General features: G+C 37.5%; 2 pseudogenes; both read right to left on the bottom strand.

Annotated features, from left to right (window-relative positions):
* Positions 1–22,197: 22,197 nt before the first annotated feature.
* Positions 22,198–22,962, bottom strand: LOC104675787 (annotated as a pseudogene).
* Positions 22,963–46,807: 23,845 nt separating this feature from the next.
* LOC104675789 lies at positions 46,808–67,028 on the bottom strand (annotated as a pseudogene).
* Between the last annotated feature and the right edge of the window lie 5,061 nt (positions 67,029–72,089).

Here is a 72,089-nt window from a genome sequence, read left to right as displayed (position 1 = left end):
AGTGTGGCAATTCCTCAAAGACTTATAAACAGAAATATCATTAGACCCAGCAATCCCATTACTGAATATATGACTGAAGGAATATAAATCATTCTACTATAAAGATACCTGCACACATATGTTAATTGCAGCACTGTTCACAATGGTAGAAACTTGGAATCAACCTAAATGCCCATCAATGGAAGACTGGATAAAGAAAATATGGTACATATACACAGAATACTAGGCAGCCATAAAACAGAGCCACATCAAGTCCTTTGCAGGGACATGGATGGAGCCGGAGGCCATTATCCTTAGGAAACTAATGCAGGAACAGAAAACCAAATACTATATTTTCTCATTTATAAGTGGGAGGTGAACGATGAGAACACAAAGACACATGGGGTAAAACAACACACACTGGGGCCTGTTGGAGGGTGGAAGGAGGAAGATCATCAGGAAGAATAGCTAATGGGTGCTGGGCTTAATACCTGGGAGATGGGATGATCTGTGCAGCAAACCACCGTGGCACACGTTTACCTGTGTAACAAACCTGCACATCTTGCATATGTACCCTTGCACTTAACATAAAAGTTGGAAATTTTTAAAAAATCATAAAAATTGATTTGTTTCAATTCTATAGTTAAATAAAAACAATATCAAGGTTCTTTAAAGTAAAAGTAAACAAATGGTAACAATTCATTTTCAAAATATAAAGGGTAAATTCATCATTACTGCATTCTATAGAAAGAAACTTATTAGTGGTGGTGAATCTAAGTTACAATTTTATTTGCAAACTTCAGTAGACCCAGAATTACTTATTTAAGAATGCGTTGGTTTGATGTGTCCCCCTTAGCCCATATCCATGAGTTGTGGGATTAGTTTTTATCTTTGTGAGAATATGGGTAGACCTTTTAGAACGTAGTATCTACTGAGATATGCCATTAATTTCTTCTTCCTGGAATACACATGTTTTTCCTTACATCACAAAGTGGAATTTAATTCCTCATCCCCTTGAATCTAGACTGGCATTAGCACTTGTTTGGACTATCAGAATTCTGTGGAAAGGATATTCCGGGACATCAAAACCTAAAGTGATTAGAAGTCTTTCAGGTTCTTCCTGGGTCTCTTGGACCGCTTAGGATTCTGCCTGTTGGAACATGGTCATGCTGTAAGAAGGTCAAGCCACATGGGGAGGGCATTGCAGGTACGCTGGTTGACAGCTCCAGGTGAGCTCTGAGCTAACAGCATCGACCAACAGCCATATGAGTGAGCCATGTTAGTTGATCAGTCAGTTGATCTGATTCCAGCCTCAGCCACATGAGAGACCCTAGAACAAATTATCCAATAGAGTCCACTCGACCCATAGAACCATAGGTAATAACAAACTGTTGTTTCAATAAATTGAAGGAATAATAAACTGTTATTTCAAGTTTCTAATTTCTTAATGGTTTGCTGTGCAGCATTAGAAAACTGCAACAATTCTCAATGAGCATAGTCTGGTATCCAACACATAGAATTTTTCCTCCAAACACTGACAGATATAACATTGAGATAGTCTATGTTGGTCTAACAAATATAACATATGTAGCAGGTTTAACATTGGTTAATTTTAAGTTGATGATGCTGCTTCCCTAACTTTACAAATTATAGGCACAAAATACAACAATATGTTTATAAGTTAATTCCTATTTTACGGAATTAAAATTATATTTATTAATAAATTATTTCTCCTCATAAATTTAGAACCTTCTGAGTTAGCTGTTAATAGGGCTACTAGTGTATAGGCCTCAGCTGTAAGGTTAGCATTGACACCTTAAAACATCAATCTATTTTAGGAAATGATATGGTTTGGTTCTGTGTCCCCACCCAAATCTCACCTTGAATTGGAATCCCCATAATCCCCATGTGTCAAGGGTGGGACCAGGTGGAGACAACTGGATCAGGTGGGCAGTTTCCCACATGCTGTTCTTGTGGTAATGAGTGAGTCTCATGAGATCTGATGGTTTTATAAGCATCTGGCATTTCTCCTGCTTGCACTCATTCTCTCTCCTGCATCCCTGTGAAGAGGTGCCTTCTGCCATGATTGTAAGTTTCCTGAAGCCTCTCCAGCCATGCAGCGCTATAAGCCAATTAAACCTCTTACCTTTATAGATTACCCAATCTCAGGCAGTGTTTTATAACAGCGTGAGAACGGACCAATACAGGAAACATAACAAAAGAGGCAAGAATTATTTTCATTATTTTTCAAGTGTCTGAACAAATAGACTTGTTCATGTTTACAACTTAAACCACAATTATTGCCAATGATCCTGAAGAAAGATACATGTTCTGTTGCATTTAACATTTTATATGCATTTGGGGTTACGTTTATTTATTTCCCCAATTGCCAAGAGAATAGTATTTTCACTTTAAGGTGAGCATTTTACCATGGCATTCCTTAAAAATTTATATCTAAGTTTTAGGAAAAGTAAAATTTGGAACCCTTCCTAATTTTCTACCTTGTTTATTTCCCCTTCCTTTTGTTTCCTTTTTGCCTCCATTTCTTCATTTGTTTTTTTGATTTGTCACTCTTTCCGTTTCATCTTTTAGTAAGGTGGGGTAAGTAAAGCACAGTATTGAGAGTCAGATGACTCGATTTCTTTTTTTTTTTTTTTTTTTTTTTTTTTTTATTTATTTATTTATTTATTTATTTATTTATTCATTTATTTTTTTTTTTTTTTTTTTTTTTACATTTTTTTTTTTTTTTTTATTATTATACTTTAAGTTCTAGGGTACATGTGCATAACGTGCAGGTTTGTTACATATGTATACTTATGCCATGTTGGTGTGCTGCACCCATCAACTCGTCAGCACCCATCAATTCATCATTTATATCATGTATAACTCCCCAATGCAATCCCTCTCTCCTCCCCCCTCCCCTCCCACTCGATTTCTAATCTAAATTCTGTAAGTAACTTGATCTTGGCCAGATCACTTACAATCTTGAGTCCTAAATTAATTCCTCTGAAACTTTAGAGGCTTAAAATAGATTATTTTTCTAGTACTTGCTGCTTTTAAATTATGCAATTTCAAAAACATGTGGAAAACAAGGCAGTTACAAGGTAAACACCAGAAACCAATTTGGAGGTAATATAACAATGGATCAGGCACTTATTATGAGCTACCCCAATGAACTAACATCAGAATGAAAAGACAAATTACTTTAGGCTACATAGTTCTTATAATACAGTAAAAGAAACCATAAAGTTTCTTTATGAAATAAATTTCTATTCAATGACTCCTAGGAGAAATAGACATAATTGCCATGTACATATGAGGAATATCTGGTAACATAATTGAAAGTGTTTTCAGTTATGGTATTAAAAGTAAACCTTCTTTGTACTTCCATAGTATCAGGGACAGACATTCCACAACTATGAATATGCCAGAACATATATTTATATATTTAAAAATGTATATGTCTCTTTATAGAATATACTGAAGCTGTATAGGGGTAACTGACCTCGTCTTTTTCATTGTCTTATTCCTAGCACCTCTGCAGTGTATGGGCTATTCAACAGGCCCTCATCAACTTTTTCAGAATAAAGAGGCATAGCTGGCATGGTGGTTCACTCCTGTAATGCCAGCACTTTGGGAGGCCAAGGTAGGAGGATGGCTTGAGACCAGAAGTTATAGACAAGCTTAGGCAACATAGCGAGACTCTGTCTCTACAAGCAGTTGAAAAATTACCCAGGCATAATGAGATGTGCCTGTAGTCTTAGTTATGCAGGAGGCAGAGGTAGAAGGATCACATTAGTCCAGGAGATCAAGGCTGTAGCTAGCAGTTGTGATTGCATCACTACACTCAAAGCCTGGATGACAGAGTGAGATCATGGTTGGAAAAAAAAAAAAAAAAAGTACAGAATCCATCTTCAAATGGGTATTTCTGATATAGTTACTTGAATGATAACAAAGACATAGAGTTAGTTTATAATTTAGGAAAGACATGGCTGTATAACTCTAATACAGTCAGCTAAGCAGCTTTGTGTTGCCTTAAGTATACATATAAAAATTCTAATAAAATGCAAAAAAAGAAGAAAAAAAGACCCTTAAAGAGCATTTTCCCAATAATAAATATCTCATTGGAGTGTATGACAAGTACCAGTTTTCAGTTTTCAGTAGATTCAATGTTATAATTGACAGTAGTAACTGGAGTCCCATATTTTACATTGTTGACTATCACTATGATTTAAAATTAGATGGTAGAGTTAACATCTTCCATGGCAATTTGCAATTCTGACATATGTTATCTCTCAAGTGAAGGCTTGTCTTAATCTTTATCAGGGTGAATCAAAAGGATTCTTGATGCAAGATTTTTTCTCTCAGAAAATTGTTTAAAACTTTTCCAAGAATCATTCAAAGGGATGGGCTTCAACACGGCTGACTAGATGCATCCGTTATTTACCTCCTCCACTAAGAAGAACAAAAGTAATGAATAGATAAGTGCACCTTGAATAGCTCATCCAAGAGAGAACACTGGAATTTAAAAGAAAAGTGACAGCAAACATCTAAGGCAAGGAAGGACAGTGAAGTGAGGCAGCCTTTTGGATGGCAGCTGGGAGAAACTCCCAAGGGCATACAAAGAGTAAGGGAGAGATCCCCAGCCATCCACATTCCGTCTGTGGACTCCTGAAATCCTAGTCATAGGAGAGCCCTTCAACCCTCAGGGGCCCTGAGGCTAACATCGGGAGTTACTAGGAAACCGTGTGATGGCACTGCTTGAAGGAAAGAACTTGCATGTGGTCCAACACACTCCCTAAGACCTAAGCAGCTACAGAAAGGCACCATTTTAGAGCCCAGTCCCAAACAGATGCTCACCGTCATGGGGTCCAGCAGTGCCAGGGCTAAGACATGAGCAAAGTACGGGCTCATGCTGCTACATGGACTAAAGCACAAGTGAGGCACAGGCTACCCCTGCTGTGCTGAGGCACAAGTATGGCAAGCGTTCCCCACATGCTGGTCTATGCAGCCACCACTGAAGATGGGCCCACCTTCTCCTATGGCAGGGTTGTAGCAAGGCTGCTACAGTCCTTACCCAAACATTCTGCTGCATGCCTGTGAATTGCCCTGCCCCTGCCTACCACGGCTGGCACCTGCCTATTTGAGGGGAGCCTGAGGACAAGCCTACCATCCCAGCTTTGTCCCTCACTGCTGTTGTGCCAGAGCATACAGTTTGGTGAACTGGGGACTGGCCAGTGCAGTCCATCACTGTTGACACCTAAGTACTTCTCTCAGAGGCCTGAGTTTGGGCCTACCCACTGCCACCACCACCATGGCTGGCAGCTACCTGCACATGCCACCTGCAAGCCTGGAGACTGGCCCACCCAGTCCATCACAGCCACTACCAATACTAGCGCACACTTCTCAGGACACAGAGGGTTCTCCTGCTAATGCTATTGCCATTGCCTATACCATGTTGGCTACACAGGGGATGGAGAACCTGTCTACTTGCTAAGCCCAACTTTGCCACTACTGGCATTCAAGCAAGCTATGTAGAGGCCCAAGAATCAGCCTGCCTGGACCTGCTAACACTAGTGCGAGTGTATACCATGCTGGAGCCCAAGAATAGCCACACTCTACACACTTCCACCGTCACTGAGACCTTAAGACTGACTCATCCAGCATCCTAGTCCCCAGGAACACTTCACCACAGCATCCATTAATAACCAAACCCTAAGCCACCCAGGAAATCACAGACACCACGGACATTGTTTACAGCGAAAGAAATCACACAGACATTGTGCCATGTACTCAGATTCAAAGCCAAAGTGCGCTACCCAAACAATAACATAGATACATCTTCAGGAGAAAATCCTTCCTTATGAAAGCAAACTCAAAAAAAAAAAAAAAAAAAATAGGAGAAGTGACTGTTACAGCAGATGTGCAGATATCAACATAAGTACAAGGGAAACATCAAAAAGCAAGAAAATATATGACACCTACAAAGGAATGCATTAGTTCTCTAGCAACAGATCTCAATCAAAAACAAATTTGTAAAATTCCAGAAAAAGAATTTGAAATGCTAATTTTAAATAAACTCAGCAAAATACAAGAGAATACTGAAAAACAATACAAATACAAAGAAAATCAGAAAAACAATTCAGCATATGAATGAGAAATTTGCCAAACAGCTCTCACAACAAAGAACCAAACACACCTCAGGAAATTAATAATTTAAATGAAATTCAAAACACATTTGAAAGCTTCAACAATAGACTGGATCAAGTAGAAGAATCTCTGTACTTGAAGACAGTTCTTTTGAAATAGCTCAGTCAGACAAAAATAGAGAAAAATGAAAACAAAAAATGACCAAAGTCTACATGATACATTGGATACCATAAAGTACCAAATATTCAAATTTTCAGTATCCCAGAAGGCAAAGAGAAAATGAAACATTTAGAAAACCTATTTAACAAAATAATAAGTTAAAACTTCCCAAATCTAGCAAGAGATTTAGAAATCCATATACAGGAGCCTCAGTGATTCCCAAACAGATTCAATACAAAAAGGGCTCCCTATAGTACATTATACTTAAACTGCCAAAAGTAAGACCCAAAAAGAAAATACCTAAAACATCAAGAGAAAAGCATCTAGTCACCTATAAAGGATCCCTCATCACACTAACAACAGACTTTTCAGCAGAAACCTTACAGGCCAGGAGAGAATGGAATAACACATTCAAAGTGATAGAAGACAAACAAAACCCTACTAACCAAGGGTACTATATCCAGCAAAATTATCATTCATAAATGAAAGTAAAATAAAGTCTTTCCTGGACAAGCAATAGCCAAGGGAAGTCATCATTCTAGATGAGCCATACTTAAGGGAGTGCCATACCTGAAAGTGAAAGAATGATATTTAGTACCATGAAAACAAAGGAAAATATAAAAACCACTGCTAGAGAAAACACACAACAAGAAAGAATAAAGACACAAGAGTTACCATGACAGAAAACCACCAAACAGTAATGATAAACAATAAGAGAGAAATGAAGGAACAAAGGACATATAAACCTATAAAAAAAAACTTAATAAAATGACAGGAATAAACCTTCACATATCAATAATAACTTTGAATGTAAATGGATTAAACTTTGCACTTGAAAAATATATGCTGATTGAATGTATGAGAAAAATGACCCAACTATAGGATGCCTACAGGAATCTCATCTCAACTGTAAAGACACATATAGACTGAAAGTATAGGAATGGAACAAGATAGTCCATGCAAAAAAAAAAAAAAGAAGACCCAAACGGGAGCAGAAGCAGCTATACTTATATCAGAAAACACTATATAACTTCTATCAAAAACAGTAAAAAAAAAAAAAAAGACAAAGAAGATCATTATGTGATGATAAAGGAATCAATTCAACAAGAGGATTTAACAATCCTAAACATATATGTATCCACCACCAGAGTACTGAGATATACAAAGTAAATGTTTTTAGATTTAAAGGGAGAGATAGGCTTCCATACAGTAATAGCTGGGGACTTCAACACTCCAATCTCAGCACTAGATATATCACTGAGACCGAAAATTAACAAAGAAACATTGGATTTATATATTGAGACCAAATGGACTTAACAGGCAATTATATAACATTTCATCCAATAGCTACAGAATACACAATTTTTTCATTGGAACATGGGACATTCTCCAGGATAGACCATATGTCAGGACACATAAATCTCAAAAAAATTTAAAAAATCAAAATTATATCAAGTATCCTCTTGGGCCATGGTGAAATAAAACTAGAAATAAGTAATAAGAGAAACTTTTAAAACTGTAGAGATACATGAAAATTGAACATGCTTCTAAGTGACCTTTGGGTCAAGGAAGATACTAAGAAGGAAATCACAAAATTTCTTGAAACAGATGAAAATCAAAACGTAACATACTGCTGTGACCAGTGGCTCATGCCTGTAATCCCAGCACTTTGAGAGGCCAGCCAAGGTGGGCGGATCACATGAGGCCAGGAGTTCGAGACCAGCCTGGCCAACATGGCGAAACCTTGTCTCTACTAAAATTACAAAAATTAGCCAGGCATGGTGCTGCGTGCCTGTAATCCCAACTACTAGGGTGGCAGAGGCATGAGAATCGCTTGAACCCGGGAGGCGGAGGTTGCAGTGAGCCGAGATCGCACCACTGCACTCCAGCCTGGGTGACAGAGTGAAACCCTGTCGTTAAAAAAAAAAAAAAAAAAAGACATAATGTACAAAATCTAACAATATATTAAGGGACTACACTATCAAGAAAAAACAAACCAAAAATTAGCAGAAGGAAATAAATACTAAAGATCAGAGCAGAACTAAATGAAATTGAGACTGAAAAAATACAAGAGATCAAAAAGATAAAAAGTTGTGTTTTTGAGAAAACAAACAAAACTGACAATCTTTGAGCTAGACTAAGAAAAAAATAGAAAAGAACCAAATAAATAAAATAAAAGACAAGAAATAAGACATTATAACTGATACCAAAGATTTAAAAAAGATCACTAAAGACTATTGTGAGTAACTACGCATCAACTAATTGGAAAACCTAGAAGAAATAGATAAATTTCTGAACATTTATCTATTTCTATACAACTTACCTACATTGAATCAGGAAGAAATAGAAAACCTGAAAAGACCAAGAACAAATAATGAGATCAAAGAAATTTTTTAAAAGTTTCCTGACAGAGAAAAGAGGACTGGATGACTTTACTGCCAAATACTACCAAACTTTCAAAGAATAACTAATATCAGTTTTCCTCAAAATTTTCTAAAAAAAAAAATAGAGGTGTTTCCTCAGATATTCTATGAGCCCAGCATTAGCCTAATATCAAAACCAGACAAGATACAACACATAAAGAAAACTACATACCAATATCTCTGATAAACCTAGACACATAAATTCACAAAAATTCTCAACAAAATAATAGCAAACAAAATCCAACAGCATATTTAAAAAATATACACCATTATTAAGTGGGATTAATCCCAAGGATACAAATACCATTCAACATATGTAAATCAAGAAACATGATATATCACATGATGTATCACTATGGTATATCATAGTACTAGGAGTCCTACCCAGAGCAATCAGGCAAGAGAAAGAAATAAAAGGCATCCAAATTGGAAAAAAGGAAGTCAAATTGTCTCTCTTTGCTGATTATACAATATTCTTTTAGAACCACCTAAGGACTCCACCAAAAAAAAAAAAAAAGTTAGATATGATAAATTCAGTAGCATTTTTATATATCAACAATGAACTGGTTGAGAAAGAAATCAAGAAGGCAATCACATTTACAACAGCCACCAAAAAAAAAAAAAAAAAATGCCTAGGAATAAATTTAATCATGGACATAAAAGATTTCTGCAAAGAAAACTATAAATACTGTTGGAAGAAATTGAAGAGGACTGAAACAAATGGAAAGACATCCCATTCTGACATTCATTCCTTCAATCCATGAGCATGGGAAAGACATCTCATGCACATGAATCAAAATAATTAATATTGTTAAAATGACCATACTGCTCAAAACAATATTCAGATTCAATTCAATTCCTATCAAAATACCAATGTCATTTTTCATGGAATTAGAAAAATCAATCCCCAAATTTAAATGGAACCAAAATGAGTCCAAATAGCCAAAGCAATTTTGAGCAAATAAAATAAAACTGGAAATACCACACTATCTGACTCCAAAATATATTAAATGGCTATGGCAACCAAAAGAGCATGAGATATATAGAAATAGATATAGATATAGATATAGATATAGATATAGATATAGATATAGATAGATATATTTTTGGAGACAGAGTCTTGTTCTTGTCACTCAGTCTGAAGTGCAATGACATGATCTTGGCTCACTGCAACCTCCATCTCCTGGGTTCAAGTGATTCTCCTGTCTCAGCCTCCTGAGTAGCTGGAATTACAGTCACCCGCCACCACACCTGGCTAATTATTGTACTTTTAGTACAGATGGGGTTTCGCCATGTTGGTCAAGCTGGTCTCGAACTCCTGACCTCGTAATCCACCTGCCTCGGCCTCCCAAATTGCTGGGATTACAGACGTGAGCCATTGTGCTCGGCCAACAGCATGATATTAATATAAAAATAGATATATAGACCAATGGAAAAAATATAGAGTCCAGAAATAAATTCATGTATTTACAGCAAACTGATTTTCACAAAGATGCCAAAAAAAATGCACTGCAGAAAAGATACAGTCTTAAATAAATAGTGCTGGAAAAATTAGATTCCCACATGCAGAAGAATGAATCTGGATCTCTATCTCTCACCATTTATAAACATCAACGTAAGATAGATTAAAGACTTAAACATAAGACCTGTAAGTATAAAACTACTGGAAGAAAACATAGGAAAAACAATCCAGGATATTGATTTGGACAAAGATTTCATGAATAAGACCTACATATAAGGCCTGCATTAAGCTAAAAAGGTTCTGCTTAGCAAAGGAAATAATCAACAGAGTGAAGAGATGACCTATCAAGTGGTAGTAAACATTTGCATACCATTCTTCCAACAAGGTACTAATATATATATATATAAAAACAAGAAACTTAATTAACTCAATGGTAAAAAAGCAAATAATCTCATTTAAAAGTAGGAGAAGGATATAAAAAGACATTTCTCCAGAAAAGTTGTATAAATGGGCAACAGATATATGAAAAAATGCTCAATATTACTAATCATCAGAGAAACAGAAATCAAAATCATGATGAAATATCATCTCACTGCAGTTAAAATGGCCATTATTAAAAAGACAAAAGTAACTGATGCTGGTGAGGGTGTGGAAAAAATGTCTCCCTTGTATACTATGGGTGGGAATGCAAATTTGTCCAACCATTATGTAAACCACTATGGAGATTTCCCCAAAAATGTAAAAGAGAATTATCATACAATCCAGCAATCCCACTACTGGAATTTGCCCAAAGGAAAATAAATCAGTGTATCAAAGGATAAATGCACTACCATGTTTATCATTGGTTTATCATTAGCAGCACTATTCACAATGGCAATGATGAAATCAACCAATATGTCTATCAATGAATGAATGAATAAAGAAAATGTAGAGTATATACACCATGGAATACTATTTGGCCATAACAAAGAATAAAATTATGTCATTGGTAGCAACATGGATGGAACTGGACATCATTATATTAAGTTAAACAAGCCAGACACAAAAAGGCAAGAAAAATAAAATGCTGCATGTTCTCACTTTTAGTAGGAGATAAAGTACTTGATCTTGTGGAGATGGAGAATAGAATGATAGATACCAGAGGGTGGAAAGGTGGTGTGGATAAGAGGGGGATGAAGAGAGATTGTTTAATGAGTACAACATACAGTTAGATAGAAGAAATAAGTTCTAAAAATTGATGGCAGACTAGAGTGACTACAGTTGGTAACAATATATTGTATATTTCAAAGCAGGTAAAAGAGAAGACTTAAAATGTAACCAACATACTTAAATAATAAATATTCAGAGTGAGAGATACTCCAAATACCCTAACTTGATCATCACACATTCTATGCTTGTAACAAATACTCACATATAACCCATAAATATGTAAAGTATTATGAATTAAAACAACAAAAAAGTCTTCCAAAGCAGTCAAACAAATTACAGGTTAAGTTTGGATCAGAAGCAGAAAATTCAGGGTCGATGGCATCAATTGGCCATAGCTTGATAAACTGCGGCTTCTATAGAAAACCTGATTATGATAAGGCCTGCAAAGCTGTAATCTGCAAAATTTATTCTCTGCCTCTCACAGCTCCAGTCTCTAAAAGAGCTGATACACACATTTAAAATTTGATATATTAAGTTTAAGAATGTTGGCAAAATTTAAATATGTTTAACTATGATACTGATGATTCTATGTGAATATTTCAGGTAGTGCTTAACCAATATTTTAAGCTGATTTTTAGGGAGAAACATTGTGCAGCAATATGATCTTCCAATTCTAGGTTTCCTAAGGATGAAGCATTGGCAGAATTCTGACATTTAAGTTTCTAAAAATTATTTTCAACTAATGGCTTCTTGGATTATGGAATAAAGTTTAGCAGCTGCCAAATTGGTTCTAGACATCTGCTGACTTTCTGTGCTCATTAGTGGAATAAACAACTCTCTTATAGATAATGGTATAGAATATATAACCAGGAAGATTTTTCAGCAAGTTTCTTAATGCTTGAGAAATATATGTCTTCATTATTTAAGGCAAATATTTTATAATTTGATTTTTAATAACAACTAAAATTAATGTAATTACCTTTATGTTTGGCCCTAATTTCTGAAAGGTGGGATATAAATAATATATTAACTCTTATACATAGAAAAGTTATTATTATAGAGAATTAGTTTTATAGATAGAGCTTGTGAAAGCATTAATGGAATTTTAGAAGCGTGGGTGATTTTTTACTCTGGGTTTACCATTGTTCTGAGTTCCAGGAAAGGTGCTTGACTTTTGATAAGTTTAGTAAAAAATAAACCCTTCAGAATCATAAAATACAATAGTTTCTCTTGATTCCTTAGGTTGTGTGATCTAACAGTGATTTCTTATTAATATTGCCGGGTAGGGCAAGCTTAATTTATAAAGATAATGATTGAGATTAGTTGTTCTTCTAATAGAGATAAAAAAAAATGGAGCCTTTATATTACACTTGAAAAATTGTGTACCACCAGATTGGATGCCACAGAGATGAAGAAACTGATGATGATTCGTAAATGGTGACATTAGAAGCAGGTGAGGTGAGAATTAAAAACAGACTGCATTAGGAGGCATTGGGATGCATGAGGGAGAAGGTGTTAAGATAAACCTCACTGAGAGGAAAGCAACTACTGTCAATGTTAGTTCTTTAATTTTCATAGAGAAAAGTAAACATTCATCACTGGGTAATCAAGTAAAAGTTGAACAGAATAGTCCTGCACATTGTGAAGTCTTGAAGGTTAAATTGTCAATAAATTTCAAAATGCTTTGGACTAAAGTTAAAATCTATCAAGTCACTCACTATTTCTTTTCTCAAAATTTGTCCAGGTTGATACCAGTGCTATGCTGTTTATCCTTACAAAGCTGTACAATATAGTCTTAACTATTGTGCTCAACTATATTTCATACTTCAAGTATTCCTTTGTTAGGAGGTAGAAATGTAAAATAAGCAGAGTGATTTCCAAGAGGTTCTAGAATTCTTGTCAGGGCATGGTTATTATTAAAGGTGACAATGATATTTGCTATTCAAAGTCAGTAAATATGTATCTTTCATTCCACAAACTTAAGTGCAGGAAATATAATAGTTTTTAAAACTCAATTTTGATTTCAGGTTTCTATTTTGCCAGAAATATTATCTTCTTTTTAATTTCAGCCATGCCCCCACTCTTCTCCAGGGTTATGGCTCTGCTTGTAATAAGATTTTGTTATTGTTGGTGACGGTGGAGGTGATGTCAGGGATATTTAATCTCAGTGTTGTGGTCAGGGAGATCTGGTCTCAATGCTGTCTGTTAACACTAGCTTCAAAAGAGACATATTTCATCTTGAGTTCAATTGTCTATTCATTCTCATTACAACCAATCCATCCTTTATTCCTTATAAAGGTATGATGACTCTCTAAGCTTTGTCCCTATTACTCCTGGTTGCATGGAACTCATTCATCTACTCCAAGTCCGCTCTGGGACATGAAAAACTTTATGAATGTCTAAGAAAATGTATCTGTTGCATCTGTTGGGTCCTTTCAATTTGGCTAGGTCTCCAGTCAGACTACAGGTGAGATAGCTTTATAGTTTTGTGTAGCTTTTGCGTTATTTAAAAATGCCCAGTCAAGAGAGTGGATGGATGCTGAAATTCATCCTGAGCAGTCTACTTGGCAAGCCTTTATGGCACACGGGAAGATGTCCCTTTTACTTTTTAGAAAGGCATTGTGTTTACCCTAAGATAGCTGTCTTCATATTCCTAGAGAAAGCAGTTTTCTCATTCACATGAAGTTGACATGTGGTAGCAGTGGCCCTCATTCAGATTTCCTTTGCCCTTGCAACTCAAACCATCTGGGAGACTCGATACTTCCCATCCTTTAACCCTATTACTAAGCCTCGGGGGCTATACACAAAACTGGGCTGTTTTCAGGATCCTATTTGCTTTTAGAAGCTTATCGTTTTCCCCATGTTATTTTTGCCACATTCTAAGAGACTATTTTCCCAGAAAAGTAAGAAAAATAATAGATCTAACGTTTTATACTCTTACTATTTATTATATATGGGTATAAATCTCTAGGATCTGAGGACATTTTCTCCATGAGGTTTGAAACACAAAACCAAAACCAGGCTCATTTTTATTTTTATGTCATATTAATTTCCAAAGCAGTAAGCAGAGATGGAGGAGTTTGAATGTATGAGGGGTGGAGTTGATATACAAATAGTCAACAAAGAATGAAACAAAGGAATCAACAGTTTATAAAAGTATTCCAACATACTTTCTCACTATAAAAGTAAATATACTGTTACCTGGATGTTTTGGAGACTCAACGGGCTCTCCCTGGGTTGCTTTTTCTGTGTAAATGTTTCATGTATATGTGTGTGTGTGTATATATATATAGGAAATATATATGAAATATATATAGGAAATATATATATAGTCTCATAAATAAATATGTATTTATATGCATTATTTATTTTCTTATCAGAGATAAGGTCTCACTCTGTCTCCCAAACTGGAGGGCTGAACTGCAATGATGTGATCACAGCTCTCTGCAGCCTTGACTTTTCAAGTCCAGGTGTTCCTCCCACATCAATCTCCCTAGTAGCAGAACTACAGGCATAAACGACAACACATGGCTACCTTTTGCATTTCTTGTAGAGACGGGGGTTTTATTTATCATGTTGCTGGGCTGTTCTTGAATTCCTGGGCTCAAGCAGCCACCTGCCTTGGTCTCCCTAAGTGCTGAGATTACAGGCCTGAGCCACCATGTCTGGCCTCTCCTGTACTTTATTTCAAAATTCAGAATGTATATTTTATGGCCTGTATTTTTTCTCTTAATATAACGTGGGCACATATTTAGGTCAGGAAATACTGGGAAATAGCATTTTTAATGATTTCACATTATTCTAAGACACAGATATAAACTCATTTAATTAACCCTTTGCCTTTTGAAGAACATTTGTATAAGTTCTTAATTTTTATTTACCAATATTCTTATGGCAAACATTGATATAAATTAGATCTTAGCAAACTTAACCTTTCATAAGAAAAGAACTTGGGTTGTACACTTCATAAGACCTTCCTTACTGAGAATGTATGTATGTTGTTGAAAAAGAAGACCAACAGGCATATAAAAATGTTCATCATTAATCATCAAGGAAATGCAAATGAAAACACATTAAGATATCATCTCATTACAGTTAAAATGGCTACTATCAAAAAGATTGAAAATAACAAGTGTTGGCAAAGACGCAGAGAAAGGGGAATGCTTGTATCCCAAATCGATTGGTGGGAATGCAAATAGTAAAGCCATTATGGAAAAAAATATGGAGGGTCCTCAGAAAACTAAAAATAGAACTACCATATGATCCAGCAATCCCACTCCTGGGTATATATGCAAAAGAAAAGAAATTAGTATTAGTATATCTACATGTTTATTGCAGCACTATTCACTATAGTCAATTCATAAAATCAACCTAAGTATCCATTAATGAATGAGTGATTTTAAAATGTGGTATAGATACATAATAAAATATAATTCCTTCATAAAAGAATGAAATTTTGTCATTTCCAGCAATGTGGAAGGAACAGGAAGTCATTATGTTAAGTGAAATAAGACAGGTACAGAAAGACAAATGTCACATATTCTCACTAATGTGTGGAAGCTAGAAATGTGGAACTTATGGCGGTAGAAAGTAGAATTACCAGGGGCTGGGAAGGAAAGGGAGGAGAGGGCATGAAAAGAAGTCGGTAAATGGGTACAAAAATACAGTTAAAATGAGTAAGTTCTAGTATTCCAATGGTACAGTTGGAAAATTATAGTTAACAGTAGTTTATTGTATATTTCAAAATAGCTAGAAGAATTTTAATGTTCCCAACACTAATAATAGATCAATGTTTGAATCAACAGATATCCCAATTACACTGGTTAGATCATTATACACTGTATACATACATCGAAACGTCACATGTACCCCCAAAATATGTACAGGTATTTTATACAAATAAACAAAATTTAAGAAAATGTTTTAAAATTGATTGTGGTAATGGTTATAGAGCTCTGAGTATATATGGAAAACTATTGAATTGCATAATAGAAGTGGATACATTGTATGACGTGTTTTATTTCAGTAAAACTGTAATATAAAAATAAAAAATGTATATGTGTAAAAAATTATATGATGATGAAACAAAAAATTGAGTTTGTATTGCATGAGAAGAATTTATTTAACATTGGTTACATTTATGTCATGAAAATACAATTGTTTAAAAGTTTGCACTTTTAAAATTATACTATATACAGCCAGTCACGGTGTCTCACACCTATAATCCCAGCACTTTGGGAGGCGGATTACATTTTGGGAACACTTTCAGTGGGCGGATCACCTGAGGTCAGGAGTTTGAGACTAGCCTGGTCAACATGGCAGAAGCCCATCTCTACTGCAAATGCAAAAATAAGGTGGGTGCAGTGGCACATGCCTGTAATCCTAGCTGCTTGGGAGGCTGAGGCAGGAGAATTGCTGGAGCCCAGGAGATGGAGGTTGCAGTGAGCCGAGATTGCACCACTGTACTCCAGCCTAGGTGACAAAGTGAGACTCCATCTCTCTCTCTCTCTCTCTCCCTCTCTCTCTCTATATATATATCTATATATATATATATATATACACACACACACACACATATATACACACACAAATATAGAAGTCTTAAATGTGACTGAAATAGGATGTAAATTTTGTCATACTTGAAAAAGTAAAATAACTTTACAGATAAAAGAGAATGTAAGGTTGAAAAGGCAGAGATAAAATGTCAAAGAAAATGTCAAGGATCAAGATATATTTTCTAGTTGATAGAATTACAAATAGTAATCTTATATTATTTAAGTATATCATAGAGAATTATGCATCAAAGGAAATAAAATATTAATCTAATTAAGTTTAAAATATGAAAAATGAAACATGGGTGGGAGAAGAGGGTAAGAAATGCATAGTTTAAATGAAAGAAGATATACCACCAAAAATCAGAAGTTCATGATAAAAAATAGCATTATAAGCGTATGTTTCAGAGATGTGGAAATAAACAATAGAAGAACCAAGAAGAGAAACAGTTTAAAATGTCTGATAAAAGACAAGGGACAGGAAAGAGTGAAACATACTGCTTTTTTATTATAAGCTCCTAATATAGTATTTTAAATTCTGTAAGCAAGGGACATTTATTGCAAATGAAAAAAAAAAAAAGATCACAAAGAAAATTCCTCCAGCTCATCACTTTCTTTAAAATCGTACTAAAGAACTAGCATTGTTGAGTTCTAAAGGTGAAATTATATATATCATCAAGAATTTTGAGATCAACTATATTATGTCTTCATGGAAAACGCTATCTTCTTCTTTTGAGAAATACCTATTCAAGGCTTTTGCTCATTTGTGAACTTTTTTTTCTTTTTTTGCTACTGAGTTGTTTGACTTTCTTACGTATTCTGGTTATTGATTCTTTGTTGGATGAATACTTTGAAATATTTTCGCTCATTCTGCAGGTCATTTCCTCACTTTGTTGATCATTTCTTTTGCTTTACAGAAGCGTTTTAGCTTGATGTAATCCAGTTTTTCTAGTTTTGCTTTTATTGTCTGTGCTTTTGAGGTATCGTTCAAAATATATTTGCCCAGACCAATGTCATCAAGCATTTCCTCAGTGTTTTCTTCTAGGACTTTCATAGTTTCCGGTCTTATATTTAAATCATTAATCAATTTTGATTAATACCCTATAGGGGTATCTCCTATCTCCCACCATATAAAATGGGTAAGGATATCGATTCTGCATATAGACATCCAGGTTTTCGTTATGGAAGAGACAGTCCTTTTCCCAATGTACGTTATTTGCACCTTTGTCAAAATGAGTTGGGTTAGCTATAAATGTGTGGATTTATGTCTGGCATTGGTATATCTGTTTTTTTTTGTTTTGTTTTGTTTTTACCAGTATCATGTTGTCTTGGTTACTACAGCTTTGTCACAAAATACTTTTATCTTGACTTCTTTTTCAGATGATTCACTGTTCATGTGTAGAAATACTACTGATATTTATATGTTAAATTTGTATTTTACAACGTACTGAATTCATTTATCAGTTCTAACAGTTTTTTGTTAGTCTAGGTTTTTCTTAGAAAAAGATCATGATATCTGTAATTGAGGCTAATCTGACTTCTTCCTTTCTAATTTGGATGCCTTTTATTTCTTTCTCTTACTTAATTGCTCTGGCCAGGACTTTCAGTGTTACGTTGGATAAAAGTGGTGAAAGTGGGGCATCCTTGTCTTATTTCAGATATTAGAGGAAAAGCTTTCAAATTTTCCCTGTTCAGTACAGTGCTTGCTATGGGTTTGTCTTATATGGTCTTTATGATGTTGAGGTATGTTTCTTCTATGCCCAGTTTGCTGAGGCTTTTTCTCATAAGGCAATGTTGACTTTTATCAAATGCTTTTTCAGCGTCTCTCAAAAGAATGTTGTTTTGTTTTGTTTTGTTTCTGAGACAGATTCTTGCCCACGCCAGAGTGCAGTGGCACGATCTTAGCTCATGGCAACTTTCGCCTCCTGGGTTCAGGCAACTCTCTTGCCTCAGCCTCCTGAGTAGCTGGGATTACAGGTGCGTGCCACCACACCCAGCTAATTTTTGTATTTTCAGTAGAGGTGGGGTTTCACCATGTTGGGCAGGCTGGTCTCGAACTCCTGAACTCATAATCTGCCCACCTCGGCCTCCCAAAGTGCTAGGATTACAGGCATAAGCCACCGCATCCGGCCGATCATATGGTTTTTGTTCTTGGTTCTTGTATTAGTCCGTTTTCATGCTGCTAATAAAGATACACCTGAGACTGGGCAATTTACAGAAGAAAGAGATTTAACAGACTTACAGTTCGATGTGGCTGGGGAGGCTTTGCAATCATGGTGGAAGGTGAAAAGTGTGTCTCACATGATGACAGACAAGAGAAGAGATATTTTGCAGGGAAATCCCTGTTTTTAAAACCATCAGATTTCATAAGACTTATTCACTGTCACTAGAACAGCACAGGAAAGACCCACCCCCATGATTCAATCACCTCTCACCAGGTTCTTCCCAGGACACATGGGAATTGTGGGAGTTAAAATTAAACATGAGATTTGGATGGTGACAGAGCCAAACCAATCTTTTTGCCCATGGCCGCTTCCAAATGTCATGTCCTCAAATTTCAAAACCAATCATGCCTTCCCAACAGTCCCCCAAGGTCTTAACTCATTTCAGCCTTAAGTCAAAAGTCCACAATCCAAAGTCTCATCCCAGACAAAGCAAGTCCCTTCCACCTATGAGCCTGTAAAATCAAAAACAAATTAGTTACTTCCAAGATGCAACGTGGCTACAGGCATTGGGTAAATACCATCCATTCTAAATGAGAGAAATCAGCCAAAACAAATGGGCTACAAGCCCCATGCAAGTCTGAAATCCAGTGGGGCAGTCTAATCTTAAAGCTTCAAAATGATCTCCATTGACTCCATGTCTCACATTTAAGTCACGTTGATGCAAGAGGTAGGTTCCCATGGTCTTGGGCTGCTCTGCTCTGTGGCTTTGCAGCTGGCTGCTTTCAAGGGCTGTCACTGAGTGTCTTCGACTTTTCCAGGCACGTGGTGTAAGCTGTCAGTGGATCTGCAATTCTGCGGTTTGGAGGACAGTGGCTCTCTTCTCACAGTTCCACTAGGTGGCGCCCCAGTAGGGACTCTGTGTAGAGGCTCCAATCCCACATTTCCCTTCTGCACTGCCCTAGCAGAGGTTCTCCACCAGAGCCCCCCAACCTGCAGTAAACTTCTGACTGGACATCCAGGTGTTTCCATACATCCTCTGAAATGTAGGTGGAGGTTCCCAAACTTCAATTCTTGACGTCTGTGCACAAGCAGGCTCAACACCATGTGGAAGCTGCCACGGCTCTGAAGTCACAGCCCAAACTCTATGTTGACCCCTTTCAGCCATGGCTGGAGCAGCTGGGACACAGGCACCAAATTCCTAGGCTGCACAGAGCATGGAGACCTGGGCCCAGCCACTTTTTTCCCCTAGGCCTCCAGGCCTGCAATGGGAGGGCCTGCCATGAAGACCTCTGACATGCCCTGGAGACATTTTCCCCATTGTTTCGGGGATTAACATTCAACTCCTCATTAGGTATGCAAATGTATGCAGCTGGCTTGAATTTCTCCTCAGAAAATGGGATTTTCTTTTCTGTCACATTCCTGTTATGCTCTGCTTCCCTTATAAAACCGAATGCCTTTAACAGCACCCATGTCCCCTCTTGAATACTGCTGCTTAGAAATTTCTGCCAGATACCTTCAATCATCTCTCTCAAGATCAAAGTTCCACAAATGTCTAGGGCAGGGGCAAAATGCTGCCAGTCTTTGCTAAAACATAACAAGAGTCACCTTTGCTACAGTTCCCAACAAATTTCTCATTTCCATCTGACACCACTTCAGACTGGGCTTTATTGTCCATATTGCTATCAGCATTTCGGGCAAAGTCATTCAGTAAGTCTCTAGGAGGTTCCAAACTTTCCGACATTTTCCTGTCTTCGTCTGAGGTCTCCAAACTGTTGCAACCCCTGCCTGTTACCCAGTTCCAAAGTCACTTCCACATTTTTGGGTATTTACAGCAGCATCCCTTTCAGCGGATTAGCCCATTTTCATGCTGCTGATAAAGACATACCTGCAACTTGGCAATTTACAGAATAAAGACATTTAATGGACTTACAGTTCCACATGGCTGGGGAGGCCTCAAAATCATGGCGGAATGTGAAAGGCACATCTTACATGGTGGTAGACAAAAGAAGAGAGCTTGTGCAGGGAAACTCCTGTTTTGAAAACCATCAGATCTCATGAGACTTACTATCATGAGAACAGTACAGGAAAGACTTACCCCCAAGATTCAATCACCTCCCACCAGGTTCCTCCCAAGACCCATGAGAATTGTGGGAGTTACAATTCAAGATAAGATTTTGGTAGTGATATGGTTTGGCTGTGTCCCCACCCAAATCTCATGTTAAATTTCCACATGTTGTGGGAGGGACCCAGTGGGAGGTAATTGAATCATGGGGGCAAGTCTTTCCCATGGTCTTCTCATGATGGTGGGTGAGTCTCACGAGATCTGATGATTTTAAAAAGCGGAGTTCCAGAAACAAAACAAAAAAGCACTATTCAAACAAAATTTTAACAAAAAAATCCCAAAACTAAACAAGATTACTCTCTCCCTCACCCCTTCCCCCACTTGGTGGACCCCAGTTTATGGTTGAATTTATTTTATGGTTACCTCAGGATACAACTAAAAGTTTAAATTACAAATCACAGTCCTCCACAGGTGATCTGAACACATCTGTTCTTTTCAGCAGTGTGTTCCAAGAAGTCTAATATAGCCACAGCCTACTACAGAGTATTCCTTAAGGGCAGGGTACAGGACAGGTTAACTAAGGTCACTTAAATCTTCCATCTTTTACAGCAGATCAGAACCTAGATGGCTGACTTTTTATGCAGGATTTCGGATAAGAATCCAGAAGAGCTGGTTTCAAGGTTCACATCGACACTTAATAATTGTAACCTTCTTAACAAGAAGTTGTGATCCACATGAAGTCCACAATGACTGCAGCAAATCTGAGGTGGTCAACCCTTACGAAGGCTAGTATCTGCACATAAAATGATTTTGAAATGACCATTGGCTGCAGGTTTGGTTTTGTATTTGCAGAGTAAATATGAAGGAACACTGTTGAAACTAGTTCACATATTTATATAACAATGAAAATTCTCCTAAATCCAATATGCACAAAGCAGCCATGACACTTTAACTTCCACAGTGAAATAGGGCCAGTCATGAAATCGACTGATTTGCATCTGTATATGAAGATCCAGCAGAGATCAGATGATCAATGGCTGTTCGTGGTGGTTAGGTGTATTCTAGTTATCTCAGAAGGGTTAGCAAAGGCCATTCCTTAATTGTATTGTGAGTGGCTCCTTTTCTGATTTTCAGGTGCAGCATAGTGGCCGTCTAGCTGAAGTTTAAGGGCCTGGTTTTTTGAAACCTCATCCCTACCTCTATTTTTGTGTCTTATTACTTCAAATCTCTTCTCCATTTCTTTATCCTTCCGGCTTTCTACATGCTTGTCTGTTGACTGCAGGGATGGGAACTGTGTATCACTGTAGATTTCTGGTGGTCCTTGTGGTGTTTTCCTTGTTGTGGTTAACCTGGCCCCAGGGGCCTACACACACCAGTAGTCATTGCCAGTTCTTGGGTTTCTGTAACAATTACTGGAGCAGGAGGTGCTTGTACTGGAGCTGTTTTATTCCAGGGACCTGAAGATTTTTCTATACCACCACCATCTCCACCTTCTTTCCAGTTATCACCTGGATCTTGTCTCTTCATTGATCTTCTTCCTTTTCACTTATTTGCATTGCCAGAACCCTGAGGGCCCTGTAATCAACCTCTTTTTGCTCCAATCCTTTCCATTCATCTTCGTCCTTCTTCACAGTCTTGGTGTTGGCCCTTGGGTCCGCAGCCCCCGCGGTCGCTGTGCTGCCTTGGCCCAGCCGAGTTCCCGCTCCCTCCCCGCCGGCCGCTGCGCCCCCGGCGGCTCCACTGCTCCCGCCGCCCTGCCGGCTGCGCCCTCGGAACTCGCCGCCTGGTTGCTCCGCTCCTTCTTCTCCTTGTCCCAGTTGGCAAAGAAGTTGTGCAGGCTCCGCTACTCTATCGCGGCCATGGCCTCGGCCTCCTGGACCCCATGGGTGGAGCCGGTGGCGGGCGCGGCCCGCGGGGCTCCTAGCTCGGGGTCGAGGCCGGCTCTGCGCTCACGCTGCAGGCAGCCGCGACGCCTCAGCCCCGCGGGGTCTCCGCGGAGTGCGCGGCGGGGCGGGCGGCTCCCCCTGTGTGCTGGCTAGCGATTTTTGTTCTACATTAAGACCTTTTTGCTTTAACCTTAAATAAGTTCTTTGACAGAGCATATTGCCTGGTTAAGTAAGTAACCTGAAGTATGCCTTAGGATCGTGAATTTGCCAATCCTCAGGGTGGAACCAAAAAGCCTTTGATGTAAACGGTAGTGGATGCTGGAGGCTTTACATCAGGTGCTGCTAATGCCTCATCTAATTAGGTCTAATTGTAGAGTAAACTGCAGTGGGAAGAATATGCTTTCTGGTGAGGCTAAGGGGTTCACTGATCTATCCTTACAAATTCAGAGCAACATGAGCAAAACCTCAGCTAAAACCCATTTAAGTGTCATGGATTGTGGATGATGTCTAATAATTCCTTATATACGTGTGCCCAGATTTTCAAGGTATTGGCTGTTCTATAGATGCAGTGATTGTCCCAGCTAGCTTGGCTTTGTTTTCAACCTTTTGGCATGTCTTTATGTTCATTGGAGAGTCAGGGCGAAAGACAGGTGATGTAGCACTTCTGTTTTTAATGATTACAGCTTAAAATACCTATTAACAGTAGTTTTTGGTCCTTTAAAGGGACTCGAGGAAGCTACCCAGGATTGCAGAAGAGTGTCCACCTAATGAGATAGTCTGGCAGTTTCCTAGTTTTGTATCTTCCGTTTAATAGAAATATCTGAAAGTGGTAATGTGACCACTTGATGCAGAGTCTGGGTTTCTCTATAATAAATCCCTTTGCCAAATGCATGAGTTGCAGACTTGCTACTGGCAAGAGTGAAGCAAGTGGGTGAGTAAAACTATTTTGACCTGGGAGCATTTTCAGATAGGAGTTTAGTCTTGATGAAAGTGTCCGTGCAGGAATTGGATTCCAAGGAGGGTTACAGTATGTCCTGATGGGACTTGCCACCCACATCTAGGAAATAGTATTGATATTTGAAGTGGCAGGCATGATGCCTGCCTTCTAGTGTGTTTGGGTGAGCCAACCAAGGGGAGGTTGAATGATTAAATCAGAAATGGAATTCTTGGTAACCTGAACACTTTATTTGGGAACTAAAAACCTTACAAAATAGTCTCTTCATTGTTGAACTGCGTATTTTCCATGAAAAGTATGCATTTTTTCCCAGCAAAATTTTGTTGGGGGTTATGTTACTGAAGAATGAACAGAGATGAATAAGTGGAGGTCTTGTGTAAAGGCAATACTGTACTCGAAATCTGAAGACTTGCAGCAGATTTAAACTCCAACTCTTGTCATAACTTTTTAAAAGATTGTGAAAATATCAAAATGTACATGAATCAAATTTTAATATCCTGTATGATAGGTGGATGAGGCTGTCCATTGTACCATTTGTTTGAATTCTCAGGCACGGTTTGGCAGTGCAAGAACTCTCCAACATTAACAAATTCGATAAAAAGTGAATATATGGAAAAACACAACAGAAGAGAGGAGTTCCTCTGCACGAGCTCTCTCTCTTTGCCTGCTGCCATCTATATAAGATGTGACTTGCTCCTCCTTGCCTTCCACCATGATTGTGAGGCTTCCCCAGCCACATGGAACTGTAAGTTCAATTAAACCTCTTTCTTTTGTAAATTTCCCAGCCTGCAGTATGTCTTTATGAAAACGGACTAATACAGGTGGGGACACAGCCAAACCATATCAGTTCTGTTAATGCAATGTATGTGTATTGGTATGCACATATTCAACTATCGTTGCATCCCTGGGATGAATCCCACTTGTTCATGGTGAATGATTTTTTTTAAATGTATTGGTGAATTCAATTTGCTAGTATTTTGCTGATAATGTTTTGCACCTGTTCTTCAGGCTTTAGGACCTGTAGTTTTCTTTTGTTGTCGTTGTTGTTTACTTGTTCGCTTTTGATATCACAGTCATGCTGGTCTTGCAGAATGAGTTTGGAAGTATTAACTCCTCTTCAATTTTTGGAAGAGTTTGAGTAGAATTGATATTATCTCATCTATACATTTTTAGTATCATCCAGCAGTAAAGCCATCAGGTCCTGGGATTTGCTTTGATTGGAGGCCTTTTATTCTTGTTTCAGGCTTTCATTATTATTATTGTTATTATTATTTTCATTTTTTTGACAGGATCTTGCTCTGCTGCCCATGCTGGAGTACATGGCATAATCATAGTTCACTGCAGCCTTGAACTCCTCTGCCTTCTGAGTCGCTGGGATTACAGGCATGTGCCACCATGCACAGCTAATTTTTTGTTTTTTGTAGAGACAGGGCTTTGCTATGTTGCCCATGCTGGTCTTAAACTGTTGGCCTCAAGCCATCTCCTGCCTTGGCCTTCCAAGTGTCAGGATTACAGGCATAAGCCACCACACCAGACCCCTATTTCAGTCTTATTACTCATTTATGATTTGTTCAGACTTTCTGTTTCTTCATGGTTAAATTTTGGTAGTTTCTATGTGTCCAGAAATTTATGTTCTAGGTTTTCCTATTTGTTGGGGTATAGTCCTGTGCATTGGCCTCTAATGATCATTTGTATTTCATTGTTAATGTCTGCTTTCTCGTCTTCGATTTTATTTAGTTGGTTCTTCTCTCTTCTTTTTTATGTTGAGCTCGAGAATTGTCATTTTGTTAGCTTTTTAAAAAACTAAATCTTTGGTTTTTTATTTTGTGTCATTATTTAAGTCTCAATTTCATTTAGTCCTGCTCTTATTTTTACTACTTCTTTCCTTATGCTAATTTAGGCTTAGTTTGTTTTTGCTTTTCTAGTTCCTTGAGGTGTATGGATAGGAAGTCTTTCTGCTTTTTGATGTAGGCATTTATTGCTATACATTTCCCTCTTAGAACTGTTTTTGCTGTATCCCATAGGTTTGGTATATTGCAATTTCCTTTTCATTTGTCTCAATGTATTTTTAAATCCCCTGTGTAATTTCTTCATTGATCTATTTACCGTTCAGGAACATGTTGCTTAATTTTCATAAATTTGTGCAGTTTCCAATGTTGATTTTGTTATAGATTTCTAGTTTATTCTATTGTGGTCAGAAAAGATGCTAGACATGATTTAGTCTTTTAAAAAAATTGTTGCCTTGTTTTGTAGCATAACATATGGCCTGTTTTGGAGAATATTCCATGTGCTGATGAGAAAATGTGTATGTATTCTGGAGCTGTTGAGTGAAATGCTCTATAAATTTCGGTTATGTTCATTTGGTCTAGAGTGCAGTTTAACTCCAAAATTTGGTGATTTTCTGCTTAGGTGATCTGTTCATTGCTGAAAGTGGGATGTTGAAGTCCCCTAATGTTATTATATTGTAGCCAGTCTGTCTCCTTAGGTCTATTAGTATTTGTTTTATATATTTGGATGCTCCAGTGTTAGATGCAAATTTATTTACAGTTGGTATGCCCTCTTACACCATTCTTTCCTTTTTCATTCTATAATGGCCTCTTTGTTCTAATTACCATTCCTTATTGAAGTCTATTTTATCTGATATAAGTGGAGCTACTCCTGTTGTTTTTAAAATTTCTATTTGCATGAAATATCTTTTTAAATTTATCCTGTTTTAGTCTGTGCATATCTTTATAGATGAAGTGGGTTTCTTGTTGACTGCATATAGTTGTCTTTTTTTTTAAATCAATTCCACCACTCTATGTCATTAAATGAGAAAATTTAATATATTTACATTCAAGGTTATTATTGATAGGTGATTGTTTACTGCCATTTTTTACATGTTTTTTGGTTATTTTGCAGATCCTTTCTTTCTGTCTTACAATTTTCCTTTGTGATTAAGTAATTTTCTCTGGTGGTATGATTTGATTTCGCACTATTTATTTTTAGTGTATCTGTTTTAGATTTTTGCTTTGTGGGTATCATGAGGTTTACATTACCATCTCATTGTTTTAACAACTTAAACAGATCATAACTCAACTTTAATTGCAAAGCAAAAAAAGTAAAATACACAAACTATATACATTGACACCACCTCCCCACTTTGACTTTTTGATGTTTTCATTTGCATCTTTTTATTTTGCCTAACTCTTCTTATTCAATTTTTATAATTATTTTTGTTTCAACAGTTTTGTATTTTACTCTTCATATTTAAGATGTAAGTGGTGGCCGGGCGCGGTGGCTCAAGCCTGTAATCCCAGCACTTTGGGAGGCCGAGACGGGTGGATCACGAGGTCAGGAGATCGAGACCATCCTGGCTAACATGGTGAAACCCCGTCTCTGCTAAAAAATACAAAAAACTATCCGGGCGAGGTGGTGGGCACCCGTAGTCCTAGCTACTCGGGAGGCTGAGGCAGGAGAATGGTGTGAACCTGGGAGGCGGAGCTTGCAGTGAGCTGAGATCCGGCCACTGCGCTGCAGCCTGGGCGACAGAGCCAGACTCCGTCTCAAAAAAAAAAAAAGTAAGTGGTTTACTTACCCTATGTACATTATTAAAATATTCTAAATTTGTCTATTTTCTTTCTTTTACCCGTAAATTTAACATCTCTCGATTTCGTCTTTGTTGTTACATGTTAGTATTCTTTTTTTGTGAGGGGGTTGAAGAGTTACCTTTGGCATTTTTTATAATGCAGGTTTGATGTTGATATTGTGAAAGGAAAATATCTTGGGGCCCAAAATCACTGAGAAAAACTCAAGTTGGAAACTGCTTAAGGCAAATCTGCCTTCCGTTCTATTCAAATTTATCCCTCTACTCACTGGGATAGATGCATGTCGGATTGCCTCCTTGGAAAGGCTAACAAGGAACTCAAAAGAATGCAACTGTTTGTGTCTTACCTATCTGTGACCTGGAAGCTCCCTTCCACTTGGAGTCTTCCTGCCTTTGCTTCAAGTTGTCCCAGCTTTCCAGACCCAACCAATGTACTTTTTACATATATTGATTAATGTCTCATGTCTCCCTAAAATATACAAAACCAAGCTGTGCCCTGACCACCTTGGACACATGTCATCAGGGCTTCCTGAGGCTATGTCACAGGTGTGTCCTCAACCTTAGTAAAACAAACTTTCTACATTAACTGAGACCTGTCTCAGATTTTTTGGGTGTACAATGTATTCCCTCAGTTTTAAAAAAAATTTTGGGCCGGGCACTGTGGCTCACGCCTCTAATCCCAGTACTTTGGGAGGCCGAGACAGGCAGATCACGAGGTCAGGAGATCGAGACCATCCTGGCTAACATGGTGAAACCCCGTCTCTACTAAAAATACAAAAAATTAGCCAAGCGTGGTGGTGGGCACCTGTAGTCCCAGCTACTCGAGAGGCTGAGGCAGGAGAATGGCATGAACCTGGGAGGCAGAGCTTGCAGTGAGGCAAGATCGCGCCACTGCACTCCAGCCTGGGCGACAGAGCGAAAAAAACATCTTTGAACAAGTCTTTGTCTCTCCTGTTTGAAAGAAAACTTTGCTAGATACAGTATTATTGGTGGACACCTTTTTTTCTTCAGCATTTTGAACATAACATCCTAACGTGCGGTGTTTCTGCTAAGAAATCAGCTGAAAGCCATCTCGAGGCTCTTTTGAATGTGATGTATTTCTTCCTTTCTCTGCTTCAAGTATTCTTTTTTTGTCTTTGATTTTTGCTGATTGAATTATCATATGCTTTAGGAAATCCCTCTTTGAGTTGAATTTGATAGTTGATCTCTGAGCTTCCTATATCTGGATGCTGTTATCTTTCCCCAGTTTTTAGAAATTATCCAATATAATTTTTTTAAAAATATGCTTTCTAGGCCTTTTACTCTCTTGTTTCCTTTGGGAATCTCTATTGTGCTGAGGTTAGTTTGCTTGATGGTGTCCCATAATTCTCACAGATCTTTTTCATCCTTTTAAATTCTTTTTCCTTTTTCATCCTCTGATTGGTTAATTTCATTTGTTCTGTTTTGAAGCTGGCAATTTCTTTTCTCTGTTTCATTATGCCTGCTGTCAAAGTTTTCTCAGGAGTTTTGTTCAGTTTGGTAATTGTATTGTTTATTAATTCAATTTCTGTTTTTAAAAAATTCAGTTTCTTCATCAAATTTGTCATTTTGTTCCTGGGTTGTTCGTCAAATTTTTAGATTTTTATTTGTATTTTCTTGTGTTTCTCTGAATTTTTAAAAGAGAATTACTCTGAATCTGTCAGAAATTGTATGGGTCCTCAACTCTTCTGGGCCTATTTCTAGAGTTTTATTAATTTCTATTGGTGGTGTCATATTTTCCAGAGTTTTCACAATCCTTGTGTTTTTACATTTATGCCACTACATTTGAGAAGACAGCCACATCTTTCAGGTTTTGTAGGCATTTTTGGGTCATCCTAGAACTTTACTACTTAGTGCTGTAACTTAAATGCTAGCCTGTTGTCATAGTCATTCAGGGGGTGAAGTGGGGGCCACTTATAATTAATTCTGGAGGTAAAATCCTGCACTAGAGCTAATTGTCTTGCCATTGTTTCCCCATCTACCTTGCCATTGTTTCCCATCACTTATAGTGAATATTGGAACTTCAACACTGCTCTGGAGCTACATCACTGTCCTGCCATTTTTTTTTTTCATTGGTGTCAGAAAGACTTATAGTGAGCACTGAAAATAAATGCTGCATTAAAACTAAATTACTACCCTTCTATTGTTTTCCGGTCTGGGGAAGTATTAAGTGGGTACTTGAATTTAATCCTAACTAAATAGTTTTCTATAGACCAAAGGAACACTCCACACAAAGCCCTGGGTTTTGTGGAAAATTCGGCCAGGGATTTGAGCTTTCCTGTGGTCTCTTCCACATGATGTCCCTGCTGATTGAAGTGCAGAGCAGCTGCCAAGACCCACATGCCAGTCACTGTGTCCCCAATATACATCAGGTAGTTCAACCCTTCCATCCCTTCCAATGGTTCCCATGGGATGCAGCTAGTGTGGTATTCCTGTGAAAATTCTTATCCTAGTAGGAAGGTAAACCTCCACCTCCAATTCTCTCCTCTCACCTCAGAAACAATGGATCTAGCAAAATTCTGTTAATGGCATATGCCAGCTTGAGGGAGGAAGTAACACAAGTACAGTTTCTCTGAAGGGTCATTGCTTCTCTTGATTCTGTGAGCCCAGAAGATTGCTCCATTACTCTCCTGAGTTCATCTGAATTCGGAGAAGTGGTCTTGTCTTTGAATCATTTCTAGTTGTGTTTTTGTGGGGAAAGTGATGTCAGAGAATCTTCTAGTCCAAAATCTTGATGATGTCATTTCAGAAACATTATTAATTCTTATTTAAATGTTTGGTAGAATTCACCAGCAAAGTCATCTGTTCTTGGGTTTCTCTTAGTGGGAAGTTTTAAAGTCATTTCTTTTCTTTTCTTTTTTCACAGCCTATTAAGCTACTTACTTTATCCCTTCTTTTATTATAGCCTATTCAGATTGTTTATTTCTTTTTGTGTCAGTTTATGTAGTTTGTGTCTTTCTCGTAACTTGCCCATTTCATACATGATAATTAATTTGTTGGCATACAGTAGTCTATATTATTTCCTTATCATGCATTGCATTTCTATAAGCTTGATCCCAATGTTCATCCCTGCCTTAAAAAATGCGAATATTATTTCTTTCTTCTTGCCCAATCTAGATAAAGGTTTATTAATTATGTTGATCTTTGAAAATAATGAACTTTTGTTTTTATACTTTTTATATGTGATTTTCTATTCTCGATTTCATTAATATCTGCTCTAATTTTTATAATTTCCTTCTATCTTCTTGTTTCAGGTTTAGTTTACTCTTATTTCTTCAGTGTGTTTAATGGGAAATTTTTTGTTGTTCTTATTTAATAGAAGGGTTTCAGCTATAATTTTCTCTCTAAGCACTGTGCTATCCATGTCTCATAAATTTTGATGTGTTGTATAGATTGTTATTAATCTCAGGGCATTTTCTTTTTTCTTTTTCTTTTTCTTTTTTTTTGAGAGACAGTGTTGCTGTGTCACCCGGGCTGGAGTGCAGTGGTGTGATCTTGGCTCACTGCAACCTCTGCCTCCCGGGTTCAAGCAATTCTCCTGCCTCAGCCTCCTGAGTAGCTGGGATTACAGGCAGCTGCCACCATGCCTGGCTAATTTTTGTATTTTTAGTAGAGACAGTGTTTTCCCATGTTTGGCAGGCTGGTCTCAAGCTCTTGATCTCAAGTGATCTGCCCACCTCGGCCTCCCAAAGTGCTGGGAATACAGGCATGAGTCACTGTCCCCAGCCATCATATCAGTGCATTTTCTAAAGACCCTTTTGAATTCTTCTTGGACACATTGGTTATTTTGGAGTGTGTTTAATTTTGAGATGTTTAAAAATTCCCCAATATTTTTCTGTTACTAATTTTTTTTTTTACTTAGTCATATTGTGGTTAGACAGCATATTTTATGTGTGTTCAATTCTTTTACATTTATTAAGGCATATTTTATGGCCCAGAATATTGTCTAGCCTGGAAAATGTTCTTTTTACTTGAGAATAATGTATAGTCAGCTTTGGTTGTTATTAGATGTCTGTTAGGTCTAGTTAGTTTATAGGAATTTTCAAATTAGATTCTATTTTCTTCTTAACCAGATGCAGTTTTACTGTTCATTATTTAAAGCGGGGCACTGGAGTCTCCAATAGTTATTGTTGGATTGTCTATATCCTACATTACTGTCAGTTTTTGACTCTTGCTTCATGTATTTTGAGACTCTGTTATTAGGTACATATATGATTATCATTGTTATGGATTCCTGATAGATTGATACTGTTGACATTGTGAGATGTCATTTTTTTTTGTTTCTAGTGGCACTTTTTCACTTAAAGTCTATTTTGTCTGATATTAGTTTAACCACTTTGGCTTTGTTGTGATTATTGGCTGCATGATACATCTTTCCTAACTTTTTACTTACAACTATTTTTAGCTTTAAATCTAAAATGCCTCTCTTATAGACAGCATTCGTTGAATCTTTCTTTTTTTAATCCAGTTTGACAATCTCTAAATTTTATTGGATTGTTTAATTCCTTCACATTTAATGTTATTATTGATATTGTTGGCTTTAAATCAAACATTTTACTTAATTTTTTCTATATATCTTATATTTTTTCTTTTTGTTCCTCTGTTGCTCTTTTACTGCCTTCCTTGGCATGAATTGAATGTATTCTGGTGTAACATTTTTATTTCCTTAATAGTTTTTTGAAATGTTTCAAAGTGTTTTTAGTTGTTACTGTAGGGCTCACAATATATGTATTAACTTACTAGAATCTACTAGATTTATAACTTAATTCAATTAGATACGGAATCATTATTGTCCTACATACTACTTTTATACTTTTTGTGCTATTATTTTATGAATATTATGCCTATGTATGTTAAAAATCTGTAATATATTGCTATAGCCATTACATTGTATCATTTTAAAAAATAGCTCATGATAGTAGGAGAAAAATACTTATTTATAGAATTTGTTGATTTAGTAGTCTCAGTGATCTTTTCTGGATCTCTTCATTTGTTCCTGTACATTCAAATTATAATCTGGTATCATTTCCTCACCCTCTTATAGCTTTGCTTGCACCTGCCTCCTTTGTGTTATTATTGTCAAATTGATCACATTTCTATGTGTTATAGGCCCAATAGTGCTCAAGTGCTCATAATGATTTATATAATTGCACTTTAAATCAATTGAGTGAAGAAAGGAGAAGAAATATGCATTAATATCACCTATATCATTACCAAATTACTTTTAGAGGTGTTCTTTGTTATTTGGTGTGTGGATTAAAATTCTGTCTGGCATCACTCACTTTGTGAAGAATTTTCTTTGATATTTCTTTTTTTATTTCTTTATTTTTATTTTTATTTTTTGACAGAATCTTGCTCTGTCTTCCAGGCTGGAGTGCAGTGGCATGATATCGGCTCACTGCAAGCTCTGCCTCCCGGGTTTACCCCATTCTCCTGCCTCAGTCTCCCGAGTGGCTGGGACTACAGGTGCCTGCCACCACTCCCAGCTAATTTTTTGTATTTTTTTTTTAGTAGAGTTGGGGTTTCACCATGTTGGCCAGGATGGTCTCGATCTCCTGACCTCATGATTCGCCCGCCTCGGCCTCCCAAAGTGCTGGGATTACATGTGTGAGCCACCGCACCTGGCCAATATTTCTTGAAAAGAATGTTTTCTAGTAATAAAAAGTCTAAGCCTTTATTAATCTAAATGTTTTTATTTTACCTCCATTTTTTGAAAAATAGTTTTGCTACATGTAATAATTTTAGTTGACTGTTTTACTTTTAGCATTTTCATGTCGTCCTACTGCCTCTGGCCACCATTATTTGTGATCAGAAGTCAACTGTTGATCTTATGTGATTCTCTTGTTTGTATTGAATTGTTTTTCTTTTGCCACTTTCAAGGTTATTCTCTTTGTCTTCCAACATTTCTACTACAATGTTTCTGGATGTGGCTCTATTTGTCGTTCTGAGTGTTGATTCTACTTGGAGTTCATTGTGTTTCCTGGATATATAGGTTAATGATTTTCATAAAACTTAAGATGTATTGGTCATTATTTCTTTGACGTGTTTTTTAGCTCTTTTCTGCTCATTTTTCTCTCTTCTCTCCTCTCCTCTGATGCTTTCATTAGGGACATGTTGGCACACGTAATGATTTTCTACATATCTTTATGGCTCTCTTCATTTTTCTTCATTCTTTTTTTTCTTTTCTTAATCTCTGTCAATCTGTTCGAGTAAGCAGATAACCAGACGTGAGCAGGAGAAAGAAGCCCCTGAGAAAGGAAAAGTCTGTGAAGGCTCACGCCCAAGGGACCACCAAAAATTTGCATATTACTAGCATCTCTAATGCTGGAGTGGGTGGGCACTCAGTCAAATGTGGGTAGAAAGGAGAGGAGAGGAGGTACCTATGCAGAAAGAAATAACCCAAAACAACTTATTCACTCTGTAATTAAGATGTCAGAATCTTGTCAGCTATATGCTTTTGCTGATAAGAAGGACAAAAGGGACATTCCTAAGAAAAACCTGGCACCATAAGTACAGATTAAATCAGAGAAGGAAATTCTGAAGAGATCTGCATGTGCAATAGGTATAGATTTAACCACTATACAACCTTCCTGGGGTGGTGATAATGAGCAGGGTCACCATAAGGCAGAATTCAACTTGATCACTGGCCCTTGCATGTGCATTAACCAACAGTAAAGGAGGGTCCCACAAGCCTAGGTGGGGGAAACAGTAGCGACTTAAGACAGGAGCTAGAAAAACTAGACAAAGAAATAAGGCAGAGATTTGAGATGAGGCAGGAATTTGAAGAAGTCCAACATGATAAAACTCTGTGCAGACACTGTTGGGGCAGTTTTCCTATAGGATCAGCCGGATCCTCCCTTGAGGCATACCTATTTTTACAGTAAGCTCTTTACACTGTATTTCCTTTCAATAAAGCTCTCTGCTATCTTTGTTCTGTCTCTTGGTTGAAATCTTTCTTCCAAGTCAAGACAGGAACTGGGACACCTGCTGTCTCTGGTAACAAATCTATTTGCACATCAGTGATTCTTTTCTTAGAATTCAAATCTATTGTTGACCGTTCTAGTGAATTTTATTTAAATTGTTTTACTTTTCAATGGTGGAATTTTAATTTGGTTCCTTTTTAAAATTTCTGTCTTCATATGTTTATTCTCTATTTAATGAGATAGTGTCATCATATCCTTTATTCTGTAAGCATGGTTTTCTTTAATTTTTTACCATAATTTTATTAACTTGCTTTGAAGTTTTTTTTCACCTAACTTTATCTTTCTCCCTTTCTCAGGCAGTTTCTTTTGCCTATGTTTTTCCTGTATATGAGTCACATGCTTGTCTATGTCTTTTCTTATTTTATAGCATATTTGCTAAAACATGAACATTTTAGATAATATATTTTAGCAGCTCCAGTTACTGATTCCCCTACTTCATGGCTTTTTTTTTCTAGTAACTTGGCTGCAATATTCATTGAAGTCTTTTTTGTTCAGTGTGAAACTTCTGGTATTACCTCTCATAGGGTCCCATCCTCGAGTATGTAGCAAGTCACACTGAGATGACAGTGGTTTTAGTAGTGCTCTCTTTGTTCCTTTCTCTGATCTCTCTCTTAAGCTCTCTGCCTCGCTTGGTATTCACTCTTGCTGTTAGGTTACATTAATTGGTTTTGATTGATTTATCATTTTCAACAATGTTCTGGTACATATAATTTTCTGAAGTGTGATCCAATTAAATATGGGACACGTTGTGGGGGGTAGTTCTGAAAGCAAGATTTTGGGGTTTGTTTTGACACCAGGAGAAATTTTCTTAGTTGTCTCTTTCTCTGAGTCTTTCTTACAAAGTAGCTGGCCTACAGTATAGCTTGTTGCTCTTATGGAGCTAGTAGCCTCTTCTTTATTGCTTACTACCACAATATCCTTTGATTTCAACAGTGCTGTTAGGCTTAAATTTCCCTCACAGCTTGTTCCAAATAAAGCCAGTTCCCTTGGGGAGACATTTAAGCTCCATTATTATGGTAAGTCTTTGTCACTATGCAAAATTTCCATGCTACTGCTCTGGAGCTTTGGGCAGGAGCAGTGGCTCCCTTCTTTTTTTTTTTTTTTTTTTTTTTTGAGACGGAGTCTCGCTCTGTCGCCCAGGCTGGAGTGCAGTGGCCGGATCTCAGCTCACTGCAAGCTCCGCCTCCCGAGTTTACGCCATTCTCCTGCCTCAGCCTCCCAAGTAGCTGGGACTACAGGCGCCCGCCACCTCGCCCGGCTAGTTTTTTGTATTTTTTTTAGTAGAGACGGGGTTTCACCGTGTTAGCCAGGATGGTCTCGATCTCCTGACCTCATGATCCACCCGTCTCGGCCTCCCAAAGTGCTGGGATTACAGGCTTGAGCCACCGCGCACGGCTGGCTCCCTTCTTAAACAGTGAGTTTTAAGACATACCATAAGCCAAAATAGCAGAATATTGACATATGTAGACAAAGATCAATGGAGCAAAATATAGAGACAGGAAATAGACTCATAACCATATGGTCAATTGAATTTTGACAAAGGTATCAAGGTAAATTAATGAGAAAAGATAGTTTTGTTCTTTTCAAAAATAATAGTGCTGAACAATGGGAGAATACTTATATGAAAATAAATAAACCTTGTGCTTTACTTTATATATAAAAATTAACTCAAAAGATTATAGTTGTAAAAATAAAATCTAAACCTATAAAACTTCTAGATATCATAAAGATTAGATGTCTGGGGACACCATAATGATTTTAAAAGTTAAATATTTTTATTGAGGGCACAACAAGCAATAGTATAAAAGACAAAAAGACTGATAAGTTGGATATCATTTAAAAACTCACTTATGAAGTGATGTCCCTGAACATAAATTTGAAATGAAAATTAGAAACAAGTTGATGTTGATCATTGTATTAGTTTGTTCTCATTCTGATAATAAAGACACATCTACGACTGGGTAATTTATTAAGAAAATAAGTTTAATTGGCTCACAGTTCTGCATGGCTGGGGAAGCCTCAGGAAACTTACAATCATGGCAGAAGGGGAAGCAAACATGTCCTTCTTCACATGGTGGCTATAAGGAGAAGTGCTGAGCAAAGGGGAGAAAGCTTCTTATAAAACTATCAGATCTCATAAGAATGAATTCACTATCAAAAGAACAGCATGGGGGTAAACATCGCATGATTCAGTTACCTCTCACTGGGTCCCTCCCATGACATGTGGGGATTATGGGAACTACAATTCCAGATGAGATCTGTGGGGGACACAGTCAAACCATATCATTCTAACTCCGGACCCTCTCAAATCTCATGTCCTCACATTTGAAAACACAATCATGCCTTTCCAATGGTCCCTCAAAATCTTAGCTCATTCCAGCATTAACCCAAAAGTCTTAAGTACAAACTTTCATCTGAGACAAGGCAAGTGCCTTCCATCTATGAGCCTGTAAAATCAACAGCAAGTTAGTTACTTGCTAGATACAATGGGGGTACAGGCATTGGGTAAATACAGCCATTCCAAATGGGAGAAATTGGCCAAAACAAAGTGGCTATAGACCCCATGCTAGTCTGAAATCCAGTAGGGCAGTCATTAAAACTTAAAGTTCCAAAATGATCTCCTTTGGCTCCACGTCTCACTTCCAAGTAATGCTGATGTGAGAGGTAGACTCCCATGGCCTTGAGCAGCTCCAGTCCTGTGGCTTTGCAGGGTACAGCCCCCCTCCCACTGCTTTCATTGGCTCACGTTGAGTGTCTGCAGCTTTTCAAGGCTCATGCTGCAAGCTGTTGATGAATCTACCATTCTGGGGTCTGGAGGATGGTGGCCCTCTTCTCACAACTACACTACTAGTGCCCTAGTAGGGAGTCTGTGTGGAGATTCCAACCCCACATTTCCCTTCTACACTCCTCTAGCAGCAGTTCTCCATGAGATCTCAACCCCTATAGCAAACTTCTGCCTGGACATTCAGGCATTTCCATACTCCTCTGAAACGTACGTGGAGTTTTTCAAACCTCAATTCTTGACTTCTGTGTACCCACAGGCTCAACACTATGTGAAAGATGCCAAGGCTTGGGGCTTGCACCCTTCGAAGCTATGGCCTGAGCTGTACCTTGGCCCCTTTTAACTATTGCTAGAGATAAAGCAACTGGGACTCAGGCCACCAGGTCCTGAGGTTGCACAGAACAGGAGGGCCTGGGGCATGTTTCAGGAAACCATTTTTCCTGGCCTGGGGTAGGAAGGGCCTCCATGAATTTCTCTGACATGTCCTAGAGACATTTTCCCCATTGTCTTGGTGATTAATGTTTGGCTCCTCATTACTTATGCAAATTTCTACAGCCAGCTTGATTTTCTTCCCAGAAAATGTGTTTTTCTTTTCTACTGCATCTTCAGGTTGCGAATTTGCCAAACTTTTTATGCTCTGTCACCTCTTGAATGCTTTACTACTTAGAAATTTCTTCCATCACATACACTAAATTATCCCTCTGGAGGTCAGAGTTCCATAGATCACTAAGGCAGGGGCAAAATGCCACAAGTCTCTTTGCTAAAGCATAGCAAGAGTCACCTTTGCGCCAGTTTCCAAGAAGTTCCTCTTCTCCATCTGAGACTACCTCAGCCTGGACTTTATTGTCCAGATCACTATCAGTGTTTTTGTCAAAGACATTCAACAAGTTTCTGGGAAGTTCCAAACTTTCCCACATTTTCCTGTCTTTCGAACCCTACAAACTGTTTTAACCTCTGCCTGTTACTCAGTTCCAAAGTCACTTTCACATTTTCAGGTATCCTTATGCTAGTGCCCCTTTCCCTTGGTACCAATTTACTGTATCAGTCCATTCTGATACTGCTAATAGGACATTTCTGAGACTGGGTAATTTGTAAAGAAAAGAGGTTTAAATGACTCACAGTTTAGCATGGCTGGAGAGGCCTCAGGAAACTTACAATCATGGTGGGAGGGGAAGCAAACACATCCTTCTTCACATGGCATCAAGAAAGAGAAGTACTGAGAAAAGGGGGAAAAGCCCTTTATAAAACCATCAGATCTCATTAGAACTCACTCACTATCATGAGACCAGCCTAGAGGTAACTGCCTCCATGATTCAATTACCTCCCAAAGGATCCCCTCCCACGACACATGGAAATTATGGGAATTACAATTCAAGATGTGTTATGCCCAGACCGTTTATTCCCCAAAGAAGACCACCAGAGTCCGGAGTCAAAGCCAAGCGGCAAGGATCTTTACTGCAAGTTCGAACTTGGTCCCTCCATTCCACAGCATTCAAGAGGGCCCCGAACAATGCGTGCGCTTGCACTTTATAGCTCCAGGTAAACAGGACTTCTTAGGTTACAGAGGAACAAGGCATTTCTCTAGGTTACAGCATTACAATTGGTTTACATTTTAAGTTATGCTTTTAGCAGCCTTCTTATTGGTTCCTGCGCTTTTACAAACGGTTGTAACCTTATCGGAGCTTCTCCAGGTGTTGTTTTTCTTCTAAAGTTGAGATATATGGAGGAATGTGTTTGTGTCGGGCCCAGGAAGTGGAGGCATATGGGGGGATGTGATGTGTCAGGCTCAAGGCTGTGATGTATGGAGGAATGTGTTCTTTCAGATGCAATTTGGGTTGGGATACAGTCAAACCATATCAATCATAAACTGTATCTTCCCAGGGGAAAAATTCCCTCAGTGAAAAAAATCAAATGAAAGGGAGAACAAGAGTAGAATGTCAGAGAATAAAGAAAAGGAAGAAGAAAACAATATAAATAAAGGAAGCCTAATGTTTAAAAAAAAAAAAAATCAAAGAACCCACTGTTCTTTGAACTCCATCTTCAAGAAATAACAAGGTAAATGAAAAAGTGAGATAAAATATTTGCAATCATATTTGAAATCATGTATATGACAAAGGAACTGCATTCATAATGTATGAAGAACTCAGTAATAAAAAGACAATACAATAATAAAATGTGAAAAAACATTTGAACGGATGTTTCTGAGAAGATATATGTGTGAATGATAAGCTCCGAATGATTTTCAAAATCTTTGAAATTTATCTAATGTTCTTTTTTTCCCCTAGCTTGGGCTGAGGTTAGAGAGAGAGAGTTTTTACTTACTCAGTTTCTACAGTCCCTAGCCATTACCAACAAATACAAGTAAGGGCTTTTAACACATGCAGTTTGGGGAGTAAAAGGAGAAAATAGTAAGGGTTTTCATTATTGCACTCTGTTGAATGTATCCTTTCTCTCTCTTTCAAGCAAATTAGAATTGGCTTCAAAAATGGAGGAATTTGATGATCTTGTTGGAAACAATACCTTGGTGTCTTTAGGCTGGGAGGTTTACTGAAGCATCCAGAGTCATTACAGTCCAGGCTGAGATTGAAAAATTTCTGTACTCTTAGCAGCTAACTATGAGTATTTTCTGTAGATCAAATGTGGGTTAAGGAGACAAAAACAACCGGATTTTGTCTTAGATTTTATTTAAAATGACCACCTGGATGGTCTGAGAAATGACTGCTGAAACAAGTTGGAGTTATCATGCTCAAAGTCCAAAGGGATTGTCTGCAAACAGCCAGCGAAGATATATACCAGATCAAGAACATTTCATATGTAGTACTTATGTAAATAAAAGGAAAATGGTCAGCTTTAAACTCTGCCACATCCAGGGACAATGTACCCCAGACCTATTCCCATCGATTGAGAATGTTTTTGTGACTGGCAGCTAACTCCAGATCTTATTTGTGATGTAAACCAAAAAGTATCTGAGACAAGTCTCAATCAATTTAGAATTGTGTTTTGCCAAGGTTATGAATCATGACCCATGGCACAGCCTCAGGAGGTTCTGAGAACATGTGCCCAATGTGGTTGGATTATAGCTTGTTTTTATATGTTTTAGGGAGACATAAAACATCAATCAATACATGTGAAGTATACATTGGTTTGGTCCAGAAAGGCAGGACAACTTCAAATAGAGGCTTATAGGTCTTAAGTGGATTCAAAGCTTTTGTGATTGGCAATTGGATGAAAAAGTTAAGTTGTTACCTAAAGACCTGGAATCAATAGAAAGGAGTGTCTGGGTTAAGATAAGGGGTGTGGAGACCAAAGTTCTTGTTATTTTGATGAAGTCTCATAGATGGTCACCCCCAGAGGCAATAGATAGCAAATGTTTCCTATTAAGACTTTAAAATGTGCTAGACTCTCAGCCAATCTTTTTCAGGATCAGAAAGAGACCTGGAAAAGGAAGGGATCATGTGGAATGTAAGCTTCCTGCACAAGAGTCAGCTTTGCAGAATCATTTTTAAATATGTCAAAGAAACATATTTTCTGGTAAAATATTTTTTATTTCCTTAAGGGCCCTGCTGTCTGTCATGTGATGCTGTACTATAGCCACGTTGGAATTTAATATCTTATTGCTACAAAGAGTCTGTTCTACCAGTCATGGGATCTCTGTTTTAAAGTTAATGCTGGTTAGTTATGTGCCTGAACTCCCAAAGGGAGGAGAGTTTATGAGCATGTCTCATCCCTCCTTCACCTTATGGCCAGAACTGCTTTCTCACGTTTAGTTGGGCTCCCTTGGCTGATAACAGGGTCCATTTAGTGAATTGGGGGTTTAGAATTTTATTTTTGCTTTACAGAGATTTTACCTCTCAGCACAGAGAAAGATCTGGCATCACAAGGATAGTTTTAAAATAAGGGATACTATGAAAATATTAAAAATAAGCAACACTATGAAAATATTGTTTTTTCATTGCTTCAAGGACTGTCAGTTTTGGGGCATATTGTTAATGAACTTGGTAATGAACAAATATTAAATCTACTTTTAAAAGAACATGATACTAAAATATTACTCAGACCTAGTAATGTGAATAAAAAATAATAATTCAGAGGTTACACCTTAAATATAATATAAAGTAGAATTGTAAATAATTTGATATTTTATAGTTCTTTCTAGGAAAATTGGGGAAAATTTTTCTAAATTGATGTTTCACATCTCCCATGCAGCGATACTTCTTTTTGTTGGCTTCTTAAACTAAAAATCAAGATTATGATAAGAAATGTCCTATTAAACAAATTTTGTATATTGTATTTGCGTCTGGACATGGAGTGATATTGCTTACCATGAAGTATCACTTATATCATTTCAACTGAAATCAGAGTGAGAATAATGCAAGTACAGTAAACTAGCTGATCAAATTCAGAATTTTATTTAAAAATGAAACAAAATAATTACTCATTTACCTTTCAGTAAGATATAGTTTGGTTAAGAAGAAAAATGTGTGAGAGAGTGAGAGATAGCTAATTTAGTTACATCAAAATTCCTGAGATTTAAAAACCTCTTTTTGACCCATTCACCTTCTTACAGCTTAGTATTGCCCTTCTACTTGTCGGTTTAGAATTAGCTGTCAAATTGTTCTGGTTATATGCCAGTCTTTCTTTTCATTTTTAAACAGTTATATTTTAAGTGAAATGTGGAATAAAAAATGGCTCAGACAAATCTGTATGTGAGCTCTTTGCTCTGTCACTAATTAGACAGATGCCATAGAGTTTTATTATTTTCTGAGTTTTATTTTCTTTAAAGTGGAAATGACAAAATCTGCTCTATAACCTGGTTGTTGATCACATTTAATGAATTAATGGATAAAGCACAGAGCACACATTAGGTGCTCAACAAATACATTTCCCTCTATCGAACTGTCCCTTTTAAGTAAGAAAATGTAATATTCTTATTTATTAATTTTAAAATTAATTTAACACAAAAATGTAATATTCTTATTTATCAATTTTAAAATTAATTTAACACAATAAATATATGTTACATATCAGAGTGAATAAATATTACAACAAATTAATGACTGATAGTACTCTTATTTCTAAATTTAATAAATTTTAAAATGTCTTGATGTGTTTTCTAAGCACTAAAAAACCACTTTTTATCTGTATTACAATGTTCATATCAGATGCCACTAGAGGGACTTGTATTATCAGAAGTGTCTTTCAGAAGCATCAATTGAAAATGTAGAGGAAAATTTATTAAAGTGGAAATGCCAGATAGTGATTTCTATATTTAAGATTTCAACATGTTATGAAAAATGAAACTATTTTTCTGCATTAATTTATTTCACTTTTAAATACTGTATTTCACAGTAAATAGTATTATTGAGTAAAATATTTTTCGCTTAATTTTAAGCCATTAAAAATAATGCTTTTTTGGACATGACGCCAAAAACACAAGGAACAAAAGTAAAAATAAACCAATGAGAATATACCAAACTAAAACTTTTCTACCCAATAAAGGAAACAACTAACAAAATGAAAAGGCAGTCTATGGAATGGGAGAAAATATTTTCAAATAATTTATCTCATAAAGGTTCACTAAAATATGTAGGAAACTCATACAACTCAACAGCAAGTAACTAAAAAATTCCAATTAAATAATGTGCAAATGACCCGAAAAGAAATTTTTCTAATGAAAACATACAGAGGACCAGTAGGCCTATCAAAAGCTACTCAACATCACTAATTATCATTGAAGTGCAAATTTAAACCACAACGAGATTTCAGCTTACACCTGTAAGGATGACTATTATCAGTAGAATGAAAAATAAGTGTTGGTGAGGATGAGGACAAAAGGTAACGCTCATCCATGTTGATGGGAATGTAAATTAATACAGCCATTACAGAAAGCATTATGGAGGTCCTTCAAAAAACTAAAAATAGAAACACCACATATATGATCTAGCAATCCCACTATGGGGTATATATCAAAAGGATATGAAATCAGTATGTTAAGAAGTAATTTCACTCCCATGTTCATTGCAGCATTATTTACAGTGGCCAAGGTGTGGAATCAATCTAAGTGTCCATCAATGGATAAGTGGATAAAGAAAAAATGGTGTATCCACACAACAGAATATTCTGCAGCCTTCAAAAAGAAGAAAATCCTACCATTTGGGATGATATGAATGAAGCTGGACGATGTTACGCTAAGTGAAAAAAAAGTCAGACACAGAAAGACAAATACGGCCTGATCTCACATGTGGAGTCTAAAAAAGTTCTCTTAATAGAAACAGAGAGTAGAAGAGTGAATATAAGGGGCTGGGAGTTTTGGGTTGGAGGTGGGGGTGGTGGAATGAGAAGATGTTATTCAAATGAACAAACTTTTCGCCATAAAATAAGTTCTGGAGACCTAATATACAGCATGGTGCCTTTAGTTAATAATGCACACTTGGAATATACAAAGAGAATAGATCTCAAGTATTCTCATCACCCACACATGGAGTTAACAATGAGAAGTGAAGGATGTGTTAATTGGCTTTCTGGTAGTAATCATTTCACAATGTATATACAGATCAAAACATCACATTTTACACCTTAAATATATATAATTTTTATTTGTTAATTATATCTCTAAAAAGCTGGAAAAGATAATGTATTAAGAAATAATATTTCAATAGTTTGTGTTTGTGTTGTTACAAAAGGAACTCTTTAAAGTGTCTTAGGTAGCTTTGCCTTATTTTGTCAGTTTTGTGGCATTGCATTGTCAAAATAAACTCTTCACATGTTTGCATAGTTGCTTAAATGAAGACTAAATCAGCAGCTCTCTTAAAATTACATTTAATGCATGGCATTCCCAGTAATACTTTGATCTCAAGTTGTTATCCAATGCAATTGATTACATATTTATTAAGCATCTACTACATTGAAGGGACTCTGCTCTAGATACAAAGATGAGGAGAGGCACAAGATATGGTCTGTGTTATTATAAAAATGACAGTTTCCTACATAAGCATATCACTTGGGACGCAAGAAGATGACACACTCAAATTAGGATAAACTAATGTTTAATTCACAAAGCTTCTTATTAGAAAGTAGTGGGCTAATATAGGGGAATCTCCAAGTGAGTAACTCAAGATTACAGTGAGGAATAAAGGAAACAACTGCAGAAAGTTTTGGTAGAGGCTTATGGAGGGGACTGTCTGGAGAGCAGCAGTGACCTCAGGTCAAAGAAGACAGCCAACCTGAGATGACCTCACACGGCAGAAGCTAAGAGGATAAATATCTTACTTCGCTTTCTTTTCTTTCCTTATCTGCCAGCACTCCCCATGAGGGAGCTCACTGATGGAAAGTGTCAGTACAGAGATCAGTGAAACCACAGGGAAAAAGAGAAAGTGTTAGGCAAGGAAATAAAGACCAAACTGCTGTACAAAACAATATTTTTAATTCTAAGCATAGGTGTAAGTAACTTTATATGAGAGTTTAGATTTTTAAGAAAATCAATTATGTATATGGAAGAGCTAAGAAAACTTGAAGAAATGGCATGGCATGTGAGACAGCTGAGTGGTAAGGTATAAATTGTTCAGAACAAACAGAAGTGATGTAAAAAATATAGTTTTGTTTGTTGGGAAAATATTTTGGAGTGAGAAAACAGCTGGGCTTATTACATGTTTTCTACAAAAATGTGTGTGTGTATGTGTTTTACTTTTTCAATGTAATTAAAAAGGGAAAAACTAAAATAATCTTACTATGATGAGCTTAATTTTTTGGATAATTTCTTTTTCAGTTTGTGTTTTTGTATAGTAACACACACAAAAAGAGAAAGGACATTAAAATAAGACATAGGGCCCACATGAAGAGTGTTTGATTTTCCTTTTAAACTATTTTTGTTTTTTTAAATAATGTTTATTCAGAAGTTTACTCATATATATATATATATATATATATATATATATATATATGAAAATTACACCATTAAACCCGGCGCCTTAGACCAAATCACAACCCTGTCTTCAATTTCCCTTCACTCCAAGCCTCTTTCAAATTCTCTTTCCTGACTAGAAGATCAGTCAAATGCTCATGGGGTCAGCACCATGCCATATTCACAGCAGAGCCACTGTATACCTTTCTTTAAGAGTGCATGCCACCCCTTCCCCCACCCCCACCTCCTTGTTCTAAGGGATTTAACACATTAGGAAGTTGATTTGGAAATATCAGCCAAAAGGAGTGGGACGGGGGCGAGCCGGTCTTCACTTGAAATATCCTTTTCCTGTCCAGTCCTGGGCAAGGGTTACAGAAAAGGCTAGCTGCGAGCTTTCCATGAGTCCACTGGAAGCTCTAAGCCCAGCCCCACCCAGGGGCAGCTCCTCCAAAGGCTGAGTGCTTGGTGCTGCCTCCTCAACTTTCTTGGTGACCACATAACAAAGGAGACCTCCGGGGTACAAGAAACACAGATCCCTGAGCCACGTTGCAGGAAAGAGATATATTCAGGAAAACCAATTAGGCCTTCACATGGAAGCTTGAGTCAGAGATGGTGGTTTTGTGGTGATTTGGACAAATTAGGTTAGTTTAGCAAAGCTCTGAAGTTGCAGAAGCTTCTCCCATGGACTCCTGATTGAACACAGGACAATAGAGATGAGTACAAAGTCAGATTAAGTCTTGGAGAGATGCAGGCTGGTTTCCTGCCACAAGGCCCTGGGACTGGCCCGGATAGATACTGCTAAGTCCCCTACAAGGGAAGAAGTCACCATAAGGAGTGACTGGGTGGGAAACAGGGAAAAAAGCAACCACCAAGTTGTTTTTGGCATTTTAACATGAAGACAACGACAAGTGGTAACAAAAAAGCAATAAATAACTTGAAAAGACCGATATTTAACTTGCCCATCCACCCAAGTCTCACATTTAATTTCTATTCCCAACTCCCCAAAAAGCACCACTGAACTAATTAATTATTGTAAAGCACCCAAACGGGTCCAAATCCTCTGGAAACAAGGACCCTCCAGCCAGAGCTGTTGCCTCTCTTGAGCTCAAGTGAGGGGAGGGTTCCAGAAAGAGCACCTTGTAACTAATGCTGCACAGCACACACTGTGCCAAGCTCCAGCACAGGGCACTTGACTGGGACACAGGTAGTGGTCACAGCATCAGTGCTGACAAGCGGGGAAGGGGACTCTTCAATAATCCTAACTATGTGGTACCACAGCCAAGCAAAGGAGACTAAAGACAGCTGAGTGAAGAGCACTACTCCCAGTCTCAGAAAGAGACTGGCCAGTACTAGTCAGTGTCTGGGTCGGGGGAGAGAAAGAAAGACTGAAGCTTAAAGGCAATAAAGGCTGTTAGATAAAGGGCTGATCCTTCTTGTAAGGACCAGAGAATGCACTTGACGGCTGGCTGATCAATGTCTAACTGGCAACTGCTGTGACAGGCTCTGGCTGGACAGGGGACTATAAAGACTTTGGTTTCTGGTCCCTGTAGGCCAGTTGCCTGAATGTTGACAACAAAGCCCCAGCTGGCGATGCTGTTATGCAATGATGCTGCTCTTCTGACAAGCTAGGCTTCAGATTCTCCAGACACAGAGGTTCTGCCCTGCTTTTGGGTACATGGTAGACTCACAGGAAGTGTTGGTCCCTCAGAAAAACAGACCACCCACTTCACTGTCAGCAAAGGAGCAGGTGTAGCCATCATAACCAGCATAGATCTGGGGCACCCCATGCCCAGGGAAGTCAAATAGCTTCACCTGGTGAGGGGCAACAGTCTCAACTTTCTGCTCTACATGGCCCAGACAGCCATAGCCAATGAAGCCCTGAGAAGGCTTGCTTCTGGGAGTCCAGAACCAGCGTGTGGTTAGTGCCACAGGCTGTGTCTCATTCAACTGTTTGGTACATGCAGAATCTGCCCATCTTTTGGTTTCTGGATGAAGACAGCCAATCACAGGGACACCAGTTTGCAGTCATACTCTAATGGCTGCATCAGGGGGATGAACTTCCCATCCAATTGTGTCCCAGCTGACCATATTCAGGGCACCCAAAGGAACAGAGGTTTCCTTTGCAGTCCATTATCACACTGAATTCAGTTCCACAGGCCATTTTGATAATGGGCTGGCCTTTGTACTTTGTGCCGAGCTGTGGACAGCATAAGTCTGGTTGCCAAGACCCAGCTAAGCCATCTTGTTCTCCCCAAATGTGAACAAGGAGCTGGTTTCTGTCAAGGTCAGTGTGTGGTTCTGCCCACATGCTGCTGGCAGGATCACTTCATGGCTGAGACCTTTGATGAGTTTGGGGGCTTCTACTCTCTTGGTGTTGTCATGTCCCAGATGCCCCTTCTCTTGTCCATGGCAGTTCCACGGCTTCTCTTGCATGGTAATGAGGAGGCTGTGAGCAGCACGCTGATCAGAAACCACTGTCCACACCTGGACCCTACCAGGTACCCATATATCTGAGGCCCCTCAAATTATGACCGAGATTGCCGTAAGCAACTTTTGCTATTTAGGCACTTCCTTTCAACCAATCAAGTCCCAGTTGGCTGCCCTCAAAATCAAAAGTTGCCTGTTGTACTTCGACCCTTCAAGTTTGACGTGTTTCTTGGTGTACTTAGGCTGAGTAATGACCACGGTCACGCTGCTGCACCTTGCCCGCCGCTGCTGGTCTTGCCGCCTGCCTGATCCTGTCCCCATCGGGGTCCCAGTGGAGCTCCAGACTTTCCGTAAGGTCTTTGCTGCTGTCTTTGCAGCCGCTGCTGTTGCAGTGCTTCCGCCACTTGCGCCTTCTGCTTGAGGAGCCTGCTTCATTTCCTGCGCCCAGCGCAGGCAGAGCTGTTGCCCGAGGGAGGCTCCTGCCAGGCTGCAGCCCTGGCCTTCTTCCTGGATACGGTCATGGCTGGAGGGAGAAATCTAAACTACTTTGTATTCATTTTCTCGAAAGGATATATGTAATTTAAATGTCAAACATTTAAAAGGCTAACAATGAAAACAACTGAAAACAAACAGCAATGATCTGATCATGCTCTCCTATCATGTTCCATCCCAAAGGCACATAGTCATCACTTAGGGAGCTGCTCACAATATTTACCTCCATGTATTTATGCTTTGAAGAAACCTACATACACGATGCTTGCAAATTACATGAAAGGAATTATATACATGCTGCTTTACGTATTGATGTCATCTTTCTTTTATTTTTGTATTTTCTGTATCTCTGTTTCTTTTTTTCCCTTAAAAATTTTTTTCTTACCTCCCCCCAAATCTCCCACCTATTCCAATAAAAACCCTTGTCTTTCCTTCCTTAGCTTCTCCCCAGCCCATGACCAAGCTCTAACCCATGCTAAAGAACCAAGGTTTGTTCCTTCCTTTTCTTCTTTGGAGTTATGTAACTCTCTACACGTTTGTATGTATTTATATGGTATACATATATATGGAATATTTTGGTTATATTTTGATTTTTTTTTAAATGTGAAGATATTTCACACTTTGCCCTGTATCTTTCTATTTTCACTCAATAACACCTGATGGAATTACTACAAATCATTTGGAATAATCATTCATTTAAATAGCTTAATAATGTTGCATTTTTGAGATAGGTCATTGTTTATTTAACCATTCTCTCATTGAAGGATATTCACTTTGCAATTTTTGTTGGTATGAAAAATTCTACTCTCTATGTCTTTACATATATATCCAGATGTACTGCTGGTTTTACAGCTATATAGTAGTTTCCATTTATATAATATATAGAGAGTTTGAACAGGATTGTCATTAACCTTTTGGTGAAAAAGTCTACTGCTATTTTGCTTAGGTGTTTACTACGCATATTTTCAGCATAATCAACTGTCATTTTGGTATTGTCATTGTAATCATATGTGTTTTCTCTTAATTTGTTGATGAAATAAATCTATTGATGAATTGCCTACCATTTTAAGATATTTGAATTACTATTATAAACAGCTCATCTCAGTCACAATTCTTCCTTGCAAATAGCAGATCCACTTTTGAAAAGTTTAAGCAGAGGCCGGGCGCGGTGGCTCAAGCCTGTAATCCCAGCACTTTGGGAGGCCGAGACGGGCGGATCACGAGGTCAGGAGATCGAGACCATCGTGGCTAACACGGTGAAACCCCGTCTCTACTAAAAAAATACAAAAAAAACTAGCCGGGCGAGGTGGTGGCGCCTGTAGTCCCAGCTACTCGGGAGGCTGAGGCAGGAGAATGGCGTAAACCCAGGAGGCGGAGCTTGCAGTGAGCTGAGATCCGGCCACTGCACTCCAGCCTGGGTGACAGAGCGAGACTCCGTCTCAAAAAAAAAAAAAAAAAAGAAAAGAAAAGTTTAAGCAGAAAGAAAATAAACTCATTGTATTGTATAGCAATTCAGTAAGTCTCCAGTAGAGTTCAGAGCCTTTCAGATTGAAAAATGCACAAATTTCATCAACATTCTGCTTGCAGGTGCGAGTCCAATGAAGCTGGCCAGGCACAGATATGAAAGAAAATAAACAATATTCTGATGACACTGAACAAAGAGACTTTCTTTCAGGAGTTTAGCCACTTTAGGTTTTACAATTTGAAATCTCTTTCTCCTTCTCCCACAACAAAGTGAAATTTGTATGCTTACACCTTCTCTTATGAATCAAAGATTCCTAAAGGTGGAAGCCAGGGAGGCTGGTAGAGAAGCTTTGCATTCTAAGTGGAGATTTGAGCTATTGACTGTGTGAAGTTACCAGAATAGAAGACAAGTGTGCCAAAGGAGTTGGCTGCTACTGCTATGACAATTGTCTGTGAGAGTTTTAGAATGATATTATTTTCATAAATTATTATATTCAGTTTACTAATATTTTACTTGATATTTGGCTAACTGATGAGATTAGTAGTTTTATTTTTATACCATTATATTTTAGTTTTGTAATTGGAGTCATACTAGTTTGGAATTAAAATAATATTGGCTTGTTAAAGTGATATTGTTCTCATGCATGTAATCCCAGCACTTTGGGAGGCTGAGGTGGGTGGATCACCTGAGGTCAGGAGTTCGAGACCAGCCTTGCCAACATAGTGAAGCCCCATCTCTACTAAAAATACAAAAATTAACTGGGCATGGTGGTGGGCACCTATAATCCCAGTTACTTGGAAGGCTGAGGCAGGAGAATCACTTGAACCTAGGACGCAGAGATTGCAGTGAGCCAAGATTGCACCATTGATCTCCAGCCTCCTGGGTGACAGAGTGAGACTCCGTCTTTAAAAACAAAAAAAAAAAGAAAGAAAGAAAGAAAAAAAAAGTGCTATTATCATGGAATCTTTGGGGTGTCACTTTTCCGGCCACAAACCTCTGTGGCCAGTGGCACCTCTGCCCAAGTTCTTGTCCTGCATCCAGGAAAAATGAGATATGCAGACAAGTGGAGGGTGAGCAAGATAAAGAGAAGATTTATTGAGTGTTAGAAGAGCTAGGAGGAGACCCACAGTAGTTAGCTCTTCTCTGTAGGCAGGTCATCTTGACATCTGCAGCTCTCAGCAGAGAGGAGGCCTGGAGAGGGTGACTCCTTTCTGCAGTCAGGTTGTCCAGATGTTTGCAGGTCTCCACAGAGAGGAAGCTCTGGAGAGGGTGGCTCCTCTCTGCTGCTGATCATTCCAATGCCTTCCCAGCTTCTAGCAGAGAGGAGGCCCTGGAGTGGGTTGCTCTTCTCTGTAGCTAGTAGTCCTGACATCTCTGCAGGTCTCTGAAGCTCTCAGCAGGGAGGGTAGCTCCTCTCTGTAGCTGGTCCTCCTGTCATCTGCTGAGCTCTGGCTGAGCCTGGGGCTTTTATGGGCCTCTGATGGGGAGGAAGTGCATACCGATTGGTCCATGGAAGGCAATGGACTGGTGGCAAAGGCACCACAAGTTCCCACTCTGGTCGTGGGACTAGCAGCCTGCCCCCAGCCTTCAGACCCTCCTTGGCCTGAAAGTGGGGCCTCACTGGGGACCCTCCCCCTTCTGCCTAGGAATATGGTTCCTGCTGCCTTTATGGTGCCAAGGTTCACCAGACTTTGCTCCTAGATTAGAGCATGCTCTTGAGCAAGCATTTCTGAGCCTGCAAAAGCAGGGGTGAGCGGGGGCAGCCCTGGCTCCTGTTTGCTCTGTGGAGCAGGAAGCTGAAGTCTGCAGCCATGGTTTGCGTGACTGCAGCTGCCCAGTGAGGGCAGGGTTCTGCCTGCTCTTGGTCCCCCAGTAGCACTGGACTGTTTGGATCTGCAGCCACAACTTGGGTGGCTGTAGCCCTGCTCAGAAGGGTGGGGCTTCTGCCTGCCCTGTGGATTGCAAGGCCTGGATGTGCAGCCAGGGTTTGGGTGGCTGCAGCAGCACCCAGCACCTGGGGAGCTGCTTCCACCCCAGCTTGGAAGAGGTGGGGCTCCTGCTTGTCCCCAGCTCCTGCTGGTTCCATGGAGCATGCAGCCCTGGCCTCCCTGCTGCACCTGCTGTGATGGCAGCAGCAGGCCATCTGGAGACACCACTGCCATCAGTATTTAAAATAATACAGAGATATTTGTTACAGAAGTTTAGAGAGAGATCAACAATTAAAACTTTCTTTTTTAAAAAGAAGTTTGAATTTCTGTCTGTGTGTGTTTTGTACTTTAATCTTCTTAAAAATTACTTTTAAATTTTTGTTCAAGTATCTCTATCTTTTCAACAGTTTTATTTTATTGTCGTTATATTTGATATGATCCTAATGGATTTTTTTTTCCTCTGGATGTTGGACCTTCTTGGGTGTGATGCTGTTTCGCAGTAATTTCTGATTTTATTTTTCTATCAAACTTTAAGCTAAAATTTTCAGTGTACTATCTTAATTAAGGGAAAAATTTAGGTTGTTTTGAGTACTTCCTTGATTCTTTCAGCCATTAGAGAATTTTTTTAATTAAATACCCTCATATTTTATTAGAAAGTTCCATATAAAATTACTTTTAACAGATTTGTGGTTTTCTATTGATGCACATATTTGCAAAAATAATTTCATGGTGAATTTTTATGCCACTCATTTAAAATTAAGCCCTCTTTCTGACATCTGCTCTGCAGAACAAATTCAATGAAAGGGCATATTCTTGACTGGCCTTTAAAAAAAAAATAAATGTTTTCATTCCTCAGTTTTCACCACTAAGAACTGCAACAGATTCAATAGGATGTTATTATATGTTTAGTCATATTAAGATCCCAATACAAGTACCAGTGCATTGTAAGAGAATGTTGTATCTATACTCATGGATGATTTAGAAATAAATTCTAGTTTATTTCTTTGCCAGAGACAGCAAAAGTTATAAGAAAAAATCATTTGCATGCACAGTATCTGAGCTAACTTGCATTTAATAGTAAGAAGATCAATTAATTCTCAGTGACACAAGTGTTTGTGTGAAGAATGCTCTAGTACAAAACAAATTTGAGATTTAATAGGTTTGATCTTCAAAGACAAGATCAATATAGATCTGAGTCCACCAGTCCTCCTAAGAATACTAATGTATCTCTACTGCTATAAACTCTAATATTCCAAAGGAAAGACTAATTTAAGGAATAAATTTTTAAAAAACTACTGGAAAATCAGTCAAAAATATTAAATACGAACTGTTATAGCCAAGAGGAACCTGAAGAGAAAAGACAACTCAATGTAGTGAAGGCATCCTGGATGGGATCCTGGAAGAGAAAAAAGACAGTAGGTAAAAACTAAGGATACCTGAATAATGTATAGACTTTAATAATAATGTAACAAAGCTGGTTTCTTAATTGTAATAAATGTACTACACTAATATAAGTTGTTTATAATAGGGAAAACTGTTACAATTTTTTTTTACAATCTAAAACTGTTCTAATATTTAAAAATATGAAAAACAAATTGACCAGCTTTGAAACTTCAATAATACAACTTTTTCTTCCAATGCTTACTGTGATATTAAGTTAAAAACTTTTGGAAATTGGGTTTAGTCTTTTAAGATTTAGAGTTCTAAAAGATGAGTTACAATTTCATTGTATTGAATTGTCCGGAATCTGAGAAAATTAGTAGAGAATCATTTTACCATTGCGTTACTAGAAGAAAGTCAATGCCAATGATTAAAATTATGCAGACATTATACTTTTGGAAGGCATTCTTATGAGAGGACTAACATAACAGATTTATGGAAATATACTTGAATTTGAAGAGATTCCCTTAGAAAATAAATTCAAATATATGAATCCCTCTTTCATACTTGAACTGTTAACAAGCTAAGTGTAAATGAATTTTCCGTATATACTCTTCTGTCTTACGGAGTTCATCATAAAATTTTACTATAGGGAAATTAAAAATTGTTCATTAAAAGGCTGAATTAGAATAATAAAGCAAAATAAACATTTGACTATAAATTTTAAGAGGAGTTATAATTCATCAATGAATGTTGAGTTCCTGATACTATTTCTGTGTTTGATAGGGCATCTCTAAGATTCACAAGAAATGTAACAGTGTATTAAACAAAATACAACTCTATCCGCCAGACATCTAGCTATGGGTTTAAAATATGCTTATTCCTTGTTTACATTGGTTATGTTTTTTGCTTCATTACACTGACTAATGAGATTTCAAATATCTAATACCTTAGAAAATGTACAGCTAAATCCATTTTAGACATTAAATATGGAAATAGCTAAATAATAAATTTCTGTCATATAGGAAGTGTTTACTTGGTGTTAGACATCATGCTAAGTGCCTTATATGCAAGACATATTTAATCCTTAAAAATCCTATGAAATAGTGAATATTAACCCTCTTTTAGAGGTAAAGGAAGTTGCAGTTTTGGGGATCACAGTAATCAGGAATCATTGATTAACAGTAGGAATATGTGAGAGGTCCATAAGGCAAGACAGTATAGATTCACTTCTCAGATCATAAGGATGTTTATAAGAATTACAGTTACATGTGCATTTACCTCAGGGGCAGACTTTTGACCAATACATTTCAGTGTGTGCATTCTGCCATTGACAGAGATATGTTGCTACATCATTGTTCACTCATCTTATTGTGCATTATACCTGTAGAATAAGAGTTGTCAACAGGACATAATGTACTGAATTATAAATGAACAAATAGTGTACTTTATATTATATAAATAATTACTATTATCTGTTAAACAGCAGTATTTTATGTACAGATGATTTGATGGAAACTGATTTTGACTTTCTTGACACAATACTGATATCATCAGTTGAAAAGCAAAAATATCAGTTAATCAATTTATCTCAACCTACAGTCTAACAGTGAATTTTACCAAGATTTTCTTTCTTTTCCTCCTCTTCCTCCTCCTCTTTTGCCCCTCCCCTCTCCCTTTGTGTTTTAGTCTTCTTGGGCTACTATAGCAAAATGCTATAGACTGGGTGGCTTAAATAACAAATATTTCTCTCACAGTTCTAGAGGTCAGGAAGCCTAAGATCAAGACACTGGCACATTCAGTGTCTGCTGGAGTCTCTTACCTGGCTTGTAGACGACTGCCTTCTCTCTGTGTCCTCATATGGCAGAGAGGGAGAGAGAGTGCTGGTTTCTTCCTCTTCTCATAACAACACTAGTCTTATCATGCCATAACTTCATCTAAGCCTAATTACCCACCCAGAGGCCCCACCTCCAAATACAATTGCATTAGAGATTAGGGCTTCAACTCACAAATTTTGGGTGATGCATTGAGTCCATAACACTCCCCTTTCCTCTTCCTTATTTTTCCTCTTCTTATCTCAGATTGGTTTTATTGTTTGGTCCTTATATTCTATAGATGGAGTCTCAGCATGTATCTAACTCCAAATGTAATACTCAGTAGTAAGGCATTATGTAATTAATTGCTTAAATTTATTTCTAAAATTTTTCAAAGTATACTGTATTATAAAAAGTAAAGTAATATGTTTATTTAAGCTTTAGCATACACATTTCTTTCTTTTTTCTTTTTTTTTTTTTTTTGAGACGGAGTCTCGCTCTGTCGCCCAGGCTGGAGTGCAGTGGCCGGATCTCAGCTCACTGCAAGCTCCACCTCCCGGGTTTACGCCATTCTCCTGCCACAGCCTCCCGAGTAGCTGGGACTACAGGTGCCCGCCAACTCGCCCGGCTAGTTTTTTGTATTTTTTAGTAGAGACGGGGTTTCGCCGTGTTAGCTAGGTTGGTCTCGATCTCCTGACCTCGCGATCCACCCGTCTCGGCCTCCCAAGGTGCTGGGATTACAGGCTTGAGCCACTGCGCCCGGCCACACATTTATTTCTGATAAAGAATCTCTTAATGACGTCTCAGGACTTTCTGACTATACTAAACAATATAACCAATAAAATTAACACAAAGGTAAAACTAATTCGAATATTTGGACATTTCTGACTATACCAATGTGGCCAATAAAATAACATGACATTAAAACAAACTCCAATATTCATCACTTTTGGGAGATGACATTTTGAAAGATTAAATTTTTTAATGGTCCAGATGCTTTAAGGTTTGCACAAAAGTATCACAATCAACTTTATATTATTTAAAATTGACCACCAAATATAACTTTCAGTTATATTTATTAAACATATATATATTTTAACATTCCAAAAATATTATAAATATAATGCTGAATGTACCTGTTATGAGGATATTTAATTGTTTACAGCAATTTTCTTCCAGTGGGTTTAGCATTCCTTCAAAAGCATTTGTTATTTAAATGTTTACATTTTTATTCTGCCATAGTGAAATATAAAACAAGTCAATGAAATGACATTTTAATCTAGGAAATAAGACATTTCATTAAGCATAAAGAATTAACAAATGCTGTAGACATTTTATATGGAATGTACATTTACTCATGAATACTCATTTTCTAAATACATGATGTTATCAAGACAAATGCAATGTTTTACTTAACACTGATATTACACATCGAACCAATTTTGGGATATATATGTTGTTTAAATGTTTTGTCATCTACACTTAATTTTCTATGACATTAAAATAACTTGTAAAGTTAATATTTCTTAGCATGTAAATATAATTGTTTTTGAACTGAAAGATAGTGAACTAAATTTGCCATGGCAGCATTTGTTAAGATATAAGTTAACTATTATGTAAGAGTAAAATCTCAAAAATAACAGAGTAAAATAATTCTCTAATCAAACCCCTTGGAGACAAAGTAGCACTAATGTGTTAAAATGAGTTTTCACATGTTTTCAAAAAAAGTCTGCTTTATACGACTATATATTTAGAGATATTACTTTACATTAATTAGCGTTATGACCTTGTATAAATCACTGAATTATTCTACTTTATTCTGCTGATTTGTAAAGGGAACCCATTCACTTGAACATCTGCCAATCTCTTTCCAATAACAAAACTCTGAAATTCTAGAGATTAATAGCAGGACAATCAACAGCAAAGTGCTTCATGAGATAATTTTTTGTTTTATTAAAACATTCTGTAGTTAACTTTATATTTTATCACGATTTAATTATGATTTTAAATTTTATGATTAAAATATTTATTTGCTGAGCCATTAATGGAATTCTAACATATAATGACAATTACAAATTTTAGTTGATGTGTTAAGTAAATATGAATCTTTTCATTTCCCCAAAATGAAAAGTCTTAGGTATGTTTAAAGTTGTATGATTTGTAATATATTCAATCAAATTATACTTAGGCATATAATTCACATGGTTAAGGTGGCTTTCAGTGTTATTCATAATTTAAGAGTGGAGATTTTATACTTAATTTACATTTGTCATAGTTTTTTTAAAATTACATACAATAATCAGAAAATATTCTGAACTAGTTTCTTTTCCTCTTCATTTTTTGAAATTGTATAAATATATTAGTTTTTTTAAGTTGCTTCTAGATGCTCTTTTGTTGTTGTTTTGGAGCTGAAAACATTGCCCTAACTCTGTATCTTGGCTCATCTGTATCTTGAGTACAAAATATTCATGTTTACGGTTTAGTAGGAAAATGTTAGTAGATTTATTAAGAATTTTCAGCCAATGGACATTATAGTATTGATGCGATGTGGTGGTTAATAACGGTAGTAAATAGCCACTAGCCCTCCAAAGATGTTTGTGTCCATATGTTTGCATCCTTTGAATGTATTAACTTCTGTGGCAAAAGGTACTTTGCAGTTGTGATTTAGTTAAGGACCTTGAGATGTGGAGATCATTCTGGATTATATGGGTGGGCCCAGTGTAATCACAAGGGTTATTAAAGTGAGACAGGAGGATTAAAGTATGATGTTGTATGACTCAGAACCAGAGGTTGGAGTGATACCCTTTCAAAACGGAGGAAGGGGCTATGCGCCAAAGGATACGAGGGGCCTCTAGAAGCAGAAAATAGCCTGAAGACTAGAAGGAGTGTAACTTTGATTTTAGACTTCTGATCTCCAGTAATGTAAAAGAAAACATTTGCATTGTTTTAAAACAATAACTTTATAGTGCATCATCATTGTAGTAATAGGAAACTAATACAGTAGCCTCTTAAGTGTTGTTCCTTGATGTCTCTATTTTATCCCTAGATCTCTTGTCCATCGTTTGGATTCAATCTAATGAAATTACAATGAAATGAAATGTAATGAATGTAATGAAAAGCCAGTATTTCTATTATTAAGCATAAGTATTGCTATTTGATATTATAAAACAAAATGAAGTAAATTAGTTACTTCCCTAATATAAATCTGTAAACTACTTTCGTCACATAATAATATATCATGGATTTAATGGATAATAATTTTCTAAATAGATGGTGTTATCAAGACAAATGAAACATTTAACTTAATATTGATGTCTTACACATTGAACCATTTTGGGGTTATATATATTGTTTAAATATTTTGTCATGTGTAATTACTTTTCTGTGAAATTAAAATAGCTTTTGTATAATATTACTTAGCATGTAGACTATTTTTGAAGTGAAAGATGGTAAAATAACCTTGCCACTTAAACATTTTTGAGGATATCTTAACTATTATGTAAGAGTAAAACCTCTTGAAAGATAAGGCAGAATAAAATAATTCTCTAATCAAATCCCTCAGAAACATAGTAACACTAATGTGTTAAAATGAATTTTCATAATATGTTAAAAAAAGTCTGCATCACTTAAGTCTTATCTCATCAATAGAGAGAAATCTGTCATTTTGTTCCATAGTTGAATAATATTTTATATCATGAATGCTCTACAGTTCATCCAACCATTTTTCTGTAGATGGATATATAGGACACTATTTTTTGAAAGCTACTAAAATTACCTAATAAAACTCAGTTGTAAAACAATACATTGATTTTATCTTTAAACTTTTAATTATCTGTATTTTTATGGTATATTCAAGATTTTCATTTCTTGGCTAGTTTTAATAATTTGTACTTTCCCCATACATAATAAATATCACTTGGATTTTCTCTATTTTTAAATCGAGAATGATAGTTATTAGTCTTTCATTATTTTTATAAGCTCCTTTATCAGGTTTCTAGCAATATTTCCTTTCTCTTTTTTTTTTTTTTTATTATACTTTAAGTTCTAGGGTACATGTGCATAACGTGCAGGTTTGTTACATATGTATACTTATGCCATGTTGGTGTGCTGCACCCACCAACTCGTCAGCACCCATCAATTCATCATTTATATCATGTATAACTCCCCAATGCAATCCCTCCCTCCTCCCCCCTCCCCATGATAGGCCCCAGTGTGTGATGATCCCCTTCCCGAGTCCAAGTGATCTCATTGTTCAGTTCTCACCTATGAGTGAGAACATGCGGTGTTTGGTTTTCTCTTCTTGTGATAGTTTGCTAAGAATGATGGTTTCCAGCTGCATCCATGTCCCTACAAAGGACGCAAACTCATCCTTTTTTATGGCTGCATAGTATTCCATGGTGTATATGTGCCACATTTTCTTAATCCAGTCTGTCACAGATGGACATTTGGGTTGATTCCAAGTCTTTGCTATTGTGAATAGTGATGCAATAAACATACGTGTGCATGTGTCTTTGTAGTAGAATAATTTATAATCCTTTGGGTATATATCCAGTAGTGAGATGGCTGGGTCATATGGTACATCTAGTTCTAGATCCTTGAGGAATTTCCATACTGTTTTCCATAATGGTTGAACTAGTTTACAATCCCACCAACAGTGTAAAAGCGTTCCTATTTCTCCACATCCTCTCCAACACCTGTTGTTTCCTGACTTCTTAATGATTGTCATTCTAACTGGTGTGAGATGGTATCTCATTGTGGTTTTGATTTGCATTTCTCTGATGGCGAGTGATGATGAGCATTTTTTCATGTGTCTGTTGGCTGTATGAATGTCTTCTTTTGAGAAATGTCTGTTCATATCCTTTGCCCACTTTTTGATGGGGTTGTTTGCTTTTTTCTTGTATATTTGTTTGAGTTCTTTGTAGATTCTGGATATTAGCCCTTTGTCAGATGAGTAGGTTGCAAAAATTTCCTCCCATTCTGTAGGTTGCCTGTTCACTCTGATGGTAGTTTCTTTTGCTGTGCAAAAGCTCTTTAGTTTAATTAGATCCCATTTGTCAATTTTGGCTTTTGCTGCCGTTGCTTTTGGTGTTTTAGACATGAAGTCCTTGCCCATGCCTATGTCCTGAATGGTACTACCTAGATTTTCTTCTAGGGTTTTTATGGTATTAGGTCTAACATTTAAGTCTCTAATCCATCTTGAATTAATCTTCGTATAAGGAGTAAGGAAAGGATCCAGTTTCAGCTTTCTACTTATGGCTAGCCAATTTTCCCAGCACCATTTATTAAATAGGGAATCCTTTCCCCATTTCTTGTTTCTCTCAGGTTTGTCAAAGATCAGATGGCTGTAGATGTGTGGTATTATTTCTGAGGACTCTGTTCTGTTCCATTGGTCTATATCTCTGTTTTGGTACCAGTACCATGCTGTTTTGGTTACTGTAGCCTTGTAGTATAGTTTGAAGTCAGGTAGCGTGACGCCTCCAGCTTTGTCCTTTTGACTTAGGATTGTCTTGGCAATGCGGGCTCTTTTTTGGTTCCATATGAACTTTAAAGCAGTTTTTTCCAATTCTGTGAAGAAACTCATTGGTAGCTTGATGGGGATGGCATTGAATCTATAAATAACCTTGGGCAGTATGGCCATTTTCACAATATTGATTCTTCCTATCCATGAGCATGGTATGTTCTTCCATTTGTTTGTGTCCTCTTTGATTTCACTGAGCAGTGGTTTGTAGTTCTCCTTGAAGAGGTCCTTTACATCCCTGGTAAGATGGATTCCTAGGTATTTTATTCTCTTTGAAGCAATTGTGAATGGAAGTTCATTCCTGATTTGGCTCTCTGCTTGTCTGTTACTGGTGGATAAGAATGCTTGTGATTTTTGAACATTAATTTTGTATCCTGAGACTTTGCTGAAGTCGGTTATCAGCTTAAGGAGATTTTGGGCTGAGGTGATGGGGTTTTCTAAATATACAATCATGTCATCTGCAAAGAGGGACAATTTGACTTCTTCTTTTCCTAACTGGATACCCTTGATTTCTTTCTCTTGCCTGATTGCCCTAGCCAGAACTTCCAACACTATGTTGAATAGGAGTGGTGAGAGAGGGCATCCCTGTCTTGTGCCAGTTTTCAAAGGGAATTTTTCCAGTTTTTGCCCATTCAGAATGATATTAGCTGTGGGTTTGTCATAAATAGCTCTTATCATTTTGAGGTACGTTCCATCAATACCGAATTTATTGAACGTTTTTAGCATGAAGGGCTGTTGAATTTTGTCAAAAGCCTTTTCTGCATCTATTGAGATAATCATGTGGTTCTTGTCTTTGGTTCTGTTTATATGCTGGATTATGTTTATTGATTTGCGAATGTTGAACCAGCCTTGCATCCCAGGGATGAAGCCCACTTGATCATGGTGGATAAGCTTTTTGATGTGCTGCTGAATCCAGTTTGCCAGTATTTTATTGAGAATTTTTGCATCGATGTTCATCAGGGATATTGGTCTAAAATTCTCTTTTTTTGTTGTGTCTCTGCCAGGCTTTGGTATCAGGATGATGTTGGCCTCATAAAATGAGTTAGGGAGGATTCCCTCTTTTTCTATTGATTGGAATAGTTTCAGAAGGAATGGTACCAGCTCCTCCTTGTACCTCTGGTAGAATTCAGCTGTGAATCCATCTGGTCCTGGACTTTTTTTGGTGGGTAGGCTATTAATTGTTGCCTCAATTTCAGAGCCTGCTATTGGTCTATTCAGGGATTCAACTTCTTCCTGGTTTAGTCTTGGGAGAGTGTAAGTGTCCAGGAAATTATCCATTTCTTCTAGATTTTCTAGTTGGTTTGCGTAGAGGTGTTTATGGTATTCTCTGATGGTTGTTTGTATTTCTGTGGGGTCGGTGGTGATATCCCCTTTATCATTTTTTATTGCGTCTATTTGATTCCTCTCTCTTTTCTTCTTTATTAGTCTTGCTAGCGGTCTGTCAATTTTGTTGATCTTTTCAAAAAACCAACTCCTGGATTCATTGATTTTTTGGAGGGTTTTTTGTGTCTCTATCTCCTTCAGTTCTGCTCTGATCTTAGTTATTTCTTGCCTTCTGCTAGCTTTTGAATGTGTTTGCTCTTGCCTCTCTAGTTCTTTTAATTGTGATGTTAGAGTGTCAATTTTAGATCTTTCCTGCTTTCTCTTGTGGGCATTTAGTGCTATAAATTTCCCTCTACACACTGCTTTAAATGTGTCCCAGAGATTCTGGTGTGTTGTATCTTTCTTCTCATTGGTTTCAAAGAACATCTTTATTTCTGCTTTCATTTCGTTATGTACCCAGTAGTCCTTCAGGAGCAGGTTGTTCAGTTTCCATGTAGTTGAGCGGTTTTGATTGAGTTTCTTGGTCCTGAGTTCTAGTTTGATTGCACTGTGGTCTGAGAGACAGTTTGTTATAATTTCTGTTCTTTTCCATTTGCTGAGGAGTGCTTTACTTCCAATTATGTGGTCAATTTTGGAATAAGTGCGATGTGGTGCTGAGAAGAATGTATGTTCTGTTGATTTGGGGTGGAGAGTTCTATAGATGTCTATTAGGTCCGCTTGGTGCAGAGATGAGTTCAATTCCTGGATATCCTTGTTAACTTTCTGTCTCGTTGATCTGTCTAATGTTGACAGTGGAGTGTTGAAGTCTCCCATTATTATTGTATGGGAGTCTAAGTCTCTTTGTAAGTCTCTAAGGACTTGCTTTATGAATCTGGGTGCTCCTGTATTGGGTGCATATATATTTAGGATAGTTAGCTCTTCCTGTTGAATTGATCCCTTTACCATTATGTAATGGCCTTCTTTGTCTCTTTTGATCTTTGATGGTTTAAAGTCTGTTTTATCAGAGACTAGGATTGCAACCCCTGCTTTTTTTTGTTCTCCATTTGCTTGGTAGATCTTCCGCCATCCCTTTATTTTGAGCCTATGTATGTCTCTGCATGTGAGATGGGTCTCCTGAATACAGCAGACTGATGGGTCTTGACTCTTTATCCAGTTTGCCAGTCTGTGTCTTTTAATTGGAGCATTTAGTCCATTGACATTTAAGGTTAATATTGTTATGTGTGAACTTGATCCTGTCATTATGATATTAACTGGTTATTTTGCTCGTTAGTTGATCCAGTTTCTTCCTAGCCTCGATGGTCTTTACATTTTGCCATGTTTTTGCAATGGCTGGTACCGGTTGTTCCTTTCCATGTTTAGGGCTTCCTTCAGGGTCTCTTGTAAGGCAGGCCTGGTGGTGACAAAATCTCTAAGCATTTGCTTATCTGTAAAGGATTTTATTTCTCCTTCACTGATGAAACTTAGTTTGGCTGGATATGAAATTCTGGGTTTAAAATTCTTTTCTTTAAGAACATTGAATATTGGCCCCCACTCTCTTCTGGCTTGTAGAGTTTCTGCCGAGAGATCTGCTGTTAGTCTGATGGGCTTCCCTTTGTGGGTAACCCGACCTTTCTCTCTGGCTGCCCTTAAGATTTTTTCCTTCATTTCAACTTTGGTGAATCTGGCAATTATGTGTCTTGGAGTTGCTCTTCTGGAGGAGTATCTTTGTGGCGTTCTCTGTATTTCCTGAATTTGAATGTTGGCCTGCCCTACTAGGTTAGGGAAGTTCTCCTGGATGATATCCTGAAGAGTGTTTTCCAACTTGGTTCCATTTTCCCCCTCACTTTCAGGCACCCCAATCAGATGTAGATTTGGTCTTTTTACATAATCCCATATTTCTTGCAGGCTTTGTTCATTTCTTTTTCTTCTTTTTTCTTTTGGTTTCTCTTCTCGCTTCATTTCATTCATTTGATCCTCAATCGCTGATACTCTTTCTTCCAGTTGATCGAGTCGGTTACTGAAGCTTGTGCATTTGTCACGTATTTCTCGTGTCATGGTTTTCATCTCTGTCATTTCATTTATGATCTTCTCTGCATTAATTAGTCTAGCTGTCAATTCTTCCACTCTTTTTTCAAGATTTTTAGTTTCTTTCCGCTGGGTACGTAATTCCTCCTTTAGCTCTGAGAAGTTTGATGGACTGAAGCCTTCTTCTCTCATCTCGTCAAAGTCATTCTCTGACCAGCTTTGATCCGTTGCTGGCGATGGGCTGCGCTCCTTTGCAGGGGGAGATGCGCTCTTATTTTTTGAATTTCCAGCTTTTCTGCCCTGCTTCTTCCCCATCTTTGTGGTTTTATCTGTCTCTGGTCTTTGATGATGGTGACGTACTGATGGGGTTTTGGTATAGGTGTCCTTCCTGTTTGATAGTTTTCCTTCTGACAGTCAGAAGGACTGTCTGTTGGTCTGTTGGAGATTGCTTGAGGTCCACTCCAGACCCTGTTTGCCTGGGTATCAGCAGCAGAGGTTGCCGAAGATAGAATATTGCTGAACAGCGAGTGTACCTGTCTGATTCTTCCTTTGGAAGTTTCCTCTCAGGGGTGTACTCCACCCTGTGAGGTGTGGGGTGTCAGACTGCCCCTAGTGGGGGATGTCTCCCAGCTAGGCTACTCAGGGGTCAGGGACCCACCTGAGCAGGCAGTCTGTCCGTTCTCAGATCTCAACCTCTGCATTGGGAGATCCACGGCTCTCCCCAAAGCTGTCAGACAGAGTTGTTCGCATCTGCACCGGCCCCTGCTGCTTCCCCTGTTGGTCTTCAGCTGTGCGCTGTCCCCAGAGGTGGAGACTACAGAGACAGGCAGGCTTCCTTGAGCTGCTGTGAGCTCCACCCAGTTCGAGCTTCCCAGCGGCTTTGTTTACCTACTTAAGCCTCAGCAATGGCGGGCGCCCCTCCCCCAGCCTCGCTGCTGCCTTGGGGATAGATCGCCGCAGACTGCTGTGTTAGCAGTGAGGGAGGCTCCGTGGGCGTGGGACCCTCCCGGCCAGGTGTGGGATATATTCTCCTGGTGTGCCTGTCTGCTTAAAGCGCAGTATTGGGGTGGGAGTTACCCGATTTTCCAGGTGTTGTGTGTCTCAGTTCCCCTTGCTAGGAAAACGGATTCCCTTCCCCCTTGCACTTCCAGGTGAGGCGATGCCTCGCCCTGCTTCAGCTCTCGCTGGTCAGGCTGCAGCAGCTGACCAGCACCGATTGTCCGGCACTCCCTAGTGAGATGACCCCAGTACCTCAGTTGAAAATGCAGAAATCACCGGTCTTCTGTGTCGCTCGCGTTGGGAGTTGGAGACTGGAGCTGTTCCTATTCGGCCATCTTGCTCTGCCCCCGAGTTTTCCTTTCTCTTTCTACACATACACACATACATACATAAGTAAATGAGTTTGCATTCTTATGCCTGTATATCTGTATTTATATCTATATCTATATATCTATATCTATCTGTGTGTGTGTGTGTGTGTGTGTGCGTGTGACAGAGTCTCACTCTGTCGCCCAGGCTGGAGTGCAGTGGCATGATCTCAACTCACTGGAACCTCCGCCTCCCGGGTTCAAGCAATTCTCTGCCTCAGCTTCCAGAGTAGCTGGAATTACAAGTGCCCGCCCCCATGTCCGGCAAAGTTTTTTGTATTTTTAGTAGAGATGGAATTTCACCATCTTGGCCAGGCTGGTCTTGAACTCCTGACCTGGTGATCCACCTGCCTTGGACTCCCAAAGTGCTGGGATTACAAGAGTGAGCCACCACGCCCAGGCGTGTGCCTGTATATTTTTAATTTGACTATTTTTTTATCCTCTAATCAATCTGCACTTGGTTATTTATTATATTGGTAATATTAAAATATTTATGTATTTAGTTTCTCTTTCTAGATTTTTTCATTTAGTTAATTCCATCATTATTAATTTCCTCTTCTTATTTTTAGTTTAACTTCTTGCTTTTTCATTTATTTTAGTGCATTGACTTCCTGCCATTAAATTTTCATTCCAGGCATCAGCAAAGAGAAAGGGAGAAGGCAAAATAGGCACACCTACCAGCTTGGTCAGAAACCATTTTAGTAGCCTTCCAGCCACCAGATAGAAAACTTCCATATATACTGATTGCCTAGCATGTGATCACACAGCTCTTCTCTTTGCAAGACATAACAGAGAATGTCACTTTTGTCTGAATGCATTGCTGGTATGAATAAAATTGAATTTCTACTACTGAGGAAGAGAAATAATATGAGTATTGGGTAATTACACTTTCTGCTGCATCCCCTTCTCCTAGATGTGAAAGCTAAAATGCTTTTACTCATTTTCCATTCCTCACAGTTTCAAGACCCTGGATTTCACTGAAACCTGTTTTTAAGCTTTTCCTGAGTTTTTGTCTAATTTTTAAAGAAACTTTATTTTAAAGCGCTGTTACAATTTCCCAATCATAATAGCATTATCCATTTAGAGTCAATCATATAAATTGCAGAGACATTGCCACCATTTCTCCACTATGATTTTTATCTTTTACAATAGCTCAGTTCTGATGTAATTGTTGTTTGGTTGTTGTATTTTCATGATTATTCTTCTCAGAACACATTGCTGATGTAGTTTCTGAATCCGTGTACTTCTGAAAATGTCATTCCTTTACTCTGATGGGTGAATAGTGTCTTGAATCTGTCTCCTTTTGTCTCAGTAGATAATATTTCATTAACTGGCTAAGTTTTAATATTATAAGTAAGACAAATATGAGCCAGATTCACTTTCCTTTGAGAATTACTTCCTTATAGAAGTTTATAAGACTTTCTATTTACTGTTGGAATTCAAAATATTCACTAGGATATGTCTAAATAAATGACCTTTTTTATTAATCCTCTCAGGGACCCAGGGAACCTTTTCAATCTTCAGGCATACATCTTTCTTCAAACAAAGAAATTTTCTTTATTTGTTTAAATATTACCTCTCTCTATCGCTTTTTTATTTTATTTCAGGATTTCCTTTTATACACATTAAAATTCTCCTATCTTTGCTTTCGATAGCTCATCTTTTCACTGGTGATTGCCGTCATTTGTGCTGTTTCTACATGTTTTGGAATTCTTTCAATAGATCTTCCTGGTCAACTTAACTTTTAATCATAACTATTATTTTTAGTTTAACTATGGAAACATTTAAGTTGAAAAGTTTTTTTCTTGTTTTTGTTCCACAAATTGTTTTATTCCTGATAGACTTGACAGATCATATTTCTTTGTTTATTTATGTCACCTGACATTTCCGTAAGTTCTACTTCTTGTGAAATTGCTCTTCTTTGTTTTCTTCTCTGTTTTTGCATCTTCTGGTTTCCTTCGATTGCTCATGCTTTCAAACACAATGATATCACATGCAATAATAATTCCTGCTAGGACACGTTGGACGCTACAGGAACTGGGATCAACTGAGCCCACCATGGCAGATAACACTGATGACTCGCCAGGCTTTTTAAGCATCTCACTCACGGTAGCAAGTCAGTTGGAAACTTCCCTTGTGACACTCAAAATTCCCAATTAGTTTAATAATATAAGAAAAGTACAGGCCCTAAAGGTCAAATCAAACCTATTCTAGATTGCTTGAGAGATATCTTGACCTGTGATACATAGCATTCATCCTATTTCTGATAAGAACCCATGTTCTTTTACTTGTTTGCTGTCTCTCTTTCTCTCTGTTTTTTTTTTTTTTAATAGAAAATGTTCTTTCCACTTCTGAGTCTATGTAGTCTGGAAGAAAATGACCCCACACCAACTTTCATGTGAGGGTGTTTGACTGAATCCATAGTCATCAGCACATTCTCTTCTAGGTGGCTCTGTTGATTGACTCAAATAATGGTCACCAAGCTGAGTATAGTCTGTTGAGGAAGAAGACATTTACAGAAGGAGAAATTGACTCTCTTCTGAATTTATATTTGAGAGGAAAGATCTGCAATGCCTGGAAGTCCTCTTTGCACTACACACAGCTTTGTAAATCAGCACAGAGGAGAAAAGAGCTGAAACACAGGCAGAGTTTATGTTCCTGAGAAGCAGGTTGCCTGAAGCCTTGTATGCAATCTGAATTTTTCAGTTATGTGAAAAAATCAATGTATCTCTTTGCTAAGAAGTTTAAAAACTAATTTTTGAAATATCATAAGTAATGAATTTTTATAATCTGAATAAACTTGCGTAACTCAAATGTATACCAAGAAAGAGAACATTACCATCACCTCAGAAGCTCCTTTCATGCTCCCGTCCAGTCCATCAGTGACATTCAAGGGAAACCGCTGTCCTGTTTTTTAACACTATACATTCGTTTTGCCATTGTTGAATTATGTATGAATGGAATATGTGACCTTTTCGTTCTGAATTCTTTAGTTCAATATCTTGTTTTTGCAATGCATTAATGTTGTCAGGTGTAGTTACAGCTTATTTATTCTTATTGATATAATGGATTCCATTTGTAAATATAACACAATGTATTCATTTTTCTGCTGATAAGCTTTTTTTTTTAGTGAGCATATGTATGCTTTGCTGTTGGTGTATACCTGATCATGTAACTACCAGGTCAAAGGGTAGGCATATTTTCAGCTTTAGAGTATGCTGACAATTTTCTATAACATTTATGAGAATTCACGCTCTTACCAGCAATACATGAGAGTTCTATTTCTTCCACATATTTGCCAACACTGGTATTTTCGTTACAGACTTTTAAAATGTTCAGTTTTCTGTCACTTGTAATCATTTTTTTTTTATTAAAAGCCTTCCTGTTTTATTAGTTTTCCTGCCCTGGCTGTTATTTTATGTTACAGAGGAAATTGAGAGGGAAGATAGCTCATTCATGTTAAACTCAAACCTCTATCTTTTTGGGAAATTTCAAGCACTCTATTCTTTTCACCATAAGCATAGAGAATACATACACACACACACACACACACACGTATATACATATATATTTTAAAAATATACACATATATATGTGTATCTATATGCATACATATACACTGTATCAAATACACACACATAAACACTCATTCAAATACACACACACACACATACGTACACACATATTCACTGTATCTAATACTGTCCTCTCATTCCAAAGTTAAAGTAAATAGACAAAGTTTATGTTCCTATTTTTATTTTAGTTCTTAACCCAAAGTAATTAATCAAGTTGCGGAGTTCCATGGTCAATTGATGAAGTGAGATTGTTTCATCAGTCATACATTGATCCTGTCCTATCTTTCTTTAGAAATAAATTTAGACTATATACTAATTCTGATTTTTAAATAAGAAATTAAAACGAAAAAACTGTGTCATAACTGTTTCAGAAGCATGTGATACTAAAAATATTTTTTCTTCAGGTGTAGAAAATCAGTGATATTATTCTAGTGTAATTTTTATTTCTTAAATTAAAGTGGCATTAATGATGTTGTAACTATTATAAAGTAACATGTATAGCGTTATTGTTAAACATGTAAATGGGAAAGTAAATTTTAAATGTGTTGCCTACAACTGAGGTTAAAGGAATTTTTTTGGTAACTCTGTCCCCAAATCACTTTGGGACTTGGAAAACTTTTTAAAAGATATTCTGAATAAACAATGAATGTAACATTGAAATGGAAGCTTCTTGAGTCTTTAGTCTTCTTATCTACTGCTGCAGAACAATTACGGTTGGAACCGTACTCAGAAGAAATATTTCCTCAATCATAGTTATTGCTAAGTGCATATTTGAGATCAACAGATAGAATAGTTACTAATTATCCCTTAAGGACTTAGATGCCAAGGACTTTTTCTCCTGGCCTTTTCAAGTACTGCTTATTCCTGTATCTCAATTATAATATATACCAATCATCCTTACCATATCTTGGACTTAACTGATTTAATTTGTGGTGTTGATCACTTCCTAGAGATTTTCTAATAAAAGATAAAATTTCATCACATATTATAAGCTTTGAGGTTTTGAAGAAAACGTGTTTGTGCAAGAAATAGGAGAATTGAGAGACTATAAAGCAATTTTTAAAATGTAATCAAAAAGCTTTCAAGGGGGAAGAAATACTAGCAAATTTCTAAATAATCGTGATTACCATCTTGATAGCTAAGCTCAGACCTCCTTCATGGCAAATTATGATATTTTCAGATAAACTATTATTTAATCATATTTATTTTAATCATGTTTGATATATAATTTTTAAACTAGAAGCTTTTTATTTTAACATACAATGTTGGATTCTCATTTGAGATTACAAACCATTGCCTTTACATTTTTAAAATTATGACAGCTGCTTTATATAGTTTGGATGCCTGTCTCCTCCAAATCTCATGTTGAAATATAATCCCCAATGTTGGAGGTGGGGTCTAGTGGGAGGTGTTTGGGTCATGAGGGCAGATCCCTCATGAGGGCCTTAGTGCTGTCCTTGTGATAGGAAGTGAATTTTCATGAGATCTGGTTTTTTAAAAGTGTGTGGCACCTCCCGTCTCTCTCTTGCTCTCACTCTTGCCACATAAAGCAAATGGCACATCCCCTTGCTTTCCCCCATGACTGTAAGATTCCTGAAGCCTTCACCGAAGCAGATGCTGGAGCTATGCTGGTAGAGCCTGCAGAACCACCAGCCACTTAAACCTCTTTTCTTTATAAATTATCCAGCCTCAGGTATTTATTTATAGCAATACAAGAATGGCCTAACACAGTGTTACTAGTGCTTGAAACCAGCCCGTTATCCTTCCTTTCCCTGGCATGTTGGGAGCCTGTATTTCCTTAATACCTTGCTATTAGATAGGATCGTGTGCCTAATTATGGGCAACAGAATAAAAGCAGAAGTGACACTTCTCCAATTTTTCTCTTTCCTCATTCTAATTAGTGTGCCGGTCTCATGTTGAAATGCTGCAGCTATTAAATAAAAACAAACTAAGTCTTGGAGTCATAGAGTACAATTGACCTAGAGAGTTGTCTGGACTAGTAAAAACTTGTTGAAAACTCAAGAATTTAATTTTTGGTCATTTTAACTAATGAGAAGTTTGAGATTGTTTCAAGCTACAATATACGTCATCCTGCCCTAATATGTAAGTCAATGCAAGTACAGAATAACTAATACCTTTTTGAGAGTTCATTTTTTTCCTTCTATTGAAACTGTTATGTGAAGTACAGTACTTCTTCTAATTATTAGTCATATATCATTATATTATTGATGATACAGTAGTCAAACTAACGAAGACTTTACTGTATTACATTTCTTTAGTGGTTCACTAAATGTTATTATAGTTGAAATTTTGGAATAATTGAATTGACATCCATTTTAGCATTTTTTAATTGAATGAATAAAAGAAGTATCTTATGCTCCTGATGTGTAGAGGTACAAATAAAATATTCTAATATATATCTGATGTCAAAATTTTATTTCTAATTAATCAAAAACAATAAAAATCGTAGTAGCTAACATTTATTGAGTATGCTATATGCCAGGCCCTATTAATACTTTACACATACCATCTCATTTAACTGTACCCTGTGAGGTAGGTACCATTACCCTGATCATATATATGGGGAAGCCGAGGCACACACATATTACTTTATTTACCGAAGGTCAACCACTAAACGCCAAAAGCAGAATTTACACACAGATTCCAGAGACTGAGACCTTATGTGCTATGTTAAGTCTCTAAAGATAACTACTAAAAGCTTAATTATGTGAGAAATATCTAAGTAACTTCTTACTTGTATTTTAAAAATCAGTATGCTTTGTATGTCAAGGCATGAAAAACAAGACTCAGATTTGTTGACTCAGGTTACTTAAAAATCTAGGAAGACCTATGACTTTAGGTAAAACTTTTAAATTCAAACTGAAGAATATGACTGGGCCTCAGATATTTGCTCTCCAGTTCTTGGCTCTGTTGTCTCTTAATTCCATTTTCAGGCAGGTTTTTCCTGGGATCAAAAAGGGATAGTCCAGGCCCCAGGCTGTTTCCTATGAAATGAATGTCTATTCCAATGGCTTTCTCAGAAGAGGAAGGAACTTTTTCTCTCCTGGAAGCAACACTAAGGATATCCTTTGTTGCAGTTGTACTGTGACCTGCTGATAGGCTTAAGCCCTTCCTTCCCACCCGTCTCTAGAGCTGAGGGTGGAGACAATCTCATTCAAACTTTCTGGGTGAGAGCTGCAGAAGAGTGAATTTGTCAATAGGAAATGTGAATATCAAGGATGGGACAGAAGAGAAGCCGATATCAGGGAAGAACTAACAATTGTCCATCCCAGCATCTTACTTTTATTTTAAATTTTATTTTTTCTTTCAACACTAAAAAAAAATGAAATTAATGGATAACCACTTTTTTAGTGTACTTCTAGACCCCTAGCTAGAATTTTCACTTCAATTTTGTATTCATTGTTTACTCAAAACGTATTTTAAAACATTAAAAATGAATGAATGTTTCACAATTTAAAGTGCCAGAAAAATGCAAAACTTCAAAATAAACACCCATATGTGCATTTCTACAATGCTGTCATGTTGGCATTTAAATACAGGGATGGTGTTCTTGTATTTTAAGGA

The sequence above is a fragment of the Rhinopithecus roxellana genome, chromosome 1 (genome assembly GCF_007565055.1).
Source record: "Rhinopithecus roxellana isolate Shanxi Qingling chromosome 1, ASM756505v1, whole genome shotgun sequence".
NCBI lineage: Eukaryota > Metazoa > Chordata > Mammalia > Primates > Cercopithecidae > Rhinopithecus > Rhinopithecus roxellana.
This window is presented reverse-complemented; position numbering and strand designations above follow the sequence as displayed.